This window comes from Drosophila novamexicana, unplaced genomic scaffold (assembly GCF_003285875.2).
Source record: "Drosophila novamexicana strain 15010-1031.04,08,12 unplaced genomic scaffold, DnovRS2.1 tig00000009-arrow-pilon, whole genome shotgun sequence".
Taxonomy (NCBI): Eukaryota; Metazoa; Arthropoda; class Insecta; order Diptera; family Drosophilidae; genus Drosophila; species Drosophila novamexicana.
This window is the reverse complement of record NW_020824766.1, coordinates 828,936-889,602: the sequence shown is the minus strand read 5'-3', so window position 1 is coordinate 889,602 and position 60,667 is coordinate 828,936. Positions and strand designations below refer to the sequence as shown.

The window sequence follows — 60,667 nt, the reverse complement described above, 5'->3', positions numbered from 1 at the left end:
TAAACCAGAAACCGCAGAAATAGCCACGTTTTACGCTCTATTCAGGAGTGGGTGAGAGAGCAACACATGAAACTAGATTACTTTGATTATCTACCTGTGGTAGATACACTCCGTGGTGGTTGGGTCAGACGACAGTTGCAAGCTTGCCTAGTCCAGTGGCTTGTGGCAGGTCCTTGGTCATTCGTGCGCGAGTGCTTTAACAAATCGGTCGAAATCGGACGGTTCCATTATGCAGAACGCAATGTGTTAATAACTAATACAGGACACGCGAGCGAGTGCACGAAAAATGTTAACGATATAAAAGAGACAACGAATGCACACCTTTTCAATCAATAGGAAATTATTTAAGATTTTAAATCATTTAAATTAAAAATAAATAAAATAAAGCAGCCAAGAAAAGAGCGCATCGAATCGGATGTACGTATACAAAAGAACTTGCACGCATTTAAGAATTTAAGTGAGCCTTAGGTGATTTTGATTGCGATTAATTAGGTGACACTTGAGTGGCTTTAACTTGAAATCAATAATCGATTATCAATATAGAACTTGAAAAATGACAAAGTCGAATCAATAAACCTTCAATTGCTGTGATTACCTCGATGGCATGGGACTTTGCACAACTGACAAGCCAACCACAACTATTGACGCATCTAGCAAGTCATACGCGTAGGACGCGCAGCCAGGTACGATATGTATCTATGTTTCCATATATTCAGTTTCGTGCTACTTTCAGCAAGGCTATAGGGGTCGAATACCAAGTCAGGTCCTTTGTCAGACGGCAATAGGTCAAATAAATATCAAAATATTTTTGTGCGACGCCCAGCATTGGTCAATTGGAATCTAAAGGTCTTGCAACCAGACTCTTCTAAGTTGTGTCCAGAACTTCAGTTAATTGAAAATAAATAAATTACACATATTTGACATTCACCTATTGACAATCAACAACTAGTCGCCACTTAATTCAGCAACAAGTTTATTTATTCAACATTTATCGACCCAACTGGACGAACCTGTGTCCAATGTGCATTATCACACATATTTCCCTACATACTGTATGCGGGTAAAAGGTCATTATAGCCTTGTCCCCGGGTACTACGCTACAACGCGTAAGAAAAGGCCCAGATATACGCATACATTAATACATCTATCCTTTTTTCACTATGTACAATAAAGCTTATAGTAAGTAGTTCATACATACTTTTCGTCAATGGGCCTTGTATATGGAAATCGTACCCGTTTTTTTTTGTGAAAACATATTTAAAGCTTTTAATATTTTTACTACAACGGGCAGTTCTTAATATATTAATCTTGGCTCAAGCCTGTGCTTCATAAAACGCAGGAAGTTAGTTTGAAACGCGAACCGAATTAATGAGATTAACTTGGGTTTATTGGAGTGTTCAATTGGGAAAGATTTTTGTCTCATTTCTAAGTTTTAATTCTGTTTCTGAACAGAACAGGTTTTCATTGTCTATTCGTTGTTTGCCTCGCCCACAAGCAGGTGCCAACCACTGTTCCACACAATTTGTTATAGGAAAACTGCACGCCTTTTGATAAAAACTGTCAAATGAAATTTCTTGACAATTTAAATGAGCTTTGACAGTTGTCTCTTTTGAAAGTTCGTAGTCCCTTACACTTTAAAGGTATTCAAACATACATAACCTAACAAACACATTCATTTGTGTGCTTGTTCAGGGGATTGTAATGTCAAATATAAGTGGCCCATAGGGACTACGATGTATGTGCGTAGAAATGTAGGTGCATGCATGTATATATGTAAGCTACTATTACCAAAATAGAAAAACAAAATACGGTAAATGGTTAATTGCTCAATTGCTGTACATACAAATTTAAAGATTCATAACCTCACATACATATACATATCTGTATATAAAATAGTGTTGTTATTGTTATATATAAACTTTTTAAAATAGCTAAGACAACATTATCCTTGGATTCAGAAGGCAAGGTTCAGAAAACCGTAAGCCAAATCAACGAAATAGTTATATCGGGTGGCATATACATATATGTCAATATATATAAAATATCCCTAAAATTTTAAGTATAGAATATGGTTACAGACTTCCAACCTGTTTATTTTTTAAATAGCTAAAGATACACCTAATCCATATACTAGACTTAAATTCGAAAGCGGATACTTGGTTTTCAGGTGCCCCAAAAACGAGGTTAGGATGAGGTCTTAAGACAATGGTTCGAGCCGTGAACTACATCAAGGAAATAGTTATATCAGGCGGCAACTTTGTCAAATATTTATACAATTAATATTATTATTATAATTTTAAGTATAGAATATGGTCGCATCTATTTACATACTATACCAGTATGGGATTCGAAAGTGGATACTTGATTTTCAGTTGCCCAATTAACTGCAAACGTTGGAATGTTCTTTTAAAAAACAAAAACATATTTACGAATCAATAATAAATGTAGAAGGCAAGGTTCACGAGCCTAGCAAATGGCAATGATTCAAACAGTGCATCGAGTTAACGAAATACTTTTGTCAGGTGGCAGCCCTGCCTTCGAAATGCGTCGAATAGTGGGAAACGCTTAAATGTATTTCGGACAAATCATTTCACATTTATTCGTTTCTAATTGTTTTATTTATGCATATTGGATGCTTGTTTGCGGTCGAGTGTTATTTATGCCTTTCGACATTGATCGAACTAACAAATTGAAATGCATAATTAATAATGGGAATAAGGGCACATGGAAAGGAGCTCGTGCGCTGGCATTGTAGGTCAAATTACTTAAAAGTCATCCGAAAAAGAAAATGGAAAAGTTTTTGTTACAGTATTAATGTAAACTGTACAATTACGTTTTATAGAATTCTGTGACGTCCCGACAACGTGTCGCAGATACGACAACATTACGAAAACATGAGCACTCATGGCGAGCTGAGGGGCAATTCGGATCGCAAATCGAATATATTTCAAATACGAATCGACAGTGTTGACGATGAGAGCACCGCACCCATAACGGAGGCCAATTCTCGTGAGGATCTGATTGGCAGTGCAGCGCGCGAGAGCGAGATAGCAGCTGAGCAGTCGGTGTTTCAATTTCCAAGTGAGTTATTTGCGAATTAAATTTTAAATCTAAGCAAAACTTTTTACTCATTGCCATTCAAAAGGATTCCTTTCAGTGCCCACTCTACGCAATTCGCATCACAGCTCTTCTTTGAGCCCTTCCGGGCGACAGGTCGTCTCGAGTCCGGCAAAAAGTGAACGCATGATACGCAGCAAGCAGACCAAGATACGCCCACGAAGACTTAGCCAGGACAGCGGGATAGTGGCCGGCCGCTTGGTTGGTTATGCTGTAAGTTATCCGTTTGCCCGCCAATTGGCAATACTTATTTAAACGTTTCAACACAGCAGGAGAGCCCTTTGATTGAATTGGATTTGCAATCGCCACCAATGGAACCCAGCATCACTGCCACTGATAATATTTACAGCTTTCTGGATGCAGAGCGACAAGCGGCCAGCCATAGTCCAATGCCAGCGGGTAATCCTCTTACGCCCAATCCACCTTTGGAGCAGAACTCCAGCTCGGCAGCGTACACGGAGAAATGGCTAAACTCCTCGATGGTGCGCGGTGGCAACGGCTCATTTTATCAGAAAGTCAACTCCATAGCCATGCCGCTGCCTACGCATCTGGAGACAGAGTCAGCGGAGCCGAGCCCCACGCAAGCTTTTGGACCGCGAGTTGTGGGCAGCAATTACGAGGATATACCTGGTACTGCAATGCGTCGTACGCTGGGCTTGAACCTGAGTCCAACGTTGGGCGGACGCAAGTCCAGTCAGGCCGAGGAGTCTGTCAAGCAGCCCTACGAAATAGTCGAGTCCTCGCACTCGAATGTGCTGACCGATCAGTTTAGCTACAGGCAATTATTGCCCACTGAACGCAAAACATCCACCGGGGAGAGCAGCATTACCGGCAGCTATTTGAGCAGTCGCAAGGCCAGCAAGAGCAACAGCTTAACGGGCGAAGGCAGTGAAGAGCGACGCATAAGCAAGCAGGATCGGGAGGGACTCGATCCGGAGTCCCTGATGTTTCGCGATGGGCGCCGCAAGGTGGACATGGTGCTGGCCTGGGAAGAGGAGGATCTGGGCGTTATGACCGAAGCGGAGGCACGACGGCGCGACATTAGGCGCAGCTTTATTGAGAATCTTGTTAAAGAGGGCCTCGAAGTGGAGCTGGAGGACAAGTCACAATCGTTCAATGAAAAAACATTTTTCCTCAAAATTCATCTGCCTTGGCGCCTGGAAACGCGTCTAGCCGAGGTCATGAATCTGAAGCTGCCCATCAAACGCTTCATAACCATATCCGTTAAGCCATCTTGGGTAAGACTATAGTTGACTTAATTGCGTGTGTGTTTATTCCCATCAATATATCTTAAATACTGCAGGATGAGGAGAATGTAGTTATGCGGAATGTCCAGTACTGGAAAGATGTGTGGCAACGTTTAACCAAAAAGATACAGCTAGATCACAGCCTGCTGGAGGGTGAGACAACTTTCAAAGCAGCAACGGCCAATGGCAATCCAGAGGAGCAGTAAGTTTTGACAAGGAGTTTACCTGAGCCTAGCCCCGAGATACAAACTACAAATTCAAAAAAACATTTACTGAGCTTTAATTGCCCTTTGACCCACACTCTGGTTTGGTTTTTTGGAGGGAAAGAGAAAAAACATCCAGCGAGTGAAATGTTCTGAATCTGTGTATAAGAGAGTTGACATTCAAATTATGGTGTCTCTAGCAATATCTTGCTGCGCAAGACCAAATGTACATACAGACGGACAGATGGAGGGACTGACGGACATGGCTAAATATATATTTATGGGGTCGTAGATTTTCAATGGGCTTAAGGTACAAAAATCTATTCTCGTTTAATCTATAAATTTCATATCTTTCTTATAAAGGTTCATTGTAAAGGATCGTGCCACTGCGTACACGGGTGCCCAGCGCTCGCTTATGGTCATGCAAGTGCTAATACGCACACCCTTTGATGAGAGCGATCGGAGTGGCATACGACGCCTGCTGAATGACGGCACATATCTGGGCTGTTTTCCATTGCACGAGGGTCGCTACGATCGACCGCATTCGAGTGGCATTTCGCTGGATCGCCGCGTACTGTATCAGACGTGGGCGCATCCTTCGCAGTGGTACAAGAAGCAGCCACTGTGCCTGGTGCGCAAGTACTTCGGGGACAAAATCGCACTCTATTTCAGTTGGTTGGGCTTCTATACCGAAATGCTAGTCTATCCGGCCGTTGTGGGCACTCTTTGCTTTATATATGGACTGGCCACACTGGAGTCGGAGGACAATACGCCCAGCAAGGAGATCTGCAACGAGTACGGCACCGGCAACATAACGCTATGCCCACTCTGTGATAAGGCCTGCAGCTACCAAAGACTATCCGAATCATGCCTGTTCTCACGACTGACATACCTCTTTGACAATCCCTCTACGGTATTTTTCGCAATCTTCATGTCCTTTTGGGGTAAATACACACACAATCATATATTCCAGATCCTAAGAAAAACTTTACTTTTAGCTACCACCTTCCTGGAGCTTTGGAAACGCAAGCAATCGGTCTTAGTGTGGGAATGGGACCTGCACAATGTGGAAATGGATGAGGAGAATCGGCCCGAGTTTGAGACGAATGCCACCACATTTCGAATGAATCCAGTGACACGAGAAAAGGAACCCTACATGTCCACATGGAGTCGGGCCATTCGATTTGTCATAACCGGAAGCGCGGTGCTTTTCATGGTAAAAATTAGCATTGACAGGGATAATCCTAGTATCATGATATTCAATCTGATCCTCAATAGATCGCCGTTGTGCTCTCTGCCGTGCTGGGCACCATTATCTATCGCATATCATTGGTCTCGGTAATCTATGGCGGTGGCGGCTTCTTTGTGAAGGAGCATGCCAAACTGTTCACCACAGTGACAGCGGCTTTGATCAATTTGGTGGTCATCATGATATTAACACGCGTATGTAATATTGCCGCTATTAAGGAACCTTATTAAATCAATTCATTTATAGATCTATCATCGTATGGCAATTAAGTTAACAAATCTGGAGAATCCACGCACCCATACCGAATACGAGGATTCATATACGTTTAAGATATTCTTCTTTGAGTTTATGAACTTTTACTCGTCGCTTATCTACATAGCCTTCTTCAAGGGTCGCTTCTTTGACTATCCCGGCGATGATCAGGCGCGACGCAGTGAGTTCTTTCGCCTCAAAAATGACATATGCGATCCGGCGGGTTGCCTCTCCGAGCTATGCATACAACTGGTAGGCAATAAGTTAAAGATTTTGAAAAGAATTCGTAGGCTAAGTGCGGATTATATGTTTTTGTTTTGCTATAGGCTATCATTATGGTGGGCAAACAGTGCTGGAATAACTTTATGGAGTATCTGTTTCCCAAATTCTGGAACTGGTGGCGCCAGCGAAAGCACAAACAGGTAGGCATTAAGATATAAATAGAGATATTTATAAATATGGAGGGAATCCTAACAATATATTGATTGAAGGCCACAAAAGATGAGTCACATTTGCACATGGCGTGGGAGCAGGACTATCATATGCAGGATCCGGGTCGTTTGGCACTTTTTGACGAGTACCTAGAAATGAGTGAGTGTCCATTTAATGACTATCCATTTGATGAGTATCCAGAAAGAATTTAACATATATTCTTATATATTCAGTCCTACAGTATGGATTCGTCACACTGTTTGTGGCCGCATTCCCGCTGGCTCCGCTCTTTGCGTTGCTCAACAATGTGGCCGAAATTCGTTTGGATGCCTACAAGATGGTCACACAGGCCAGGCGCCCCTTGGCGGAGCGTGTAGAGGATATTGGTGCCTGGTATGGCATATTGCGCATTATTACCTATACGGCCGTCGTGTCCAATGCTTTTGTGATCGCCTACACAAGCGATTTTATTCCACGCGTCGTCTATAAGTTTGTCTACTCGGAGTCCCACACTTTGGCCGGCTATATAGAGCACTCCCTGTCCATATTCAATACATCTGACTACAAGGAGGAATGGGGCGCCACAAGCAGCGAACGCGATCCCGACACCTGCAAATATCGAGGCTATCGGTAAGCCAAACCGTGCCCCATCAATTTTGAGTCACATTTGTAGATTGTCGTCCTCTGATAGCAATGGCCCCAAGGACTATGAGCCGTATGGACTTAGTCCCCATTATTGGCATGTATTTGCCGCACGCTTGGCGTTCGTCGTGGTGTTCGAGGTAAACGCGTGCATTAACTAAATTAAAACTAATGTCCAATATATAAACATGGATTTTTATCGTTCGTAATAGCATGTGGTTTTCGTGCTAACCGGCATCATGCAGTTCATCATACCCGATGTACCGTCCGAGGTGAAGACACAAATGCAGCGCGAGCAGCTGCTTGCCAAGGAGGCCAAATACCAGCACGGCATCAAGCGAGCGCAGGGAGACAATCAAGACATAATGAGCCTGTTCCGAGACGCCACCAGCCGCACCTCCATAGCTGGTGGCCAAATGAACGCGCGCGGCAGCTGGGCACGCCGTTTCAGTCGCCTAAGCGATGGCCTGGACGCCCATGTGGAGGTCGCTGCACGTCCGCGCCGTTCGGTGGAGTCCACCGTATGGGAGGTATCCTGACACGAGGAGGAGGCCGAGTGCGAAACCCCAAGTCAAGCTAAAGAATAAGAGCCTTGATGTCAGCTACCAATGCCTTATGTCGTGCTATTCCATTCTCATATTTTCAAAACGTGCACAATATCTTTATCATTTGTTTTTAGTGTAAATATTTTTGGGTTTGAATGTATTATATATAAATAAATAGTAGTCATATTGATTATATGAATATTTTATGATAATGTTCCTGCATGCAGCCATTTATGCTTTCAAGAGTGTTCCAATGATTCAATTCTATTTTAGAACAAAAGTCGTGTAGTTCCATAATAGCTTAACCAATATGTATATGTAGATTTTTTCAATTCATATTTCTGGAGCAAGCTCTGGAAGAGCTCATAAGTATTATACGTCCCTAAGACAGTAGAAGAAATATATATGCAGATTACCCAGTAGGTAGACAGACAGACGGAAAGCAAGACGGGCAGACGGACATTGCGCATACCTAATATACTTGTATCATTTTGTGATCGTATAATCGTATACCTACGATATTATACTCGTATCTAAATATAAATATATTAGATTTTCAAATTTTTGATAAAGTAGTCCAATGTTCATCAATTTTAACCAAATTCAATAAAGTACATTCATCTGTACAGTAGTGCTTATGTTTCGATGCAATATCTACTAAGACAAAAAATAAAATCGATTTCAACCAATTGACAACCCAAAAGAAACCTGTTCCCTTCTTCAACTGACTGAGAAGTATATAACAAGTCAGCCTTTCCAGCTGTTATCGCAGCCGTTACCAGAACAACCAGTGCCAGGACGGAATTGTTTACTACCCCAACTTGTCGTCGTCAAACAACACTTCAAAATATTTCAAACGACAAGAATTACATTTAAAAATGAACAAGAAACTCTCACCGGAAGATGCATTCTACGAAAATCTGACGTTAGGTCTCATCAAAACTCTATGTGAGTAGGGTGCCTAAGCCGGGCCACTTGACTAACCGAATCGATTCCAAATTCCAAACAATAGCAAGTGTGCCGCGCGTCTGCAATGTTAATCTCGAGCGTCGTCAGCCGCTCAATCCCTGCCAGGTGACCAATTGGGAGCAGCGGCACTGTGTCTATCTGCCCGAGGATATGAAAAAGTTTTACTTGTCTACCGATGGCTTTGTGCTTAACTGGAGCTATCAATATGCCCGTAAGTCTAGATAGTTTATACGTCATCACGATAAATCCATCACATGTTTGCCAACAGCTAACGACGTGCGCCGCGTGGGCTATATACACTTTCCGCACCTTCTGCAGGTGACGCTGCTGCGCGAGAATATCGAGAACACGCACTCGGTAAACAGCTCCGGCTCTGCGACTGCGATTGCCAGTGGACCAACTGTTGCTGCCAAGGACAAATGGGATAACGCCACGCCTATCATTACCGCCAAGACCAAGATATTCGAAATCAACAACATAAATGAACTGGCCAAGGTGAGACGTCCTGTAAAACTGGAACTAGTATGTACATATACATGTATGGGAAACTAATTTGCAGGTGTGCATGTTGTACGATTCCACCAGCTCGAACAATCCCAGGTTCTATTTGCTCGAGCTGAGCACCCTTAGCTGGCAGTTTTTGGCCGACACGTTCAGCGAGTATTTGCGCATGGCCATTGCGCATTTGGGCCTGCCCTACTGGGAGCTGTGTTTCTCCAGCTTTGGCTTGCCCTCGTGGACGGAGCAGCTGTTTCTGCTGCTAGCTCCACACCTGCTGGAGAAGCACGAATTGCGGCGCGGACGCATCATTAATCCCGCCTGCGAGCATCCGTACAATATCCTCGATCCGAATATATTTCGCAGCAAGCCAAAGGGCACGAACAAGTCCTCGACGAGCAGTGTGAAGTCGCATAACAAGTGAATCCTGGCAGTAAAAATTGTTTTTATTTTGATAACAAATTTGCACACACCGTCTGAAGATAGATTCCCAGATTATTGTACTGCAACATGAAATGGTTAATTAACGAACACGTGATGTTTAAATGAGATTTAGTAGAAGTCGGCGCTCTTGTCTTCCAAATCGGCCAGCATTTTGTCCTTGATTTGCGGCCTGGGATCCTCTTTGATTTCGGTGGGCACTGCACCGACTTGGCCCAACATAAACTCCAACTCATCGAGCGTCAGTTTATCGCCGCGCAGCTCCAGCGGTCCAATGAACTGTTTGCGCATCGCACCCTCGTGGTATATGAAAATGGTGGGCAGGTTCTTTTCAGGAAAGTTTGGTATGCACGTTGTGGCTATGGAGCGCAGGAACTTCGTCTGCGGAAATCGCACAGCCAGCTGTTGCATGTGGTGGTGTATGAGGGCGCAGAGGGGTACACCGTTGGCGTACAGATGCAGCACCACCCAGATGCCCTCGCCGGCTTTGGTCACCTCGTTGACGTACTCCTGCCCGGATATTTCACGCACGCTGCCGAAACGCGCCTTTTCGGCTATTGCTCGCATCTCAGCGACGCGTCTTTGGCGATACTGTTCCAGCACTGCTTCGTCCTCAGAATCCTCTAGTTCGTCGAGCTCGTCCAGCGACATGTCATCGATACGTTTGTCACGCTGACCCTCCTGGGGCGGCAGATCTGTGCGTCGCTGGATGACGTCATTCATCATTGCCTGAATTTGGTCCTCTGTGATTTCAGCCTCCTTTTGCCTTGGCCCGATGATTCCCTTTGCGCGCAGCACATCGTTCCACTCGGTATCTTCGTTGGGGTCCTATAGCAAATACTATTTAATTAAGTTTCCATTCAGAAAATGCTCGGGGCACTCGTGCGTTTCATTTTGGATGTGTTTTTACCAAATATGGATATAAAAGAATGCACATGCTTAACGATATTTACATATATACATACAGAAATAAGCAATGAAAAATGATCCAATAATGATGAATAAGCGTGTAGTGTAGGTGATTTTGACTTACCTGCATTTTAGTGTTGTTATTTGCTTATGAAGAGCACAATTTAATATATTTATTTAACTTCAGTTTTCACTTATGACTGCCACTAAATATGACTAATAAATTTTGGTAAACAGCGGTAAATGCTCAAAATGTAATGTTAAAAACCCCAAAATAGTATTTGGTTATTATCGGAAAATACTGCACTGATGATGTACTTAACAGAGCATATGAATGTTATGTGGCAGCTGACTAGAGAGCACTATAAGTCGTTTCATAGAAGGCAGCTTCTGTCAGCACTCTCACCAAGGAATACCAGAAACTGTTAGTGAACATTATGGTTACTGCTGTTAAACTAAGACACATATGTTAATATCAGTCACTGTAAAGGTTATTGGGCTGCACCGTTCATGTGTTAAGCAACAGGTTATTTATTTTATATGCATAAGGGTTCCACAGGGCAAGCATAACTGCTGTAGGTAGGCCCTTTACAGCACTGGCTGGTCTTAAATTTAAGCCGTTACGCATTCTGTCAATTTGAAATAGAAACGAAATGGCAGACCCTAATGCGATTTTACTCTCACTTGAATTCAATTGATATTGAAACTTAGAAAAGGCATTATTTACAGGTCTAAAACCGATAAATAAGGTCGAAATTCAAAGTTTCAATTTACAAACAAAGGGAATGTATTTTTATTATCTGTCATAACTTTTATTCGAATCTGTCTTTTTGTTCATTTGCTTTGTTTCATTTTGCATTTGCTAATTAAACAATTTAATTAGTGAAATTAACGTACGTCATCAAAATTCTTTTGATTTTATACACCGATTTATATATATGTAAGTATATATATTTTATAACACTATTGCACAATGCAATAAAACATTTAATTTTTTGTTTTGTATATATTACTTATTTGGTTTTTTTTTTCCGTGAATTATTATTAGGTATTTAAGCTTATAGCTGTGCTTTTGCACACTCAACACATTTGATGCTCTGTCATGAAAATAATTTACGTATAATTAACTTATTTAACAAATCTTTTTAAGCGTACCTCAAAGTATACATACATTTACAACAAGTTCGATTATTTGTAGTTAATTCATTTACCTAAAATTTAATACAACTATTTAAAATAATGCCTAAGAAAACAGCTGTTGGAAGTTTCTTAAAGTTGAGCGCGCGCATTTAACTAATCTTTATTTATATTAATTTATATTTTATATATTATATGTATTTTCTATGTAATTAGTTTATGCGTTGAAAGGTGAAACATGAAAGTCTGCAACAAACTTGTGCCTAAACATTTATTTAAATTCAATTCGATTTTCATTTTAGTTTTTATTTTTATTTATTTTATTTACGTATTTTACGTTTTAATATTAATATATTTTTTAATGCTGTATTTTCGTTCTGCTCTAACTTTGATGCTTTTTTTTATTTAATCTCTTATCTAAGCAAATTTGTCCTTTTATATTTATTTGATGAGTATATTTAACAGTTTACATTTATCTAAGTACGGCCAGGTATGCCCCTTCCAATGGCAGAAACACCTGACACAAGCGAGAGACTAACTTTAGGCGAGAGTCGCTCGACACGTAAACAAATAATTAACGAGAAGCTCTTAAGACAAATAAATAGTTAAAGTCTAATAAAACTATTGTAACACGTAGCTTTTAGAAATTGCTTAAAATTGTCCATATATTTATAAATTGCATATTAGCTTAGATGAAAACTCGAGATCTTTATACAAATGAGTGAAACCATATTTTGTAGTATTTCGTCAGGTGTTTCCACATCATCCAAAATCAGATTAATTTTTGGCACAAACTTTGACTAACGCTCTCCCTTTCGCTCCGCTGCAGCTGCTGCTGTTGCCGCCTAGATTTGCCCAGATCAGCGTATCAGTTGATGCCTAACAGCCTTTTGAATGCGCGTCTATAGTCCAGGTTGAATATCGTGTAGATGACCGGATTCAGGCCGGAGTTAATATAACCCAGCCAGGTGATGAAGTTCTTGAACTTGTTTGTGGGACAACAGCTCTGGCAGAATGGCAAGATCACGTACATCAGAAAGAATGGCAGCCAGCAGATGACAAAGACGCCCATGATGATGCCCAGGGTGCGGGCCGCCCTCCGCTCCTTGGACAGCGAGATCTTCTGCTTCTCCTCGATAAACTGATTAACGGTGCTCGGCTTCTTCTGCAGCGCCGGAGCAGCAGCGCCTGCGCCTGTCGACGTCGACTGTGGTGGTGTTAGCTTCAGCGAGGTTTGCTCCTCGGCCTGGGTCACGCAAACCTGAGCAATTTTATTCAAATATTTATGGTGGGGTTAAAGTTCATTCTTGGCATGAGACATGCCAATTAACATTCTTATAGATATATATGTGTTCTGTGGGAAAGTGTGTTGTCATTTAGACTATCAACTCTGAGCTAATACCTATCAGACTTAGTCTATTTAATTCAAATTTTAGTTAATACGCTCAAAAAATGTTTTTCCTCATTTCAGAAAAACTAATTTTCGTTATTTCAGTGAATATTTTAGAAATATGATTATTATCTTTTTTGATTGTGGATTTAGAAAAAGTTGTGAAATAAAATTTCATAAAGATTCTTGGAAATGCGTTTGAACCAGTAATTTCACCCAAAATGTGGTGGATTTTCCAAAAAGTGTGAAACAACTCTTAAATGGATTTAAAGAAAGATCTGGGAAAAGGAGCTAAAAATCGTTTGTATGATAGAGCTTCCCAAAGTTTCAACACTTGCTGGTGGAATCTCCCAATCACCAATCAGTCAGTCATTCAGTCATTCATTCAGTCATTCATTCAGTCATTCATTCAAAAATTCATGAGGCAACAGCTTTATATGTAGATCTGAATAACTAACCTGTATGCAACCTTTGGGATCGCTGCCGCTCTCTGTGCTTATCTCTGGATCCGATTTGGCGGCGTTGCTAGCATTGTTGCTGTTGGCTTGTGGCAGCAACTGTTGCTCCCCGTGCGGCTCGCAGGTCGACGAGGATGACTGGGAACGGCGACCACTGCGCCCCTTGCCGTGCTTAATGGAGTCCTTGATCTTGGCACGACGCGACTTTTTGACCAGCACGACAACATGCTGCTGCTGTTGCTGTTGCTGCTGCTGCTGTTGCTCCTTGTTCGGCTCGGGCTGTGCGTGCGTCTCGCTGCTGAGGCTCTCCTGATCGTTGTGTATCATGGGCGTGGCAAAGTTGGCGCGATCCCGTCCACAGCAGAGCCAACTGCTGCACAGGCTGCCCAAGGCACGCGCCTTGGAGCTGGTCGAGCTGCCACCGGCTGCCGCCGCACCGCTGGTATTGATGGCCTCCAGCTCTGTGGACTTCAATGCGATGGTGTTCAACTTGTTCGCCTTGGCGCGCTCACGCAGACGCCGGCGCGTGGCCACAAAGATCTCGATGTACACAATGGTCATGATGATCAACGGTATGAAGAACGAGCCCAGCGACGAGTAGATGACATAGCCACGCTGCGAGGTTAGCTCACAGGGCGTGGCGCTGGTAAACTCATCCGGCCAATCGTTCCAGCCAATTAGCGGCGGGCTGCTAATCAGCAGCGACAGCAGCCACACGCCGGAGATCAGCAGCAGGACACGACCCACCGTCCGCTTCTGGGCATAGTTAATCGGATCTGTAATGGCCCAATAGCGATCCAGTGCAATGGCGCACAGATTCAATATGGATGAGGTGCAGCAGAGCACATCGCAGGTGAGCCACAGCTTGCACAGATGTATGCCAAACTCCCAGCGACCCAGTATGGAGTAGGCCACATTGAACGGCAGCACCAGCAGAGCCACCGTTAAATCCGCCACGGCCAGCGAGACAATGAAAAAGTTCTGGACAATGCGCAGCGGCTTGTAGGTGAAGACGCTCAGTATGACCAGAATGTTGCCAATAATGGTCAGCACTATGATGATGGAGAGCACCAGCGCTGTGAGCAGCGCCTCCCATTCTGGCACCGCCAGCTGCACGCCCAGAAAGCTGCCTTGCAGCTCCTCCGCCGCCAGGGCGCCACATTCATGCGTTGTCTCCACAATTGTTGCAGCTGTCGCCGTCGCCGTTGCCGTCGCTGTGGCAGTTGCCGTTGTCAGGCTGTCCACCAGCGAGCCCGATAAATTGGCCGCCAGGGCGGCTGTTGTTGTGGATGCCGCTGCCGCTGCTGTCTCCACTGTGGCTGCACTGCGTCCGTTGCCCGATGCTGGCGTCGAAGCTGCCTTTGCTGCTGCTGCTGCCGCTGTGGATGCCTCTGGCGTGCTGTTGACGGCTGCAGCAGCTGTCAGCGCTGCCGCGGCCACCGTTGTGGTGACATTTATGAACAAGATTTGATCTGCCGATGGCATTTTGACATTCTGCTATCGCTGCCACCCAGCCGACTTCTCGCCTTCTCGTCCTTCGTCCTGCTCCAGTTGTTCCTTATGTGCTGCTTTCTTCTTTGCTGCTTTCCGCTATTTTTCTTATTTGATTTTATTTTTTGTTTGCTGCAAGCAAAAGCAAAATTAAATTTTTGGTGAAAATGCAATTTCATCTTATTGACACACATATATTATTATGTTTAAGAAAGATTACCAAATCAGAAAGCTATATATTTTGGTAGATAAACAGATATTTACTATGTACATAATCTTAAAAAAAATCAACTGAACGAACCCGTAAGCAAATCAGAACATTTCATTGGAGTATATCTCAAGTATATCTTCGGAAGGCCGAATTTCCCTTGTGCAAATATATGAGAATAGTGAAGCTGAGTTTGATAAAAATATCTTGGAAAATATTTAATATTTTACCAAATAACCTTCTTATCTTTACTCTGGCAGCTATATGATATAGTGGTCCGATTCGATCAGACTTTGCCAGGCAAAGTTTCAAGATGATAGCCTTACAGCTCAGAGACTAGTTCCCATAGACACAGACTAAGGACAGGCAAACATGGCTATATCAAGTCGGGTATTGATGCTGATCTATATATACTATATATACATATATGAACTATAAACTTTCCTTAGTCTAACCTTCAAAATGTCATATCTTTACCACACATGCCATATTATGTTCATGTGTGGAATATTTCTTAAATTCAATATGGGCTTAGTACAAATAGTAAATATAGTAAATTTAAAATTTATAAAAAAAAAGGTTTATCAGAGTTATATTACTTTTTATTAAACGTATATAATAAAGTTTTCTTATACTGGAATTTTGTATCGCTTTTAAAGCGTATATATGTCATTTTGGAAAGTTCGCTTATGAGAAAGCAAACCAGTTAAAAATGTCAAAGAAGACAATCAAACTCATGTCAGTTACAAATTATTTACAAGTTGTTCTGCAAACATGCAAAACGGAAGGAGGGAGAAAAAGTATAGCACAAAGTACACAAAACACTTTAATGAGCAAAAAAGGTTCAATATCATTCGAGTCTATGTGAAACAATGCGAAACCAAAACAAAAAAAAAGGTCTTGTGGACATTCCGGATGAGGGTCTTGTCAGAAAGCCATTTACAATTTAGTAGTTGAATTTTTTTGCATTAGCTGTTAAATAAAAGGAAGCTAACTAATTAAAAACGCCAGCCAAAGTAAAATGACAGCTGTAAAATAATACACCGCGAGCTACATTTACTTGAGATACGCTCGAAAAACTTGTAATAAAAGATGATATGACAGCACTACTCGATTATGTGGCTGACCTCAAGGATTTCATGTCAAATAAACCAGATACACGTGCTGGTAAAGGTTAGAAGGGAAGGAATCGTTCGAGAGCTGGGTTAATATTGGCAATAATAATCTGGGTCGTTAAGTTGCTGCAGTCATCATTAGCGAGGGTGCTGGTTCGAATCCAATTCAATGCAAGTTTTGTAAATGGAGTATTCTCATTGCCATAAAAAAAAACAAGCATACCACTGCTATTTAACATTATTAAGTGAATAGCTTGAGTGCTCTTGTCGGGAGCTTCCGACTAGGGAATACCCTGGCAATGCAAGCACACGTTTTCCTTAATATCTTCTGTGTTTCTTAACCGATTTAATTGAAGTTCTCTGCAGCTAATCTCTATATGATATAGAACATTCTTATATTATTAAAAAAGGCCATCAAATTCTGGCTTTAAATGTTGGGTAGTTTCAATGGATAGCGCTGACAGGCGATAGCTATAAAATAAGAGATACTTGAAGCTTCATGTCGAGTTTCATGCGTCTAGCTCTCGGCTGTTATGCACTCGCATAACACATTATGCATATGCATAACACATTTCGAAACACATTCACAAGGGTATCAATTTGACATAAGAAGTATATAATCCTGCAGAGCGGACACACAAGCTGCTGGCAGCCAGTTGTCGTGACTTTTGGCCCTCAAATCTTGGGCCCTGAGCTAAGCAAGTGGCTAATCTTGTGCGAGTCTATAAATTGCACATAATTGTTACGCCGTATTTTTGCCGCCTTCAACGCTTGACACATTTATCCGCTTAGCCTTTTGCCTCATGCCGGCAGCAATTGCAGCAGCAGTCGCTTCTTGCCACATGAAGCTGCAGCATTCACAGCTAAACAAAAAAAAAAAACATTAATCAAAATAACCGGCTCATAAACTGCGCGCACGCGACCAAAAAATAAGAAAAAATAAAAAGTTGAGGAAAAACATTTTCATTCAGGCCAAAAACTGTTTGCCTCGTATTTCATGCCGTTTTTTTGGTGCGTTTTTTTTGTTGGCGGCTTTAGAGGCTTTTCCGCACGTGAACCTGAAGCTCACCTTGATTTTTGTCTGCGAAGTATTTTTTTTTTATTTGTTTTTTGGTAACATGAATTAGTCATAAAGTTTTGCAATCGCTTTTTCTGAGGCTGCGTAGTGTGACCAGAGCAGGGAGTGTGCGAAATCTAGAGAGACCGTCTGCTAAGCTGATTAGCCACAATAATTGAATAAATGCAGAGCTCAACACTTAACTCAGCTGCGGACTGGACGCTTAGCAATAAGCTGATTAGAGAGCGTTTATGATTACAAAGCGCACACACACAAACACACACACTTGTTGTGTGTGTGTGGCTGTGCCATGAATAGCTTTGGCTGAGTTGCCTTGAGTTCTTCTTTCGCAAATGCTTTGCATTTTTCTTTTCAGTTTGGTTTTGCATACATTCATATCTATGCAAAAGTTTTCATGGCATGACCTTGCTCTGTGTGATATGGCATGATAATATTCACACACACACGCACACACACATCCTCACACCCACACACAGATAAACACGCAATCACACAGATATAAGATTTGGTTTTTTGGCTGAGCTGTCATTAGCAAAACTTGCCAAGTTTTTCCTCTATTAGAAACGTTGTTAGTCTCTTTGTTCGTCTTCTATTATATTTTCTAGCTCTCTAATTTGTCTTTGTAATAAGATTTGTGACAGCTTTAATATAGTTTTATATTTGGTTGAAAGTCTACTTTTAAAGCAGCGCCTTATTATTAATTAATTCAATTTAATGTCAAATTGTAATAATTTAGCCCACCGCGCGGGCACTAGGAGGACATACGTTCAAGTCTCTAGCTCTTATAGGTCTGAAATCGTTTCGTTTAATGCGAATCAAGAATATATATACTTTATGAGACCGGAGATGCTTCCTTCTGCCTGTAACAATCAGTTGCACAAATACATTACCCATCTTTCGCAGACTTTTCCAACGTAAAAGGGGCATCTGACTTATTTTGGTAAACAATTTTAAGCAAAAAATGTAAGGCGACTATTCTTTGGCATAATAGCTACAAAAATGAAAGAGAATAACTTTAGAGTATAAATAATAAAGCAGCAAAAAAGAAAGCAACAAGGGAATCAATCAAAATGTTACCTGACAAGCAATAACTATAAGGAAAACAAGCAAATAGGAAAAGACGCCAAATGCCAATTAACGGAATTTGTTAAGACACTTGTCGAATTTTCCCTCTTGTTTTATTTACAACCCATATACAAACATTAAGTGGCAAAACAACTTTTCCCGTGTTTTATTTTTAGCAGGCCAAAGTGCCCATTAATAAGGGCTCGCTTGCGCCTCTATCCCAAAGACACACAGAAGTCCTTACATATTTAATAGCCATAGGCTTGTGGCTGAAATTGAATGGCACGAGGAGTAGTTCGACCTGGTGAAAGGGCTTCATAGACGCAGTTGAATATGCGTGATTCTTGCAAGTTAGGCTAAATAGGTGAGATAAATTAAATGTAACGATCAAATTTATATTCGGGGAAGTTACCCCACGACAGCTCTTTAATGAGGAGGTGTTGAGCTTTGCAGCGAGAAGAACCGAAAAGTTTTTCAGATATTAAAATATTAATTTAAATTTAATGGAGAGTAAAAATGTAACTTAATTTGCTTAAGAAAAAACTTTTCTGTAAACCGTATTTGAAATTAAACAGTTCGAGCCCGAAATCAATATTAATAAAAAAACTAGTTGATATGAACCAGTTGATATGAACCAGTTGATACGAACCAGTTGATATGAACCAGTTACACAAAACACATTCGAACTAAGACCCGAACCAAATCAAATATCTGTTTAAATATAATTTGATTTATAATAAAAACTTTTGGATGAGACCAAAGCGTAAATAGCTTGGGTCTCTATTTTGGGTACAGATCAAATCTAGCCCAAAAATTCGATATGAGAATATGCACGACTTGCAAATATAAATTGAAGCTCAATTTTAAATATTTATATATGTGCCAAGCCTGAACCGTAAGGCAGAAAGCTGGTTCGAAAGGGCGTTGAAACAGCGGCAATGTGAAACTTTAGAAACTAGTTTAATCCAACAAATATAACCTTAACCTCTTGATTAAGACTTAAACTTTCAAATAGGATTTTTAAATCTAGTGCACTTTGATCTGTCGAGTCTCTACTACAGACTGCACTACTGTGATACCATTCAGTTACGTCTCATTCGAATTCGATGGATTAACTTTCCTATTCCACGCCCGCAACCCAATCGGACCATAGGTGACAGCTGGCAGCAATTGTGATACTGAGCCAGTTGTATTTCAATTTCCGCCCACTTCAAGTCTCCGTTTGTGGTTTTGCCCATATCCGCGTTTGTGTAACGCAGCCGCCATTCTGGTCTATCGCAGTATTCCCATTATGGTCCATGCCTATTCCACGTCTAGATGAACGTCGACCTGTTTCAATAAAGTCTAGTCCAGCGAAATGAAAATGCCCAATACTTGAACCTTATCCACACACGCTCACATGCTCGCAGTTTTCAATACGCAGTTGCCCATTCTCTGGCCAGGCACAGTTCGAAGCATTCCAATTTTCATTTAAGGCTCGACATTGCCAAATCGATGGGTTTCATTTGGCGGGCACGTTTATTTGCATGCAATTTTTGGGCTTTTACTGCACGGTTTTTGGCTGCTTTTATAACATTCGCAGCGCAAATTTCATTTACAATTAAGCATATATGCTTTCATTTAATATGAATATCAAATCTTAGGTTTTAAATTGTGAAGGCAAGTGAAATCCTGAAATCTGAGGCGGCTTGGCTTTGCCTTTTATCTCTTTGCACAGTTCGCAGTTTGCACTTTTGTGTGCCTTGATGTGAGCTTAATGCATTATAAAGCACAGCAATAGATCAACACCAACGCCAACACTCGCACACTTGCAAATTTGTTTGCCCTGATGCGTGTGTGTTTGTGTTTGTCTTTCACATACAGGCTTCTGTTTGCCCATGCTCGTCTCGGGCTTCGAGCCGGGTCTCTGTGTGTGTGTGCGTCTTGGGGCGTGCCTTGCATAGCCATGTGTAAAATTTTCCTGACTGCAACTTTTCCCACTGACACAATGCATCCGATTGATGTGTCAGCAGTGTAGCAATTGCCAAAAGGTTTTTCATATGTAAATTGCGGAACAAATCCGAGTTGAATGGATCTGGAGTTCAATTTTTCGATTCTCTCACTTTCTCTTCACACATCGCTTTCTTTCACTCGCTGAAAGGTGCTTGTTTTTTTTTCTCACCTTTTTCTAATACCTAATCTTTCTATCTGCCTTTTAACCTGGTCTCGAACCTCGCCTAGTAAGGATATGTATATATATAGTTATAATAATCACCATACTCTAAAAGGAAATATTTATTTGTACTCCTTTCGCCCTTTTTCCTTAAAAAAAGCTGTGCCAATTTGTACAATTGGCGAAATAGCTCAAAGGCAACCAATTTATGTCCAAAATACCAACTAATCGCCGGAAAATTTGCCCCTTTAGCTGACGTCAATCAATTCTTCTCCCATGTTCAATGTGTCAGCAATTTGCATTTGCAGTCCTGCAAAAGCGTTGGCCTTTAATGCGGGCCAAGCTATTCAAAAATTGATGCACTCAGTGCACAATCGCAGCAATGACAGACAGTTCGTCAGTCAGTTAGAGACGAGAGCAAGACTGATATGGAGTAGTTGAGAGGGATATAGCGTGGAAGTGAGAGAGAGAGAGGGAGAGTAAGAGAGAGAGACAGTGTGAGACACATGAACGGACAGTTAGCCGGTAGACTAGGGGTGTGCATACCTGTCACATTGACGACGACTACGAGCAATGGATAAACATGGAAATCATTGGCGAGGAAGCCAAACCAGGCATGTTAACTACTGGCTAACATAACTACACAAACACACACACACACACACACATACACACTCGCTAGCAGATCCGCCCTCATCTGTCAGTCAAAAACTGCACTCGAATGCACATTTTTGCGTTAGTAATATGCATTTTACATTGATCTGAGCATATCGAACATTGTTGCAGACTCCCGAGCAACGCATTTGCCAAGAATGTTTGGCTTCGATATCAAGAAATGCGCTTGGCAGACATCCAATACGGAATCTGTGGCCAGATAATTTCAAAAAATTATATATTTCTATATGTGTAGACAGTTTACTATGGAGTATTGAACTTTACAGTTGATATTGCTTGCATTTAAAAAACTCAATTAGGTTTTTTAGAGTCTTTCCTATAGAAAACCCAACAAGTCTATAAAACTGCTTTAAAAAAATCAGCCAAACAAAAATAATTGTTTTAAAGCTGTGAAACTCGAAATCAATGTTGTTCCTAACGACCAACAAGTAACCAATGAGCAGATTGTCTGCAAGCTTGTTTCAAGAACTTCTCAGTTGTATAATCATCAGACACGACTCTAGATTTGCAAGCCCTCATCCTCTGTCCGTAGCTGTAACCACTTGAGAATTATAAGCAATTAAATACTCTCATTAAACTTTCTTTTTTGTATAGTATAGAAATAAAAAAATAATTTTGAAAACTTTTAACTAAAAAATTCAAGATTAGTTATTTTTTTGAAATTTGTTGATTAATTCGGTTTTGTTCAGTTCTATTCTATTCTTTTGATTTGATTATATTTTAAAGCATATTTTCTTTTATATTAGAAATGGTGCAATAAATTAATCTCCTCTTCCCCTAGTTTTCTCTTTTGCCATAATATTTTCCACTTTTCCTACTCTACTAAACTCTTCTCTACTCTTCTAAAACAACAAAAAATTAAAAAGATTTTTTCGCAGTTTTTTCATTCTTTTTTTTGCATGCAGTTCAACTGCGTGGCCCACTGTATCACTTACGCAGTTCTTATCAATTTATTCTGCTGTTGTTGTCGGCTGCCGTCATAAGCAAATTTTCTACATCACATAGGGTCTCTCCCCTGTATGTGTGTGCGTGTGCGCCTGTGTGTGTGGTGTATGCATACGTAATTGCATATCCTGCCAGCGACATGGTGAGATTTTTTTTCTGCTCAACCAACTATGAAGTAAGAATTATTGTTGTCGGGTCGATGTGTTTTATGTAATGCTGTTAAATGCTGTGGTGGCTGCCAGCACTTGCGGCAAGAGCTAGTTGCAAAAATGAGCTGTGACGTCCGGGCTAATGTGGCGTATGCGTAATTTGTAATTTGCCGCTGCTAATTTAATGGCTCCTTGTGACTAGCTCACGTCCCAGTCAATTAATAAAAACACAAAAAAAGAATCAAGAGATTGAGCTGTGGCATCTTGACTGGTTGGCCGCTGTTAACATATGCATTTGAGGCAATCCATTGTTTGTTTTGACTGCCAGCGTGTGGTTCGTTCAACAGAATCAATTTGCCAGAAACTAATTAAGGGTTGTGCAAGGATGTGGGTGTGTGTGTGTGTGTGTGTAAGGATTGCCAGCAATTTACTAAAAGCCAAGCGGGCAGTTTTACAACTTAATACCAGATACTCGATACGTATGGGTCAACATGCACAATTATATTTCTCCGGCTTTGGATTTTTTTTCTTCATTTTGTTTTTTTCTTGTTTCTCTATTGGCAATTGAACTTTTAGCAAAGCTAAACTGCCTCAAACTGTGTGTGTTTGCATTCGTTTGTTTGTCTTTTGTACATGTTTTGAATTGATTGATTTGATTTGATTGATTTGCTTTGCTCTCTGTTAGTTTTCCCTGGTTCCCGCTCCACATCTCCAGATCTCTATCTGTCAGCCATTTGGCACTTTTACTCTTTTCTCTTTTTTGTTGTTTTATAAAAGCTAACAAAAAGCGTGTGCAACAACGAATCCGAGTGTGTGTGCCTCTGATTTTTGTCTTTTTTTGTATGATATGCGAAAAGTTTTTAAATTGTAATGCAATTGTTTTTTATTTTTTTCTGTTGTTCCTATTTGTTCTGCCCGCTCGGAATTGTTTGGTGAATGGTCATCGAATTTTCAATTGCTTTGTGGGATTGCGTGTAAAGTTTTTGTGCGGTTTAATTCAACAAGGAGCTGAATAATAAATATAACCATTTTGCTATAGACCAGTCAGTATTTCCAATGCAAATGAATTTGCGGTAAACAATTAAAACAAAATTTCATAAATTGAATTGAAAATCATTTTCATATAACAATGTTTGCGAAATATCCAACTTAATTACAATTTAAAACTAATGCATATTTTAGCCTTTTATAACGAGTTTAATAAGCTCGATAGAAATCGATTCAATTATAGTAAATATAATTTGAGTGCATCACTTGAAAATATATTCAAAAGCTGATATTTCCGGATGAATATTTGATCGTGAGATATTTTATTGAGTTATGTTAAATGTTTTCAATTAACTATTAACTGGGCCTGATACACGATTAAATATAATTTATTTAAAGTTAAACATAATAACATAATTTAAAGCTTATCTAAAAATTATCTTATCTGTCAAATATTTTTGACTCAGACACAGTTCTTCACAGACTTCTGGCCCATTTAAAAATTAGATAATTATGCTTGGCCCAGGCAGTGAAACCTTTTATGTTCAACTCAATTGGTAAAATATTACGCATTATTATGGCTTAAGTTCGTGGAATTGATCTGAATGAGGTTGGGCGAGTCTCTGTGCTGTGTACGTGCTGAAAGTTTGATTGAAATGGGATTGCTTTGTGTATGCTCTGAAGTAGTGAGCGGGTCATAAAAACTAAAATGGCAACTGGGCTTGGATCTAGGCGAGTTTATCCAATTGCTTACTGTCAAGTTGTTGGCCAGTCTGGCGCCCGATACGTGGCCCATGATTGCAATTGCGTAACACAGACGTTCAATAAAATCACAATAAAGTCAAACTGCTTATGGAGCTTTCTGCGATTGTGTGCAGTCGATTATATGTTTATTTTGATTGTGGCAAATATAGCATGAAAATCAGCTAAATTAACGTTCGAGTTCCAGTTGTTTCAGCACTAAATTGTCTGCATTTTTATTATTTTATTTTTGGTTTGTTTTTCTCTTGTCTCCTTTATAAATGCAACGAAATCAAATGCAGTTCGTGCCGAGAGGCGCAAATCTAGCTTTGAATTCATTGCCTGTGCTTGAAGTCCTTTCCATCTTGATGTTGCCCATCAATATGAGGACTAAGCAGCGGAAGGCAAAGGGCAGCGATGACTCCACGCATTTGTCAGCTCCACAATTCCCCAAATGATGGTCGAGCTAAGCAACTAAAACGGAAAAGCTAGCTGTTTTTGGAGCAGGAACAGGAATGGTAGCGGAATGGAGCTCCTGCTACGTGCTGAGCTGTGCTGTTGCTCGCATTGGCTTTGGCCAAAATTTACTTGCTCGCATTTATAACATGCAATTTGGTGGCAGTTTCTGCTCCTTTTACAGCCAAAAATTAAACGAAATTTCTGGCAATGCGTTCGTTGTCTGTGTTGTTAGAGCGAACTTTCTGCCAAGCCAAAGTTCAACTATTTAAATAGTTAGCGATGAGCTAAAACTAAAAGGTTTTAATAAAAATTAAACAAAACTCAATTTGCTAACCAATCACGCTAAAGTTTGACTGTTTACAAATTGTTGAGTGATCAATGCAAAAAATAAAAAAAAAACAGTTTCTGATAAGTAGGATTAACAAAATGCAACTATCTATTGACGTATTTTTAAAGAAGACAAAATAAATTAAGTTATATTTAAATATTCTAAGGTTAAACAATAAATCTAAAATAAGCTTTAAATATTTGAACTAATATTGTTATAATCTGTAAATATAAAATTGTTTGACCTGACTGAATTAATAACTGAATGACTGACATGCTGACGCTTGTAATTCTCAACAAGCTTAAGCTTCGAGTGGAAGACAAGGGGTTGGCAGCTTATGATATAATCGAAGGGTCTTTGATAAAGCTTTACAGGTTGCCTCATTATTTTGGTGGTTATGCCTTGTTGTTCATCATACTTATATAACGAATATCAAACATAGACTTGGATTGTTCAGCTTGTTGCAATAACACTTAAGCTTTTGCATATATAAAAGTCTTTGAGAATATTCAAATACATACACCTATCTAAATCTAATTGCCTCGCAAACCCAGCTAATTTGTCTCGTTGACCTTGCGTGGGTGTGTTTGTGGAGAGCACAAAGCTAATATATCTTACGATCTGACAGCTGTCACAAATGATTAGTTTTAGTTATTGCGCTGGCCGCTGTCAATGCTATCTGACAATCGATTAAGCGCTAAAACCAAGTCTCCACTAAGCATATCCCCATTGTTCCAACTAAAACTATCTGGCATGTCGAGTGGATTCGAGGAAATCCTGCATAACAGAACCATATTATCACAGATACTGTTGTTATATATAACAATTCATTAGATAAATATACGTTTTAGGGCTTCTTTGAACACATACGATTCAGTTGAATTTCACTTTCGATTTGCAATGCGTGTTCTGTTTGCTTATGGAACACCCTACCTATCCGCGTTTTGCAGAGCCGAACAGCCCATTTATCTATACTATTTTTACAGCCATATTTTTTACTTCGCTAGCCATGGCATATAAATCATATTTGGCAGCCACTTGACGCGTGAGAAATGCGCAGCCAGCTTCGGGCACTCACCATTAGCACTTCGACGACAAGGGCAAGGGGTTGAGGTTGGGGTTCGCATTATGGAGGGTTCGCATTTGTTGATTTGGTTTTGGTTTTGGTTTAGTTAGCACGGCTAGCTTACTTTATTTTTGCGAAAATACACACAGCTGTGCTGTCCGGCGAAATTAGCATATATCCGCAGCATTGCGTGATGCGAACAGATACGCGGCGCTCACAAATCACCAGACATGTTTTGCTCTTTGTGAGATACTCTGCAAGCAATCAATTTGTATGCATCAAATGCAAATGCAATGCATATTACACAATCATTGCAGCACCAGTTGCTGATTATTGTTCCTGAGTTCCAGGAACCCTTTGCATGTCAACAGCAAAAGCTTTTATATTGGATAATTTGTATATCAAGTCCTATACTTTTTATATGGAGCAATGCAGTCTGTATTCTGGATAGAGATTACATTCTGATTCAACTGAGCGAATGCAATATTCTCGCGAATGCAATATATTCGCGTCTGCCGTGTGCCAAAAACTATTTGTTAAGACAATTTACAGTGGCACCTGCTAAAATAGGTTTTTTACAAATCCAAAACAAATTAAGACCGGGTATAGTTGACTGTGAAATGCACTGTTAAGCGAGTTAATAAAAATATAAATATATACAATACAAATTTTATAAGCATACTCTTTAGATTTAAGCTATTATAAAAATAATAATAACAATAATAATAAAAATATTATTAATAATAATAAAAATAATAATAATAATAATAATAATAATAATATGAATAATAATAATGATAATAATAATAATAATATTAATAATAATAATAATAATAATAATAATAATAATAATAATAATTATAATAATAATAATAATAAAAATAATAATAATAATAATAATAATAATAATAATAATGATAATAATAATAATAATAATAATAATAATAATAATAATAATAATAATAATAATAATGATAATAATAATAATAATAATAATAATAATAATAATAATAATAATAATAATAATAAAAATAAAAATATTAATAACAATAAAATTAATGTTAATTCATATTTCATATATTTAATAATAATTAATATTTAATAATAAATAATATTTAACTTTTATTATTAATTTTTACGTAATTAATTATTATACAAAAAAATAATATAATAACTAACAGGAGAGAGGCCATCGACTCTAATATATAACATTTTCACTAACACATCAACATTTATAGAGTTTTCTATAATTGAGGTCAAGTGTCCAAATTTACATACAAAATGCGATATACCTTAGAGGACGGACTTAAAAATGATCTTTAGATCAAATAAATATGTATAAATACAATTGTTTTGCTCTTCAGGGAAGTTGATATTATCAAACACAAAATACGAACTCATCGTAATGCTCTATTATTACCAAAGCTTGTATTTTAAAAAGCAAAACATTTGTTGCACAAAGCGACTTTGGAAAAATATCTTTGATTTGGTAATTATTGATATGTTTCGTAAACATCAAAATGTATTTATAAAATCATGTTTGAGCGTGCTCCCTTTGATAAGTTGTCTATCAGCCAGCCGAACTAACCCGATCGAGCAAAAACACAGGTGATACGCGGCCCATTCATAGAATTGGTACACGCGCGAGTTCCAAAAAGGCGGAACAGCCACAAATACATATTTTTAAAAATATTTTCGTACGATTTTCACTTTTTGTTTCTTCTTTTATTTGTCTACTGGACAGGGGGGAAAAGGCAGATGGGCCGCTCTAGCTGGTTTGAGTAGACGCTTATTTAGTACATCTGTGTGGCCCAAACAGTTGTCTGTATATTTAGCGTAATGTTTCTCTATTTTTCAGTTGTTTAAATGGGCCGGCTGCCTTTGTTTTTTTCCGTATTTTTTCTCTCCGACAGTTGAAGAAAGCAAAAAAAAAATAAAGCAAAAAATGTACAAATCCATAAATAACTGCTTCGATTTTTAGCTATAAGTTTTCGGCATTGGGCCAGTGCGAGCTGGTGTCGACAACTTTATGAGCTAAACTGCTGTTCCTCTTGATATTGAGCTAGAGAGGGGGGCTGGATGATGCCTTTGGCTCAAGTGTTTCGACGCAATCATCGCGTTTGGGGTCGGCAGCAAATTTTTGATAAATTCCACAAATATTGACAATGTGCATGCCAAAATACAAAATAAATCATAGTCGTTTTCGCTTCTCTTCAGTATTTATTTACATGCCGGAAGAACACCAAGCAAATACGACAACAGCAGCAGAAACAACAACAACAACAACAACAACAATTGCTGTGCGTGTCTCCCCATTGGCAACGTGGCCAACAACGATGAACGTCATCGACAGCTCGATTTTTTTCGTGGGCGTGGGCGTGTTTGGTGTATTGAGTTCTACTTGGCTGCCCGACTACTTGTTAGTATATTATGAATATTGAAATGAAATTTGTTTTCGGCATAGCAACGATTTGCGCTCTACTCGATAATTTGCCCCATGCTTCCTTTTAATCTTAAGTGGGTTCATAGGTTTTATTTTCAGCACACATTATTCGAAATACAACGATTTGCGCTCTACTCGATTATTTGCCTCCTTGATTTTGTTCAATTCACAAAATCAGAAGCGACAGAGTCGCACCCTCTCTCATTGTCTTAAGCTCTATTAAATAACGCCTTTCTATGCGATTTTCAAGTACATCGTAAAGCTTTTGTTTCATATATTTATTAAAGTTAGAGACTGAAAAATACATATACCGAGGAGGAACGAGCGTATAGCATAATTTTATAATACCCTTTTTAGCTATTTCCTTTTCCTTGGCACAGCGTATTTATAAGGCATCAATTTAAAGGTTTGAGGTTTATGATAGTTTCTATGACTCACTTTTGGGGTTTCCTTTCTGGTCGAATAATTTATGAAAAGTTATATAATTTGGCTTCCTAATTATAATGATGGCGCATTAATAAGTTTTGACATAATTTGTTAAGCATTGTGTGCATTCTTAGTTCTTCCCAAAATTTATACCCACACAACTTGGCCTGAATTGTGTGCCCTTGTCGTTGCTTGGGCTCCCTGATATCATCAAATTGGCTGACAAGTTCAGCAAGGAGAAACTCCTTTGCTTATATGTACGCATTAGAAACTAAAACTTTTCACATTTTCATAAGCCACAAGCTTAGCTCGTTCGTCAATTTAATTTGCCTTTTCGCTGAAATCAATGAGCCTTGAATGTTGCCAAAATGTTGTTGCTGGCATTGAAATAAGCTGAAAATGAAACGCAAAGCAACAAACTCAAAATTCACGTGAGTATCGTTCGGGGCACACAAAGCAAATTAGTTACGCCTAATTTGCGACTCATTGTCGGCAACAATCGAGTTGCTTATTGACTTGTGACTTGCTTATGATACAATTCAAATGCCGCCCAATTTTGATATATGCATAATGTAGGGGAGTATGCGGCGCTTGCGGCCCTCTCAACACTTCACAGTGGAGTCGAAAGCGGCTTTGCCAATTGATTTTCAGGGCGCACTTAACGCTACAACAGGCGCATAATGGGGCGTATACGCGATGAAATTAAATTAAAGGCGCGGGGCGAATGTCGACACAGAAAAGGCAAATAAAAAGCCAAAGAAAAAGGGATAAGGGATAAGGCAAAAAGCAAGAAGAAAGGAGCCAAGGCCATTCCCATTACATGTACACTGAAAGAAAAACTTTAGAAAATCGCTAAAAAAAAAAATATTTTTAATATAATTTTCTGAAGTACAGGAAAAATTAACTAAAAAATATCAAATCATAATTTACTTTTACCCCTCAGACATTTTTATATATATATATATATTTTTGCTTTTTAGAAAACATTCTGATTTTCAGAAAATACTTTTTGCTTTATAGAAAAAAATATTGTGATATTAGAATAAAGCATTTTCCTCCTTATAAAATAATCTTTAACGCTTACAGTAATTTTTTATTTCTATAAAAAGTAATTGTTAGGGTTTGTTTATATAAAAAGGGTGGCGAACCGCCTTTGACCCGATTTCAAAGGAAAATATTTAAATTTATATCGATTTCTAGCTATGTTTTTTCTGTCTGTACTAATATATACCAAGGAAGTGGATAAGGCCAGCTGAGTTGTCCTGGGTTAGCTTTATTGCTGTGCTTAAAATATATAACCTTAGTGTCGGTTACAGCCGTTGAGACACAAACGGGATACAAACTGAGCACAGAACAATGAACTATAATTTATATGCCTGGAATTAATTTAACACACGGCTACCAAACTTATCACCAGCTGCTTACAAATGAAACACGGCACAGGACACACACAGGTTCTCAGTCTTGGTTTAAGAATCGAGCTCTGGCTTCCTTAGAGCACCATTGTGCCCAAAGAACTTGTGCGTATCGCTTGTATCTGCGTCAAATGCAACTCTCATTGGTGTTGTTGCAATATTTAGCTAAAATATGCTACACTTTCACCATTTTGAGACAGCCGGAAAGGCTGTTTGGGCACGACCCCTACAACAGCCTGTATAATTTAATAAGGTTTGGCAAATGTATTGCTAGGCACAGAGCACACACAACACACACACACACACACAAGCTGCCTGGCTGCCTGCCTCTTATTGTTGCACGTTTTGTAGTTTTCGACAGGTGGGCTGGGCCATATAATTTCATTATACCCTGGAAGAGGGTATAATATCAGTGTCGTAAAGTTTGTAATAGCCTGCAAAGGGCGCAGTCTAAATATTGTTGCTCTGCTGCATGGTCTCTGATGTCTATGTTCTTTCTTTCTATGTTCTCAGTTTCAGCAGCTAAATTTTATTATGTATCCTACATAGAACTTATTTTGCATATTCTCTTATTGTTTCCGAAATTCAAATTCAAATTTTCCAAAAAAAAATATAATCCGATTCTTATGATAATTTTTCTTAAATTAAATTTACTGAACGCGAACTGGAGTGGAATTTGTGCTTGAGAGAGAGAGAGAAAGAGTTAAGTTTTTGTTGTCTTTGGCATAAAATTAAAAGAAAATCTATTTCTAAATATTCAAACCGTATCAATTTGATAGTGTATGCGCAGTTCGTGTTGCAATAGCAGCTTGTTATTTTTGTTAAAATTGGCCTTCAAGCATTTGTCGGTCGTCTGGTGTATAAACTTATATTTCATTTGTGCGGCTAATGCAATACGTTTGTGCCTTATAAATTACTTAGTAGCATTAAAGTGCTGAAATGTTTTGTCGGTTAGTTGTGCTGGCATTTGACTTCCTAGACCGGTTCATAAATTTCAATTTATCTTTAGACTTTCCTTTCCTTATTTATTTCCAGATGTTGACAAGTAACATTAAGCCCGAGGTCCGAGGCTTGAGGCCCCTTTTCACCAGGCAGGCTCCCCTATGCTCCCCTTCTTCAATATAAGCATAATGGAATGTGTGCAAGGCACAGGGAAAAAAGGTTGCAAACAACTACAGCCACAACGGAGAGTTTAAAAGGCTTTCTCCCCCTTTCGTATTTCTTTTTCTTGACACTCAAAGTAGTGCAACATTTTATGACAGACCTTTTGCAGTTTCGTCTGACGACTCAAGGCCAGGCAAGGGATTTGTGCTCAAGGATAATTTCTTTAAAAGCTTCACACTGACGACACTACATTATTGGGGGAATTAAGGTGTTAAACTCTCAACGAGGGATAGAGTGAAGCATGCAAATGCTCTTATATATTCTCTGTGAGATTTACACAAACTTAAATTAAATATTTCGGTATCTATGATTAGTAGGAAAGGAATTGCGTTAATTCTTTGAAATATATATAAATATATATAGAAAAAACCTTTTTAATTAAAACCTACTTTAAAGCTTAAAGATTATAGCTTTGCATATAATTGATAGCTTTTCTTTGAGGACATCAATTTCAAACTCGTTTTATCGCACAGCTTAAATTTTAACTTTCACTCTTTTTTCAAACTATCGAAACAGGCAACCTAATCAATTTAGGCACCATAATACCGTCCTACAGACTTTACTTTCGGCGTTCACGCTCCTCCCTCTTTTTGCTACACAGCATTGTTCCATTCAAGAAGTTTTCATTTATGTTGGACACGCCCAGTTTTTCCACCTAGCGCCACGGAGCTGGATAGAAAGCTCCAAGCAAGTGCATGAAAAGTTCAACACTAGACAACAAGCAACAAAAAATGAAAAACAAGAGCAAAGGCTGTAAAGGTACAAAAAAGTTGTACTCATTAGCATGCGGCTGCTGCCTGGAGTATGTCTGCCGTGTGCTCCTGCTTGGATGTCCTGGTTGCAGGAGCTGCTTATGCGTGAGCTACTTTCAACAGCAGACGACAGCAGCCATTCTGCCTGCACGCATTTGGATCTTGTGGGCGTTGGCCTAATCTGGAAACCCAAGCCAAAAACGAAAAGTTTTGCTAACCAACTCAGACCCTCGAGATGTCATCTGCGGTTTGTGTGTGCGTCCGACGCTCTGTCAAAAACTGTCTGCATCACTGAAAGCGAAAGCCGATGGGCTACCCAACTAAAACCAAATCCAAACTTAGCCCAACTCCCAGGCCCAGGCCCAGACCCAAACCCAAACCCAAGTCCCAGCCAAGCCGCACTTGCTAGTCGAGCTGAGTGCAATTCACATGCATAGTTTTTCGAGTGCAATTAAGTGAAATTTGTATTAGTTGTGTGTGGGTGCTGCTTTCAGGATGTAAGGATATAAGGATGTGTGCTTGAGAGCTGCTGAGGAACATGTGCCAAGCGGCGAAAAGTATTAGCTAAAGGACGACACGAGCTGTAGATAGGACTAAAACAAACTTGGACACGTTGCATTGGGCAACCATGTAAGCCACGTGGCTTGTAGGTGGAATTGAGGAAAGGGCAGGGGAAAGGAGAAAGGGGCTCTCCGAAAGTTGTCGTTTGCTTCTCTGATAATGTGGCTAACATGTAACACGCGCTCACATGCAGAGCATGTCATTAAAAGTTGTCCCCTCTCAACCGCAACGCCCACCGCAGCGCACTTTCCTCAAGCTGAGGACAACTAATTCTTTGGCAATAACTTTTTGGTTTGTTGCAAATGGTTGCCAAATAGTTGCCGAACCTAAAACTTGAAAAGGTTATTGGCTTTCTGGTATTGATATAAGTGGTTCTTGATCAATACCAAAAACTTGGAACGTTGGAAATAAAGGAATATAAAACAAAGGAATTATAAACAATAGATCATATAGCGTCCTCAGCTTTCTGGTATTTGTATTTGTAGTTCTTGATAACTGGATGATATACTAGCTTTTAAATTCAAAGAAACTGAAGCGCTGCAAATTAAAAAAGTGCAATATGGAACGGAAACAAATTGTTAGAATTGGGTTGCAGGTTTTCTGGTATTAATGTTAGCCATTCTTGACAACCTTATATAAAATAATAATTATAATTCAAGGAAACTGAAACGCTGGAATAATTGAAAGTGTGCATAGCTTTACGGTATTGTTTCGATTCTTGACAATTTTATAATAAATAAAATTTGTAATTCAAAGAAACTGAAAAGCGGGAAATATATGAAGTAGACTATACCGTGACTTCCTGGTATTGATGACTGAGGATTCTTTACCATTTAATAAGAAATTAAATTTTTAATTAAATGCAACTAAAATCTTGGAAATAAGAGAAGAAGACTATTGAATGAGGGACATCTCGGGCATTGGTATTAGGGATTCTTAACAACTTATTACATATTAAATTTTTAATTCAGAGAAACTAAAACAGTAAAAGAAGAATACCCTCTTTCCTCTCTACTCTCTTTTCCTTATTCAAAACAATTTAAATAATATTACATGTTGGTTCTAAGAAACGAAATAAAAGACCACTTAAATGAGAAACAAAGGAGGAGGAGGAGAATAATGTATAGGATTTCCTGCTATTGATGTTACTGGCCCTGGGAAACTGTATCAAATACCAACTTTAGAATTTGGAATATGGAACAGTTGAATTTAAACAAACATAATACGAGACATTATTGCTTACAACAAGGAAAACTAAAAACTATAGAAAGGAATAAGTGTAATATGGTAGAAAAAATTATTTATTAATTTTTTGTACCATACTTTCCGGTGCTACAAGTGAGGCTCATAATTCAGGGTACCTGCCAAGGTTTTTGAAACGAACTCATTCAAAAATTATAATTATAAAGATATCTTATTAAGAATTCCCTAAAAGAAATGTAAGGCTCAAAGAACTGAGCATGAAAATTCAAGAATGCAGTTCCAAACTGAAATTAAAGCATTTCAAGTAAAAAACAAACACTCGAAAACTTTTAAATTGAATCCATATCAAACAGACACGCGCCAACTCGCTGCTAAGCATTTTAAAATGTATTAAAAAGTGTATTTTATGATCTTGTTTCACTAATTTTGTAGATCATCAAGCTTAAGTGTGCCATTTTTGAATGATTGGTATTTCATATGTCATTTGCCACAGCCAGAAATGTCCTTCAAGTTGACAAAAGCCGTCCGCAAACGGCAGCCGCAATATATATTTACTTTAAAGCAGACACACACACACAATAAGGTTTACAACGTTGGGCCATCACATAAAGAGGGCCGAGAAGGAAACAGGCCAAGACAAAATTACATGAAATTATGTTTGCACAAGAAGGTTGGGCCAGTGCCGTCCGTGACCAGAGTGTGCACACAGGATCCCGACCTGCTCCGGTGTATCCAATTCCATTAAAATCAATTTGTCTATTTATTTAACCGATAATCTGCTGAAGCGGTTGGCTGTAAAATTTCGCACCCCAGTGCTGGGAATTGTGCACGACAGGATATAAAGGAGGGTCTACACCTCAAAGACCTCTAATTTGTCAACATCAGGCGGCGAATGGCAGGACTGGACAGGTAAAATGTTTTAATTTGACCAAAGTCTCGCCTGCCCAGTGTCGATTTATTATGGTCAGTACGTTTGAAGCTTGGGTCCAACGTATGTCGTGTTCTTGCTGCCGGTCAACAGACAGCATTGGGAACATATAAATATATGCATCAGGAGATAGCCCGTGCCTAGGTCTGAATTCCCTAAACATATGTTCTTATTTCTATGTAAATATGTACTTACCTGATTCACATACGCCTACAGAACTATTTTATTGCCATCTATTTGTTGGAGGGAGACAGACTTCAATATATCCACATTACTGACATAAAAAAAGAAGTAGAGAGTTAGTTAAACCAAGAACAAAAAACAGAAATAAAATAAGAGATAGAGCGAGAGAGATAGATAGAGAGACAACAATTTGAGCTGAGTTGAAGTTTATTAAATTGCCAACACAACTTTTTAATATAACATTTTCAAGCGAAGCATGAAATCCTGCTAGCCTTACTTGAATTCGTGAGAATCGCAGAGTAGGGCAATATTTATGAAAATTCGTTTGTTTTTTGCTTGCAGCGTAGTAGAAAGTAATTTCGTTCTGCCTTTCGTTGTCCAAGTTTTAATCTTGTAATTTTGAATGGTTTTAATAAATACAGAGTGTAACATATTACGTTTGTATACATCCCTCCAGGTAACTTGTCGCCTTTTTACGACACTATTAACATCATGTTGTATGTGATTTACGGGTAGCGGTCAATAGGCATTATGGCCCTTGCCCTTTGAGCCATTTTTCCCTGATGATTTTGTTTGTTGTTTTATAGTATTTTTATGGTCAGCCATCAAAATAGGCGGAGGCGACCTCGCACGCTGCAAAGTAGGCTACAAAAAATGCTTGTAAAAGCCATTAACGAAGAGTCAAGTGAAAATGGCCAACAACAGCTGCTTTGTTGATTTTGACATATGAGAATGATAATGTTAGCTGGCCTTAATTGTACCAGACACAACATCACATCCGCCTTTATTTTAATACACTCTTCAGGCTTGGTTAGATGGGGTGTATTTGATTGAGGAGTGTTTTTGACATGTGCAAAAAATTAGTTTAAGTTAGTTAAGTTCAATTTTGCTCTTGATTTTATTAGATATTCGTTTTCCACGCACACAATTTTCTTTTAAAATAAATTTAAGAAGAATATTCAGCATATATTCAGTTTTGAACATTAAATTTTACTCTAATCGGTTGAACGGAAAGCTTACAAAATTGAAGAAAAATATTTCTTGTAAACAAACAAACAGAAAAATGACATGCACGGTAAATTGTTTAGAAATAATAAAATTAAAAGACTTGCTAGTCGAATGTATAGTGTTTTCCAATGTTAATATTTAATTTGTTTATTTTTTAGGGATTTCATGTTCTTTGTTTAATGGGCTAAACGCGTTTGCTCTTTTAGCAGTGCGTTTAGCCTGCTGCTCAGTTTCCCTAGCCGAGAAAGCAACCACCCCAGTCTGCGGTACATCAATCAAATGCCTCCACAGCACTTAACAGCCACAGGAGCCGACTGACTGCTGGGCAGCATCTGGACAGCACAGTTGGCACTGGCTTCTGCTTCAGTGCTTAAGTGTGCTGAGTTGACAGTTTTCTGCATTTTTTTTCTCTTTCTATGCTGGCCTGGGACGCGGTCACTTGAAGCGCAAATAATTGAAATTAATAAATTGAATTTAATTGAAAAGCGTTGCACAACTTAGGCACTTAAAGCCAGCAGCCAGCCAGCCAGTCAGCCAGTCATCCAGCCAGGCTCGAGAGTCAATGAGTTGTGCTCTCAGCTGGGCTTTAGTTCGTTCGCAATGGCTGCCTAGAAAGCAATGCAGCCGCCGGGCTGTCTGCATTTGGCTGGCATTGCCGACGTCGCCTTTCAATTTCAATTTCCGCTGCACTTTGCATAAATCTTTTATCGTTTGAAAGATGGCAACAACTTGGCAAGGTTTTTGGTTGGGCTTGTGGGTCCGTTTTGTGCAAACATTGCGACGGTCTGCGAAAGCTAATCGTCAGCTGTGCAGCATTCATTCAGTGAGCACGAAGACCATTTGAATTACAATACGCTTGGCCGAAACTTCCTGCAGCTGCAGGTTGAGTTAAATATTTTTTTGGGGAGCAGCCTTGTCGAGTGCATTTGTTGCATGCCGTTTACTGTTTGCTATTTGCTGTTTCTTTTCATTACGTTTTGCTTGAGAATTATGCGAGCAAACAAGAAAGCAGCAGCATCAACAGCAACAACAACTCGACGACTAACAAGATTTTCGACTCCCTGGCCAACATGACGTATACACAAGTTTTTGCTTCAAGAAACTTTCTAAACCAAACATTTTTTGGTTAAATTTAATTTATGGACTTGCAAACGCAAAAATACAAAACTACTTTAGCATCAACGGCACTCGAGTGTAAACCACAAGCCGTACAACATGCCGTATGTGTAATCCCAGTGTGTTTGTCTGTGTGTGCTTGACATTTATGAAAAGTTACTTTTGGCCTGATTAAGCCATGTGCATGAACCACTGGCTGAGTCATTGATCTAGAACGCTTTGGCCAACAGCCTGCCTTGATAGATATTTATCTTTATATATTTTGTGCCTTTTTAGCCTGACGATGATAAATCCCTTTTTGCAACAATAAACAGAACAATTAGGGCAACCTATCAATCAAGGCATTAAAATCATTTATCAAATAGACAAAACGATTTAAGAGTCAGTTAATTTCCAGCTTTTAGCCTAATGCTTAAAAAACATTTAATTTAAGGTTTTGTAGGAAAATAAAAAATAAATTAGATTGAGCATCCACTAAAAATATTATGTTTCAATTATATAATTTATTTCTTTAACAAAGTTAATCATTTTTTAACAACTCAACATGCCACTAATAAATTCTTTATTGAGAGATATTTCCCAAAATTGTTTAACATCATTTTCTGGCCACTTGACAGCTCGTAAGCTGCACGTTGATGTTGCCAAATGGCAACTCCAAATAAATAAATATATATAAAGCAGCATTATCAGCAGACGCTGTTCAACGAGGCTGTCAGCAGCTTGACGGCTTAATTATAACATTTTTTGTTGAAAAAGACTTTATACTCTTTATTAATCGTTGAACGTTATGAGAGTCAGAGCACGGGGGCATGGCTGCAGATTGGGAGCTAAAGCATTATGGCTTCAGTTTGTATCATGGGAGTTTGTCTATTGTTTGTTAAGTTGAAGGCGTTTTTGATTAATTGACGGGGCCGCGACGCAAGTGATTTATTAGGTGTTCTCACCTGTCGGTCGGGTTCTTTTTTGTTGAGAATTCGGTCGCGCATATATAATATAAATATACATATAAGCAATTGATTGCCTTAACTTTATCATAATACCCCCAAGTTCTTCTCGTAAGTATATTTTTGTGCGGTGCGCATGTGTGTGTGTGTGTGTGGCATAGGCTTATCAAACCAGTTAGTCAAAGTGGCAAGGAAAGCCTTTCGCAGCAAATTTTACAGCCAGACAAAGTTTGCACGGCGAACGGCAAAGTTTTTACAAATTCCAAATTGGCGGCCGTTGTCTCAGCTGTTATTTTTAGATAACACCCACAGCATACTCTCCGCACTGCCTAAATCCCACAAGGCCATAAGCCTTTAAGTCAAATCAAATATCCAAATATGTGCGGCTGCAGTTGTTAGCTCATAACTCCCATTTCTTGTTCGGCAACTTTGTCGAAAGTTTTAAGTGTGTGAATTCCAGAACATCATTTACACACATTTTGCATATTTCATCAAGGTATCGCATAGCTTGGACAATTTTCATAGTTCGTCGCATTCAAACTAACGAAAGTTTCTAATTAAAAAAGTTCTTTTGTAGTTCTATAGAGCAAAACGTTTTCACAAGTACGCACTTTTGGCTAATTAACGCAGGCAAACGGACAACATATCTGTGCCTTTAATACATATAGCCAAATGTCCTTAAGCCAAGTGTACAGCTGGCGAGCAAAGGATGTATCAAACAGTCAGTAGGCTTCTGGAGTGCGCTCAATGACTGTCATTGAGCACTTGTTTGCCTTGCAATTACAGAAGCACTTCCACTGACGCTTGAATTATAAGTGCCTGCTTTTTGCTTTCTTGCCTGTGTTTAGATACTTTTAAAGGTATATTTGTAGAGAGCGAGCATTTATGCATAAAACGAAATTTTACGAAAGTCCAAATTGGAATACCTCCTCTTCCGTAACTCACTTTCTGTTTGCTTACGCAATTTGGTTAGAGTTAGCGATGAGCTTGGGTCGTGCGTGCTCTGTGTGGGCACGGTCTCTAAAATAAGGCAAGAGTGAAAAAAGGTATGGCAGCTTTAACTAACCGACTAAGTCCCAGATGATAATTCGCATGTTTAAATTAAAAATCACAAGCAGGACTTCATTGAGGCTTTTGTAGGAAATAAGTTGAATTAGTTGCAGTTGGACTAGATATTAACATTAAAAAAGTATAATGCATTAAAAGCACATCCCGAAATTGCATTGCTTAATTCTTATTTAAATCAAATAGATGAAAACCTCTCCGTTCTCGCTCGCGTTGGGCTAGGCTGAGCCGTGTCTACTTCGTGTTTGTGTACTTAGCACACGGCACGCGCCCATCTCTAAGTCTTAGTGCAAAAGTATTGCATTGCATATTCCAAGGCGTTGCCCGAGCCGTTGACACAAAATATGCGCGCTATTTGGCAAATGCTTGGGCACGCGACGCGTTTAAAGTGTCGCCAACTGACGTAGACAGTTTCAGTGGGTCGGTTGTGTTGTGGGTGGTTTCTGGGTGTTTGGTGGGTGGTGGGTGGTGCCTATATAGGTAGGCGCACACGCATGAATGCATTTTGACAGACAGCACTGTTATTACGGCTGGATGGACGTCGGGTGTGATGCGGATGTGATGTGGTGGGGTGCGACAATTTTTGGTTTTCGACTCTCGTCTTTTGAACTCATAAAAACCTGAGTGAAAAACCTTTTCAAGTGTGTCGCATAAAAATGATGCTTTTCACTTTTCGTTCGTAATGTCACTTTACCAAAAATATAACGACAAAAAAATGAAAAAAAAAAATATAAGCGCAAACGTGCCATAAAAAAATTTGCTCAACATGCGATGAATGCTCCTGTCCTGGCGCGTGCGGACGAAGGCTCCGTTCAAATGAGTCGCACATGAGGCTGCAATCAGAGTGAGTAGCAGGCGACCGGGGAGGAGCCTTTCACTGGTATTGGTAAAGTTACCTCCGAGGAGTAAACAAAAAGTTGGGGCCCGGCTGGCAAGCCTTCAAATGTGCGTGACATTTAGCAAGCGTTTGATTTTAATTTTGACAAATTTGCCAAAGCGCAAAGGTATGAGTTCCGAGTTCAAGATATTCTGGAAAAAATTCTCTGTCTCAATGAAGTTTGATTACAATTCGTGTGTACTTCAACATGTTTTTGATATTTCGACTCTAAATTTGAGTACAAGATATTCTGGGAAAATTCCTGACCTCCGTGAATTTTGAGCACATGTCGTGGGCACTTCAACATGTTTTTCACATTATGACATTTCAAATAAAACAGTCTCGAATTTAGTATTGACTAACAAATGAATGGTATTTTTGGCTAAACTAAATTAATAGCTTGTCAGGTTCCGCCTCAAACAAAACGCTGAACTGAATTTATGGCATGTATTTTGGTTTCATTCTCTTCCATTTTGCAGCTGATTGCCGCAACTTGAAGTTGTGATTGTCGTTTTATCTTTGGCGCATTCGATGGTGCGTCCTTTACACGCCCCATCACTTAACCAAACGCGAACTGGGCGTGGCACCGTTGGCTGTTGCAACGTGCCGCGATAATCAGCGCATTTATATGCAACATCGAGCACACGCAGTGGCAGAGCCATCGCAGCTAACGGGCGGCAAGTATTAAAAATGGAACATAAATTAAATCATAAATTGCAGCAATTTCCGGTGAAAACTTTTGCGCGCTAGCAGACAGAAAAATGTTAGGAAATGGAAAGGGAAATTGTTTTCCAATAGCTGGCAAATAATTATTGTTCTGTGACAGACACTTGAACGGTCACAGCAGAGACAGCGAGCATACAATTACAAATCAACAATTGGCAAAACAAAACAGTTCCCTAAAGGTGGACTAAAGCTCAAGTATATAATGCAAATAGCATCTCTGAATAAACTCTATACTCTATTATAACACTAATGTGACTTTTTTCTATATAGAGCTGAAGTAAAGAAATTATTTATTAAGTTGCAATCAAATCAAATAAAAGTCTATAAAACAAAAAGTGTTAGCAATCAAATAAAACAAATTGGATAATAAATTAATTGGCCACGCTTTATGTATATACTTTTGCTGCTCGAATAATCAATTAGATGTCACTTTCAGCTAATGTCATTCCTTTTTGTGTATTAAATAAAAGTGATATCAAGTATGAATTTATTAAGTTGCAATCAAATCAAATAAAACGCCATAAAATAATTAATTTAAGCTATCCAATAAATCAATTTGATTATTTAATTAGAATAATCAATTATATGTCACTTTCGGCTGTTGTCATTGTAACATTTATGTCTGAAAAAGTGCTGACTTAAAGAAATAACTCATTAGGTCGCAATCAAATCAAATAAAACCCCATAAAATAATAAATTTTAGCTATCAAATAAATCAAATTGGATAATTGATTTTTTGGCCAGGCTTCTTGTCTATACTTGCTGCTAGAATAATTTCAGCTAGTGTCATTGCAATCTTAACTAGGGCTGATGTCTAGAATGTCTGCCTTAAGTCGCAATCAAATCAAATTAAACTCTATAAAACAACACATTTTAGCTATCCAATAAATCAAATTGATTATTCAATTAATTGGCTACGCTTCTTGTCTATACTTTTGCTGTTGGAATAATCAATTAGATGTCAGTTTCAGCTAGTGTCATAGTAATATATGTCATTGTATGTGCATGTGTGTGGCTTTTAGATAGACAACACATGCTGTTCAGGACATTGAGTGACTGAACCCCTGACCCTATTGTATTTTATATATATATATGGTATACTTATATATACTACAGTTAGGTGTCACTCGTTCGGTAAGTTGGCAACGTCATCGTAAAAAAGGGGCGAGCATAAATTCGCAGCACACGCAAATCCCCTACCCGAGCTATCACAAGAACATGGCCATTGTATCCGCTTGTCCTGTGCGTTGTCCTTTTCACTTGAGTGTGTGTTGTGTTGTGTTGTTTTTTGTGTTTTTGTTTTTGAATGACACATGGCCCAACAACCGGAGCCGTAAACAGAAAACACTGTACAGCAAAACCTTCACAGCAGCAGCACATGAGCAATGATAGTTATAACTATGGCGCTTATAATGCCGGCGTTGCACGGTTTCCCCTACAACTTGTTGTCGTAGTTTTGGCTCTTTGTTTATATATGCCCTGGTACGTAAGTGACTTTCTGATTGCGGAAATTAGCTGGCTTCGAGATTTACTGGGTTTCCAGCTCTGGCCTCAGACCTGCTTCTCTAGCTCGTGTTTTCTTTTCATTTGATGGATATGCATGGAAATTGCTTGCTCAGCTGCGGCTGCTGCTGCTGCGGCTGCTGCTGCTGATGAGCACTTTGGCCCGTTGCTGGTGTTGTTTGCGGTAAGGCGATGATATTTATGTGCTTTTTGTGGTTATTAAAAGTGTCAGCATATCGTGCAAATAATGGCAAAAGTAACCTTTTGTTTTTATTATTATTTATACCCTGTTGTTCAATGGGTGGTTGAGTGTCTGCATCGCTTGGCCTGAAGTTCAGTGTTCGGATTAAATTTCTCTCGACTAGTCAACAATAATTTTGCAATGCGTGTCGCTGCTCGTTGCGGCTAGAAACGTTTAACTTTAAGCTTAGTTATTTATTTATTTTATTTTGTATTTATTTTTATTTGATTTTTCCATTAGTTTTTTGCTTTTTTGTTCTCACCTCTTGTCGCATTCTTGAAGAGGGTATTGCGAGGTGTCTATACTTTTCCTTAGCATCAATTCTGTTATGCTATGCCCAATTGTTTGTTCATCCCTCTCTCTATCTTTCTCTTCTTCTCTCTCTCTCTCTCTCTCTCTCTCTCTAAGCAAACTTGTCTGTTGGTTTAGCAAACGCAGAAATTTGGAAAATTACTTTATCATATCGTTGCCATGCAAACAAGCCTTAACTCAAAGATAACTCTTTTTTGTTCCTGTTTAAACATCTGTATTTTTTTCCTTGGTTACCTTTTTTATTTCCCTTTCATATGCTTTCTTTTTAAATAACGTACTTCTCATTGCGCTTACTGTTATTCAATAGACCTCTTTCTTATGCATGCGTTTTTCTTCAACATTTTTTGTTTTGTTTTTAATTTAAAATTTCCATTGGTGTCTAAATTATTTGAGCTTCTCAATTTCCAAGCTCTCACTTCATTTGCAAAAGCAATTAAAATTTCTGTGTGTACTCCCGTATTTCCATTCCATTTATCAAACGACATATGCGACCTTTTGCTGTATGCGACGCGTGCACCAAACCAAACAGGCCAAATACCGTGAATAGTGAGGGATTGAGTGTCTGAAACTAGAGGGCAATATGTCGGCACCCAGACCCATGTCCATATCTACTTATGCGTGTGGCTGCGGGCCGACAAATTGAAGTGCACGCCCAGCTTCAAAGTAGGCGCTCAACATTGAGAAACGGTAGCAAAAATGTGGCAAAGCTTCAAATTAAAATAAAGCGCACATGTTGACTCTCAAAGTGCGGCCCGTACTCAATAATATATGCAAATTGTATGCCATAAATTATATGCGAGTGTGTTTTTTGAGCTCTTTGAAAAGCCTGTGCAATTAAAATGGGCCTCTGTACATTTACTTTTTGCAATCAAAAATCGTTAACCAATATAAAACGAAGCGATAATAAATATACACAATATATATATATATATACACAAAATGTATATATATATATATAAATATGAACATCCTTTCAAGGAAGCCGCAAGGCACATGCTGATGAACTGCCTTTGACTGTCGGCCATTGCTTTGGTCATATTTTGTATGCCAAAATGCAAAAGCATCTGCCAACAGCAACAGCAGCCGCGCGGCAACAAAGGCGATTGATGGGCCAACATTTCTTATGTGCCACAGTCTGCGGCAGCTACTGTGAATAGCAAGCATTAAATTACTTTAAAGTCGCATGTGCAAAGGCGTAAACCACCTGCATTAAAGCTCGAGTACTTATTATTTTTTATTTTATAGAATTTTAAGAGTAAATGATAAACTATCATGTATTTTAATTAATCGATCAAAACCTATGAACAAACCAAATAAAATTTTTCTGGCTAGATTTTATAGAGTTCTAAATAGACTGACATTACGTTAATAAGTAATTGTATAATATTTATATTTCAATTTTTTATATTATTTGAGAGTTTTTTTTTAAAAAGATTGACATTATACTATCATTTATTAGTTTAATAAGATTTTGTTATCTTATGTGTTCTATTATTTTGTTTTATTGCCACAAATCTTAACTTTAAGTTGCAAAATAGTTAATCTCGCAAAAAAGTTGCTTGATGTCTGCTCTGAATTACTGTGATTTTTATATTGCTAAGATTTACCTTTTAAACTTATTCCTGAATTTTAGAAGTTAATTAACTTATTTGTTTAAGGCACATGAGCCAAGATAACGCATAAATTTAAGAATATTGCAGTTGCTTTTAGCCCATCCTGACTGTAGTTTCTCATTATTAATTAGTAAACATTGTCTGGGGAGCATATAAAAAGGGTAAAATTAAAATCTTAGCCATGAAAATTGTGTAAAAGGCAGCAAAGAAATGAAAAAGCCGTTAAAGTTCACGACTAATTGGGAAAAGGATTCGGGACGTAGCTAAAGCACATAGTTGTAAATAAATAAATGAGTGTAATATGGAGAAAAAAAGAGTTTTATAATTAGCATAATATGCAAATTATCATAATCTGACAGGAGCACAAAAGTCTGAACATCCTGAGTCGAGCAACTAGGCAACAAAAATCAAAGGAAATGACGGAGTGTGGACAGAAAGTCAAAGGATTATGGCTGGGCTGACATGACTGTTTGTGCCATTCAATTAACATGCAGAACGCTCCATTTAACCAAGAAGTTTGCTGGCTGATAAGCACAAAATGGCATGCCCTCATAAGTATGCAACACTTTTGCTGTTTGCCCAGCTGCTGAGCTGCTGCCAACCTCGTCAAACCTCAAGAACACACACAGGCGCCTTAGAGCATAATGTTAACTGATTGTCTTGTTGTAATTAAAACTTTTGTCAATGTTGACAGTGTGGGTACTTACTTGGGTTCTTTGCAAATTGATGAGGCAGCCTCAGCAAATAGCCAAAAGCTTACGAACACCCCCCTAGAATAAGCTGCGAGAGAGAGAGACCCCAAAGCCAATGCAAAACGTTTGTGTTTAACTAAGGACGGTGTTTGCCTTTTTTTTTTTTTTGGCCATATCAACTGCAGCCGTGGCCCACAGAATGGCATGGAAATGCCGAATTTGAATGTGCGCACACAGCTGGAAAAAAGGCGCGGTGAATGGGAAGAGGGCTGCGGCTTATGGTTGTCAGGCCCGGGGGTTGCACATGCAATCGACAGGCCACGTTGCGGGCGGTGCGCCAAGTTCGCTACACTCGCTAATTTGTAACTGTGATGCGGTTGACTGCGAAATGCATACCTACAGACTGTCAGGCTCAGTTACTGTGGCACGTACCGAGCGGCGTGCTGAAGCCATTTGAAGTTGAGCCGTGCGGCGGGCTGGCATTATTATGCATAGCACACAATGCGGGTCTCGGGTTGAGTTCTGGCATGGCCTGTACTTTATTTTACTGCTTGTAAATAATTCGTTTTATTTGGCACTCATCACGCGCGCTGATTGATTGATTGGTAGATTGATTGCCGTCAATGGCAGGCCTTCAATTAAATTAAAACATTAACCAAGAAAAACGCGCAAACGCTTAAAATTTGTATATGCTTATTTGCTGCATATGTTAACAATTAAATAAATTTAAAAACAAATACGAACTCGCGCGTGGAACTCTTCAATGTTTCTACCGCCGCGCAGTTCACTTAATTATAATTATGATTGATATTCTGTGCATTGTTATTGCTGTCCTTCCACATGGTTATTTCCATAAGTGCTTTTTTTGATTGCTGATTGCAGCTCAATTTGTGTGCCACAAGAAATTGCATACGACATGTTATTTGTATATGGGTGCAACGGGGCGTATGCGCAATCCAAAAATATAATTAGGAATTTCAACAGCATGGCACGGCGCACATTCCTTCATCAAATTCCCGCAAATGCAAAATCACGTCGAATTTCAAGAGTGCCGCCTGCTGCAACACTGCGTATGCGCGATGTGCATCTCGCAAATAAAAACTGTGCCTAATGAGCTTTATTTAATTATGGAACATGTATAATGGCTGCTTAGCGTTTGAATGGGCGTGAATGGGCTTGACAGGGCACAATAGAGGCAAATGGTATTGTTAGGGGCTAAATGAAAGACTTTGTAACTTGACGAAGCAAAATGTACGTATACTTAATGTGGAATATACTTTCATTTAGCCCTCATTTACAAGAGTTAAATATCGACAACTGCCTTAATGATAACAATTTTAAGTTATATTTTAAGAAATTTATATAAAAATCGAATCGAATTTACATATTTATAACTACTCAAACAGTTCGATGCGAAATATAAATCTGTCAACTCGTGGCGAGCAACACTTGCAACTTAATTTGTATATTTAATTATTTTTAAATTAACAGTTTAATTGATTTATATGCAACAACATCATTTACGGTATACCAAAATGGCATTCGTTATTCGTTCTGAGAGCGAAACTTCTTGCCCATAAAAGCGCACTGCGGCTGTCATGTAAATTATTGGCAATTTAATTGAAAAGATTAAATATTAAAAATATCAATATTTAATTGATTACAGCACAGCCGCTGCCTCAGGCACCGACATCAGCAGAGGCGTCAGCTTAACTGATTTAATTTGATGTAAATATCATATATATATATATTTTTATCATTTTAATAAAAATGCTGCACATTTGTCCTACCAAAATGACATATTGTTAAATTGTAATAGGAAAATTATTGTTACTTGCTGCTTAAGATGTGAAATTTATGATATCTGCAATGATCCTTGGTATATGTGTCTTAGGGATATCGAGAGAGCCCTGAGAATTCCCAAATTAGGAGACGTAATCCGTCAACATGTCGAACGACTATTTAATTGCCTTCGCAACCTTCCCAACCCACCCGCAAGGCCTTGCACCTTGCTTCTCCCGAAAGAAGAAAAATTAGGTGCCCCATGAATGGAGTCTGGCTGTCTATAACAAGAAAGGGGAGATTCAAACGGTGTCGTTCACATCACCCCGAAACTATTCTCTCAAATAAGTGCATAATAAAACTTTGATATAATCAGCATATATGAAGCCTCAAAATCAATAAGTCTTGATATGTTGTTTCACCTTAAATATAACTAGCTGGCAATGTAAGGTAGAAGTAATCTTGTGACTCATAATGTATATATACATTTTTACTTAAGAAAGAAGTCTCTTTTAATAGCATCAAAATAATAATAATATAATGCAATATTCAACCAAGTTAGATTATACACAAGAATTGTTTACGCAAATACCTCAATAAGGTGCCAAAACGGCTAACCACAAAATTCTTTTCAAATACTTATAATCGAGTATATACACTTCGTTGCGCTTCAATAAATATTTAGATATTGATTTTATTGCTTATCGAAAACAAAAACAAATGGAGCAACAAAATATAATCAAATAAAAAAGCCTAAAGAGTTGCCAAGTTGATGCGACAGGCAATTTGCTGAATTATTAAAGACGCTTTTAGGGTAGGTAAAGTTGACGGGCTTCTAAGCGGAGCTAAGTGACTGTGGGTTAAGTGCAGCCGTTGCCACATGCGGCATGCTAAAAATTTAATGAGAGGCGCCGCCAGTTAATGTGCATGTCTTTTGATTGGATTTTATGTAAATGCTTCTCGGCGCAGACCGAAGACAGACAGACGACTCAAGATTTACGCACAGGCTAAGTTGCATCGTAAAACAGTGAGCCAAATATCAAATAAATATGTAATCAAGCGGCTGTGGCAGAAGTATGCCGCGCTTTTTCAATATGATATAAATGTGGCACACGCTGGCTGCTGCCGTAGCAAACACATCGGGGGGTTGGACTCAGTGTTTTTTTTTTTTTCAGGGGCCGCTGACTGATTGTGCGTCGTCGAGTCTTGCTTTTGCCCCAAGGTGAACCAAATAATGCGGTTTAAAGACGACACAAATGCCGTTACAGTTGTCCCCCTAGCAGCTCCCAATTGGCAGAGGTTACGCAACCTTGACAACAGTTCAAGGTGTTGCCACCCGTACTTCCGGGAGCTGTGCGGTTTAATTAATTAAAGGTGTTAAGGTAAAATAAAGAGACGCACTTTGGGAATGGCAACAGCTTCTCCTGCGAGTGTGTTTGGCTTAGAGATCGTGTCTTCCGGGTGTGTATTATTAAGCATTAGCAATGTCATTGTTAATTACGATTAGATGTTAGAAAAATACATGACAATATTTTTATCTGGGAGTCAATTATGAGAAAAAAGCAGGTGTTAAGGAACTTTTTATATTTGCTTTGTATTTGGAAGAAATTAAGCAAATATCTGTATCTGTATCTAGGCATGTATCTGTATCTGTATGTATATCTGTATATGTATCTGTATCTGTATCTGTATCTATATTTGTATCTGTAGATGTATGTATATCTGAAATATCTATTGGCAATTATTTTAAATATTCATTTAATGTATGTTATTGCCGTTTTGATCAATCAATCAATCGTTTTGATCAAACGTAGAGGATAAGTATAGAAAAAGTAAATCCAAAAAAAATCTATTCATCAATTTTCTAAATAATTTCTTTGCCAAATTAGCTGTCTATGCAACACGTTTGAGGTAAACATGTGCAGTATTTTAATTCGGAATGCATTCATGCAGTGCTTACCTGAAGATTTCAATTATTCGTGTTTGGAATTGTTATTTGGCTTTGATATGGAATTTGGCCAAACAATTTGTTGATTATTTTATGGCTTGCTGCTGTTGCTTCATAATTGTTTGTAATTTATTTATAAGACGAGAGTAAATCGTGCAAATTGGTTTAACATTGTGGCACGTCTTACGGCTTGCATTGGCAAATTGTCACTTGATTGCATAGGTCAAAGGCCAAAACACACACACAAGCACGTAATTGGATCAAAACAAATTGAAAGTGCAGTCTAGAATTTTGATACTCGGATAGATCGTCTGGCTGGAAACACTTGCTGGCAATTCAAACGCCTCGGGGAGCAAATCAGTTTGAATTTGTTTTGGCCGAATGACAATTCTCAGTTGGCAGCTGCTTGTTAGGGTATATGTCGCATTGACTGAGTCTATTGCCTCAACTTTAAGTTTGTTGCGGCCACGGCATCGCAACACGTACGTAGATTCACACATACACACACACACACACACACACAGAGAGCTAGTCAGCGAGCGTCGGCAGAGCGGCAACTGTTTTCAGCACGCGTCCACACGTCTCGACGTCGAAAGCAGAACTGAACAAACAGCAGCTGCCGTCCTTAAACTTCAGCGCTACGCGACGACGGCGAGCCGAAGCAGTGCGACACGAATGCACGATAACGGCGTCGGTTAAGCAGTGCTCGCTCGCTCTCTTTGTGTTGCTTTCGCACTCTCTTGGCGCTTGGCGCTCTCTGGCAGTGCCAAACTGTTGATTCTTTTGGTTTAAAGTCCCATGGCCCGCAACGGTCTCTTTGCCCTGATGGGCCATATTTGTTGTAATGTGACAAATTCCTGATAAAGAAGCGGAGTCAGAGTCGGCCAAATAAATTGCTTGCATGTCATCAAAACAGAGAGCGGCAGCGCAATGCGTAGGGCAATGAAAATGACAATTCATAAACACATTAGGCATTCATTGGAGTGGGCTGATGGCATGTGGGAAAGTGAGTTGTTGCCTTTTTTTTTTTGTTTTCCTGATGTTGCAACACAATTATCTTTTGCCCCGTCTGCATGAAAGTGGAAAAACTGAAGGGCGAACGGGTCGATATATTTAAGTAAAAGTGAACCGACGGAAAGACGGTCAGACTGGCAAGCACAAAGGTGTGTGTAGGTGCGTGTGTGTGCGATGTAGGGGTGAGGGCGGCACACGATGAAACGAAGATTTTCTGAAGTGTGTCACATTTATTCGAAATGTAATGAGTTTTTTATGATGAACAAGTAGGAAAAAGTTGTATTCGGAAAATTTTTGCTGGCATATTAATAAAATAACCCCCATGGCTGATAAACGATATAGTAATGTGATCTTAGTCATAATCACTTCAACAAGCAGAGGGCGTTGCTTAATGCAAAGTCATCAAATCCCCTGTGTGAACTGAATATATTTTGTTTATGTACATATACTTCGGAAAAACGAATGCACTCTGTATTTTTATTAACATAAATGAAACACTTGTTAAGTTATTGCCCTTTTTTTGGAACTTTCCTATAACAAAAATATCATTCAGCAATTTATATTTCACATTATTTATCGTATCAACCCATTTGGCATTTAACTTTTTTGTTTAGTGGTACATTAAATACTACATAAAAAACAATGAGAAACGACTTTATGACCCTGTAGACATTATCCTTTTTCAGATATATGAGAGTAGGAACGCTCGTAAATGCTAAGTTTGATGAAAATACCTTGGAAAACAGAATATTTTAAAGAATTATAAAGAAATAAGGGTCTCCATATAAGAACCTACATTTCGACATTCGTCCAGCTTGTCTTTCTCTATGCGGGCATAAAAAAAACTTACGAACTCTTACAAATGCCACGAAATGCTGAAATTCTATAGAATTTTTTTCATTTCCTTTTTGTAGCTTAATTTTCAACATAATGAGAGCTTGTGTCAGCACACCATACAAATTTAAACAAAGGTTCTTCTGTTCCATATCCTTTTATATTCTGCTGTCAACATTTTTCCTGTTGCAGTTGTCCTGGCTGCCGCCAATTAAAGTTTTACAGCCAAGTTGCAAGCAACAGCAAAATTATACTTCCTGCAACACACATGTTACTGGCTTAAGACCAATACCAGACCAAATGACTGACTTCATGTGTCGGGGTTCCGCCTGTCTGTCCGCCTGTCTGTCCGCCTGTCCAGGTCCGTGTTGGCAGCAGACAAGCCAAGATAAACCAAAGTGCACTTGCAGCAAGTGCAAAACCCAGCCCGACACGAAAATAAGCAGCCAGACAATCAACAGGGAGAAGATCCAAGACTGAAACTGGAATTGGAGTGTGGAATGTGGCCTGCCTCATCTCAACTGGCTGGCGACAGTTTTTCTTCATAAACACACGTTTTAATTTTGCCCAACTGACATTTGGACTCATAACTTGCCAGCTCCTAAGTGTGATTCATATGTAGGTCGTTATTTTTGCCTAATGGCCGAGCGTCCAGGCTGACCAGCTGCTGGTCATGCAGGCACAAATTTATTTGCACTTTATCCTTTACATAAATGGCATTAAAATAAATGTACAGGATAGGCATATATGTGTATTATGGGTAATAATAATTTACATATATATCTTATTTGCCCGGCAGCTGCACAGGGAAAACGAAACAGAAAATTAAAATGACCAGAAGCCGCAAAATAAGGAAAAACTGCCTACGAATTGTCCAAACTACAAAAGGAATATGCTCAAAAACCGAAACAGCAGAGGATGGCATACGAATAAAGAATAACTGACAGTGCGTAATACATTTGGGGTACAATTTTCAATCTACCATTTATTATGAACAGTTCAATGGCGTCCAAAAAAATATAAATTTACATACATAGAAAATGTAAATCTTGTACGTGTTCCAAGAAATGTTTTCTCATCTCTTTTTGTTATGCATGAGAAATATAATTTTTTGTACAGTAAAATTAGGTTTTTGATTTAATCAGTACGCAATGAAGTTTAATGGGAGTCTATATATTACTATAATTAATATTGCTTTTATATAACAAATTGTGTCTCTGTCCTTCCTTAGACACATTCACTTTATATTTATAACAAAATCTTTGAGCATAACTTGAAATCATGGCAAGTGTTTGGAAACTCCGTAGGAAATGTCAATTATTTAAAATAAAACATGCATATAGTTTTCCTAGAGTTTTCCATTTCTCTAACTCTATAGTTTGTTGTTTTTGTTTGGAATGAGATTTTTGAAATTCCCACAAGGCATAAACAAATGTAAAGCGCTGCAAATTACAAATGTTTCCACAGGAAGATCGATAGTTGAAAAACATAGCACAAACGTATATGGATGTATATCCGTTCGTATGTATGTATGTATGTGTATGTGCATATATGTGAAAGCTCAATATTGTTGTAGTTGCTGCGACTGGGCTGTATGGCACAAATGAATCGGCATCTTTGGCATACTTTAGTGGTATTTCCCGCTCCCTTTGCGTCCCTCCTGTTTTTCACTGCATAATCTGTTTGGTCTACTCGCCCCTCTGTGTGTTCTACCGATGCATTGAACCATAAATATGTAGATATGCCAATGAGTGCGCTCTCTGTCTCTTCCTCTCTCTCTCCTTCTGTCTATTGGTTTCCCTGTTTCGAGTTGAATTTTTCTTTGTGTTTTTGCAATGCGCAAAAAAATAAGCATGACAAAATAATTTTGAATTGAAATACAAAGCGCTATTCGAATACATTTTCTACACTTACTATTTATTTGCTGGCATGAAATTAAGGAAATTGGGACAAAAATAATAGGTATATTTGAGATAAAGTTATATTTGAAAGCATGCACTTACCCATTTCATTTCTTGACATTTCGTGAAGTATCCTTTAATATGGCAACATGGCTAAAAAAAAAATAAATACCGGGTTAGAATAATTCTAGAAACAAGGTAGAAACATAAGTAGATAAAGTTTCATAGGCAGCATGAGAACTATTAAGTGTCACTTTAATTCATGAGAATCGCATAGTAAGGCAATGTTATAGTTAACTTGTAAAAAACTTGTTTATATAATACTTATAATCAAACCATGACAAGCCCTTAACTCGTGTGAATCGCGTAGAACGGCAAAGTAAAAGTTAACTATTGTTAAATTTGCAGCGCAGCGATGTGTTAATTTATATTTTATTTGTTATAAAGCAAGGTACATACATATAATAAGAAATATAGATAGATTTCAATTCTTGGCCAGTCTTTGCCTTCAAAAATGTTGACTTTTACTTGAATAAACGGTCGATTAAATGCTTTAAGAATATTACTTGTGGCTTGGCGCACACACGGCACGCAAAGGTCAGAAGAACACAAATTACCTCGAAAAAGTGAATATTACAAAAAAAAAAACCCAACTCAAATGGGAAGTCATTTGGGGCTGCTGTCAATTGCTAACAGTAACTAGTGGCGGCTGCTGCCACAATGGCTTACAGTTTCAGTTTGTTCATGAATTATTTAAGAAATTAATTAACCAACAAGAGGAGGGAGAGAGAGGATGGCAGATGGAAAATGAGGTGGTGGTAAGCTTATTTTAATGAGGCCTCGTTTGCGAAACATTACGTGCACTTTGCCTTTTAATAATGATAATGAACTTCATTGTTTAAGTTTAAATTTGTTTGTGTTTTTAAAGCCTCAAGAGCTGTGGCTAAGCTCAGCCCAATGTTAACTTGTCTACAATTTGGCCCCTACTCATTTTAAGAGCATTTACCTTTTTTTCTGGTTATTTTTTCGGGGTAACTTTTGGTTAAAGAGGCGTATACGCAATATTTCAGACATGGCTATTGCCTCTAGCTGGTTTTTTCTGTGCAAACACAGAGACATAAATGAAATTGCTTTTCAATGGTGAGTGACTCTTAAATACCCCACTCAATCAATTTAAAGGAATATCTTTCAAGGAAAGCAGGACAAAAGAAATCACTCGCCCAGGCAATCGTGATGTGTCTTTAATATGGTTTTGTGCACAGCTATTTGATTGGCCATGCGTGTGTGTGGGTGTGTGAGTGTGAGTGTATGTCGAAGTCCTGCGAACTGTAAACTTAAAGGACAATTATTTCCACTACTCAGACGTCCCAAAAAGGGCTATTCAATCCGAATTATTTGTGGGTCTCCCATAAAAGAACTAAGAAAGAATCAGCTTAAAAGAAATAGCTTTAAAATGAAATGTCTACAACAGAGTATTAACTTGGGCTTCTAGTTAAACAAGTCCTTTAGTTAAGCGTGTAAAACGATAAAGAAGGAACTAATTAATTTTTAATTCTTTATCTAAATTTTTTTTGTGAATGAGCTAGGATAAAATGTAAGCGTCTAGAAGAGAGATTATAAAATTTAATGAATTAATTATGTAGAGTGAAATAATTTGACTAATCTTTCGGCTCCATTATCTGATATTATCAGAAACCTTATTCAGTTTGACTGGAAGAGCATATTATCTTTCGCTTGCCGCAAACAAAACTCAATCTTATTGTTAAACACACAACGGGCGGGCTTCTTTATTTTCTTATTTTTTTCTTTATTTTTTTTTTTTGTTGAGCAAAAAATGCTGCACGACGCAAGCTAATAAAAGATTAGCCACAAAAATGCGTTAAAATTTGACGCGCCTTCTTTTCATTATACGACCCCCGACTTTGGTTGGGCTGGGTTTTGGGCTGGAGACAGAGCCTAAATTCCGTTGTCAACGTTTGTTTAGGTAGGCAAAGGCCAAGGCTTGCGTGGCGGTTGACGTTCGGACTAGAGACTGGCGGACAGCCAGGAATTCCATTTACTCGCATGCAATAAAACAATTTAATTAAATTTTATGTGAGCCAGCGAGCCAAGTAAATGAAAACAAATAAACCACAATAAAGTGCAAGCAAGCGAAACAGCTGGCACTTCTTGTTCTTATCCTAGTGTTTCCTGTCCGTAATTCAATCTGTGCCTTTCAAACTAACCGCAGCCTGTGTGTGTGTGTGTTTGTTACCATGTATGCCTGTCTCGAAAGGACCGACATAAGTCCCTGTCTTTTGGCAATTATGATCTTAATGTCGTGTCGTGCCCGTCTGTCTGTCCGTCTGTGGCAATTGTGTGCCACAACTGTTTCTTTGCCATTGTTCACAGCATTTTCAATTTGGCAACTGTCACACATCATAAGCTACTGCTGAGTTAGTGCCAAGTTAAATGCCGGTTCATTCGAAAGTTGACTTTAAACGGCTCCGTTTCTCAATTTGCCTCGTCCAAGTTTTTTTATGCACATTTTTCACACAGACATTTCCGGCAACACACGCACACTTCGCTGTGATTTATGTGTGGGTGTGTGTTTGTGTTAGCTACTTTTGGGAGTTGTTAAGTTTTGTGGCTGCAAAAACAAATGGCATTGAGCTCAAATCTGAGTTGCTTTAGGCTAAGGTCGGGCCATTGGTCAATGGCCAATTTGTCTTGTGCGTGTCGTTGCATAAATAATTTCATATCTATTTATTTAAATGACTCGGCAGTGTGCCTTAAAAGGCTCAAGTCACAAAGTCAGGCCAGAAGTGCTTTCAGATAAACCACAAATTCACAATTGTTTTTTGTGCTTGTTTACTTTGCACTTGCATTTATTTTACCTGAAGCAGCGCAGTTATCACAAGAACATAACTTATTATTATATTGTTATTAGTTTGCCAACATATTTCATACTCTATCTTTATCATTATTGCAATTAATCTTTATGTCAATTCTCGTTCATGTAAATGCTTTTAGTCTGTGTTTAAGCCTCAATTACCAATTACCAGCTGTAATTACAAATATTACGCATACGCCACGTCTCCCAGTGGTAATGCTCGAAATGTCAACGCATTTGTTAAATGCCAAGTAATGTGATTTCAAGCATTTCGCGTACTGCTCCAAAACAAAAGGAACCAAAACAAAACAGAAAAAAAATTAACGCAGAACCAAGCCAATTAGTAGGGCCCACAATCAATGTTCAGCCCTGGCCGCCCTCTATTGGGGCGTGGCTGTAGGCAACGTGTTGAGCCGGCGTATTGTGTGCGCCCCAGTCTGACAGGCACGTTTCGACGTTCCGACTTACCGTAGGCCGGAAAAGCTGGTGAAAAAAATAATAACAAAGCAATGTGCACGCCACTGAATTAGACGAGATTTGCTGCGTGTGGCACGTGTTGCCAGTTAGTTGTTGTTGTCTACTCTTCGAACGGATTTTTATATGCTTGGCGGCGACAGTTAATAAGAGAAAAGGTCGCCATTTCAGCTAAGCTATCAAATCCTCTCAGTTCGAGCATTTCGCGCAACGGTTTTATTTTTGGCCCAAGCCTTTACACCCTTGTAAAACTTTTCCGGCTACAGTCAAGCTTGGCTATGTTGCCTAAGCATACCGATGTTTAATTTCGCTATCCAAATACTTGAAGAGATTTTTATGCTAAGTCGATAAATTAAATATCATAAATTTCTTAAAGCACAGTACTTGAGTATATTTCTAGACTCAACCTATTTCAAATGCATCGAATTCATGCAAATTTGGCCAGGCCAAATTATATTCTTTATTGGAATGCTTTTTCTTTAAACATGTTTGCAAATTGCCAAAGGCAAGTAAATATATTCATTTCGTTAGTTCTCGTTTAAAAGATGCCAAGAATCTTCTATTTGAAAAACAAAAAAGCTTAAAACATGCTTTGTGCGTTGAGATTAAAGCGGACCACACAGAAGCGCCAGCTGCAAACTGTTTGCAATTACTATGCAAAGAGTTGTGTGTGTAAAGGGAGGCAGAGGTTTTTATTTTGGCATATTGCATTTTGTAGACTGCCGCAGGCTCAAAGGAAATTTAATTATCACTGGCAATCAGAAAGGCGGCCAAGACCAGGCCAAGACAATGGGCACAGGGCCGGGCCACGTTGCACTTAGGTGTCACAATGCCAGCCTACAATGATTAAAACCAAATTGCCATAGACATAGAGCGTGCAACCATTAGGTGCCCCATCATGTCGGAGGGGACATTGAATTTTGATGCCTGGACGAGAACCAGAATGAGTAGGGCGTGACTGGACTATTAGCTGCCCGCACAACATGTGTACAAGGAAAATGGCAACGCAGCAAAGTCATCAGCATCATCATCAACATCATCCTCTTCCTCAACGGCAGCAGCATCGTCGGGTTTCCAATGTGCTTGAATGGAAGCTTAGGGTATTTGTAATGATTGAATTTGAATTGCAGTCAACAACAACGTCAACAACAACAACAACAACAACAACAACAGCGGGAAAAATCTCCTATATGCAACTGGCAGCTTGGATTTTGCCGCTTTTGCAACTGCTGCACGTTTCTCTCTTCCTGTTCGCCGGCTTCTTTACGTGTTATCTTCTGGCGACTGTGCAGCTTTTCCTTAACGCGCTCTGTCCAAACGTTTGCCTGTTTGGTTCCTTAGACGCCTGCAGCGTCATATTCTTTGGGAGCCAACTTTAGGGAATGGCCATGTCTTTGGCTCTGCCTTCTCTCCCAACAAAAATGGCTGAAAAGGGAAAAGTTGACCCACTGGCGAAAAGCTTAAGGAATTGCAAAATGAACAATTGATGCGTTTTAAATGTTGGAATTTCCTGGCTAACTCTCGGGAAAGATTTTTTGAAAATGAACACTTGTTCACATAAGATTCGTTTTCTCGTGGCACAAATAGAAAATAGCTTAAAGTTGAATACGACGTAGACATAAGCTTTTTCTTCTTTTTTTAAGGGTTAAATTATTTGTTCCTTAAATAAACTGCAATATGTCTGCAGCAAATACAAATATAAAGTCGTGCACTAAAAGGAAATTGAGGGAGACTGTGTTGAGAGAGGCATCAAAATACTTATATCTTACAATTTATATGCTTTCTACAATCTTTCTTATTGGGATTATAAAAATCATGGTAATAATAATTTTTATTGTAATAATAAAAATAATAATAATAATATTATGATGATGATTTAACATGTAATATTTTAAACGTCTTAATTCTTCTTCTCTAGACGTCAAGATTGAAACTTTTAGGTTATTCGTATTTGACCATAAAAAATTATTAAACAAATACACAACAATAATAATAATAATTAAAATTATATTAGTAATAATAATACTATTGATAATAATAATAAAAAAAATTATCACTTCATTATTTTTAACATAAAATATAAAAATATTAATATAATGGAAATAACGATCTCTTTTGTTGCACTTAGTAGCTTTGAATTTCTAAACACATCAGATTATAATAAAATTGGTATTTAACCATATTCTGTCTTTACTTTGATTTAACTCTCATCGTATCGAAAAGAAAAAAATGAAAATATTTTCAAAAAAATAAATATAATCAATAGGAATATCAAAATTGAAAATTGTGTCATAGAAAATTTGTAACGCTGAAAATGCTACCGATCGATCCCAATAATGAGACCGCCTATTCGTTTGTTGTTTTTGGCGCATCGGGTCGTTTAGCGCTAAGTAAAATCTTTCCAGCACTCTGGCAACTCTATCGCGATAATCGTTTGCCGCAGGGCACTAAAATTTTTACATTCTGTCGCACCCATCTAGAGGTCGGCACATATCGCATCAAGTGTGTACCCTATATGGGTCTGAGCAAGGATCGCGATCAAATAAAGTACAATAGCTTCTGGTCCAATGTGCATTGCTGTCAGGGCATGTACGATAGTCCACAGGACTATGCGGAACTCACAGCGTCGATGGTGCGACAGGAGACAAGGCACAACATGAGTCTGGCCAATCGTATCTTTTATCTGGCCCTGCCGCCGATTGTCTTCGATCATGTGACGCTCAATATCAGCCGTAAGTGCCTGTCGATGACGGGCTGGAATCGTGTCATCGTTGAGAAGCCCTTTGCCAGAAACGAGCTCACCTATAAGCCATATCAGACGCAGCTGTGCCAAACGTTCAAGGAATCACAAATCTACATGATAGACCACTATCTAAGCAAACAGGTCATTCATAATCTGTTCGTATTACGTTTCACCAATCACATCTGGTCGGAAACGTGGAATAACAAGCACATCGCGGCGGTCATGATAAGTGTAAAGTGCGAGAAGCCGGTGCAGGCACGTGCCGACTACTTCAATCAATTTGGCATCATACGAGATATTATGACCAACGATATGATGCAGTTGCTCGCCATGCTGACCATAGAGCAACCGTACAGTAACTATGTGGAGGACATGAGAGACGAGAAGCTGAAGGTGCTCAAGCAAGTGCTGACACTTGACATAAGCGATGTGATACTGGGACAGTATTGCAATAATGGCGTGGAAACTGATCCCACCAAGGTGGGCTATACACAGCACGCCTACATACCCAAGGAGTCCCTGACGCCCACCTTTGCGATGGTTGTGCTGCGGATCAAAAGCAAACGCTGGAATAGCGTGCCGTTCATACTGCGCGTGGGTAAGGCCCTAAACGAGACCAAAACGGAGGTGCGAGTGCAGTACAAGGCAATGGAATGTGATCGCAGTGAGAATAAACAAAGCATACCAAATGAGCTGGTGTTGCGTCTGTCGCCGCGGGAGCAGCTCTTCATGCGCATGATGCTAAAGCGGCCGGGACAGGAGCTGTGCCTGAGGGAAACGGAACTAAACCTTATGCTGCGGGACAGAGCAGTCCCCGACAATTATCAGAGCCTATTGCTCGATATCTTTGCTGGCAATCAAATGCTCTTCATGCGCACAGACGAACAGTGCGAAATATGGCGGATATTCTCGCCAGTTTTGGCCTTTATTGATGTGGAGAGGCCAAAGCCGCTGCTTTATGACTTTGGGTCCAGCGGACCGATGGCCGCATACGAAATGGCAGCCAGAAATGGATTTATATTTTATCAATCGGACGAATGGCACGCCAGACAGGGCATGGCAAACACCAGCCAGAATGCGTCTAAAGAGGCCATCAAAGCGGAGTCCAGTCGAGCCCAACAGGCGACACCCAGCTGGATGACACCATCAGCAATGGGGAGTTAGGAGTAGAGTTTTCGTTAAGAGTCAGTTTTAGTTGTACTAGTGCTTTATGTCATAAATTGGTTCAAGGCAAGCAAATTTAATAAAATATCCAGCAAAAGTTTTTTAATTAACCAAGTGCAGCAGTTGGCCAGCAATAGCGTACACCTCGTACCTCAACTTTCTACAGCATCTGCTTCATCTTTTGGCTTACGAACTTGTGAACTTACCAGCTCTTCTCTCGCATATATAACACGCATGATTTGGCCATTGTCCTTTGGCTAACTTCGAAAATACATATATATTAAAATATAAACTATCATTGAAAGGGTTAAACAAAGAATATAAGATGCTCTTCAAAAAGGTATAGTGCACAATGGTTAATGGAATCTATATTTAATTAAACATGAGAGGAAATCAGGAAAACACATGAAAATATATATATGAAAGAACAGTCTAGAAAGTTGCTTTGCAAATCTTTCTAAGGCGCCATAGAATAGTCTCGACTATTTTTGTCACTTTCATAAAGTTGAATTTGTTTACACGTAGCTTTTTGAATTCTCTTAAGAAATTGTAAACTATATTTTTTATTATAAGTACACTCAAAAATATTTTGACTAAATTAAAATAAATTAATATAAAATTAATATAATATATAATTATCATAATAATAATATAATATTTAATAATAGTATAATATAAAAAAAATTTAAAATTTTTTTAAACAATTTTTTCATTGCTTCAAAAATTTTATCACTTATAAAAACAATATATATGATTTTCAGAAACTATTTTTTACTTAAAAAAAATATACGTAATCAATTTTTCTATATTTTAGA

The 60,667-nt window shown here is 38.8% G+C and overlaps 5 protein-coding genes across 7 annotated transcripts; 3 read left to right on the top strand and 2 right to left on the bottom strand.

Annotated features, from left to right (window-relative positions):
• Nucleotides 1–2,064: 2,064 nt before the first annotated feature.
• Nucleotides 2,065–7,732, top strand: LOC115768468 (anoctamin-4). 3 transcript variants are annotated; one of them, XM_030713053.1, is made up of 14 exons: nt 2,065–2,183; nt 2,302–3,081; nt 3,146–3,330; nt 3,390–4,355; nt 4,421–4,566; nt 4,931–5,511; nt 5,566–5,783; nt 5,846–6,010; nt 6,063–6,320; nt 6,395–6,490; nt 6,560–6,659; nt 6,734–7,130; nt 7,192–7,282; nt 7,355–7,732. In XM_030713053.1, the coding sequence occupies exons 2-14, from the start codon at nt 2,895–2,897 to the stop codon at nt 7,679–7,681; spliced, it is 3,717 nt and encodes a 1,238-aa protein (XP_030568913.1). In that variant the 5' UTR covers nt 2,065–2,183; nt 2,302–2,894; the 3' UTR covers nt 7,682–7,732. The 3 variants fall into 3 exon arrangements, with proteins under 3 accessions (XP_030568913.1, XP_030568905.1, XP_030568921.1); XM_030713045.1 differs by having other exon boundaries at nt 3,387–4,355; XM_030713061.1 differs by lacking the exons at nt 2,065–2,183; nt 2,302–3,081; nt 3,146–3,330; nt 3,390–4,355; nt 4,421–4,566 and adding an exon at nt 4,636–4,877.
• Nucleotides 7,733–8,251: 519 nt separating this feature from the next.
• Nucleotides 8,252–9,589, top strand: LOC115768416 (tubulin polyglutamylase complex subunit 2). Its single transcript, XM_030712988.1, has 4 exons — nt 8,252–8,635; nt 8,700–8,867; nt 8,925–9,151; nt 9,216–9,589. The coding sequence occupies exons 1-4, from the start codon at nt 8,566–8,568 to the stop codon at nt 9,576–9,578; spliced, it is 828 nt and encodes a 275-aa protein (XP_030568848.1). The 5' UTR covers nt 8,252–8,565; the 3' UTR covers nt 9,579–9,589.
• Nucleotides 9,583–10,759, bottom strand: LOC115768427 (viral IAP-associated factor homolog). The gene is made up of 2 exons (XM_030712992.1): nt 10,629–10,759; nt 9,583–10,423 (listed from the first exon to the last, which is right to left on the bottom strand). Exons 1-2 carry the CDS (start codon nt 10,632–10,634, stop codon nt 9,707–9,709), a joined length of 723 nt encoding a protein of 240 aa, XP_030568852.1. The 5' UTR covers nt 10,635–10,759; the 3' UTR covers nt 9,583–9,706.
• Nucleotides 10,760–12,017: 1,258 nt separating this feature from the next.
• LOC115769414 (tyramine/octopamine receptor) lies at nt 12,018–49,395 on the bottom strand. The gene is made up of 4 exons (XM_030714225.1): nt 48,863–49,395; nt 35,036–35,114; nt 13,490–15,112; nt 12,018–12,902 (listed from the first exon to the last, which is right to left on the bottom strand). The coding sequence occupies exons 3-4, from the start codon at nt 14,972–14,974 to the stop codon at nt 12,510–12,512; spliced, it is 1,878 nt and encodes a 625-aa protein (XP_030570085.1). The 5' UTR covers nt 14,975–15,112; nt 35,036–35,114; nt 48,863–49,395; the 3' UTR covers nt 12,018–12,509.
• An 8,793-nt stretch (nt 49,396–58,188) lies between these two features.
• LOC115769377 (glucose-6-phosphate 1-dehydrogenase) lies at nt 58,189–59,952 on the top strand. The gene has a single exon (XM_030714168.1). It carries the CDS (start codon nt 58,260–58,262, stop codon nt 59,850–59,852), a length of 1,593 nt encoding a protein of 530 aa, XP_030570028.1. The 5' UTR covers nt 58,189–58,259; the 3' UTR covers nt 59,853–59,952.
• The last annotated feature ends 715 nt before the right edge of the window (nt 59,953–60,667 follow it).

What these genes read in the sequence shown, in the direction of transcription:
- LOC115768468 (XM_030713045.1), top strand. Translation starts at nt 2,895, where the DNA reads ATGAGCACTCATGGCGAGCTGAGGGGCAATTCGGATCGCAAATCGAAT. An exon ending in GTCGGTGTTTCAATTTCCAA is followed by an intron (nt 3,082 to 3,145) that starts GTGAGTTATTTG and finishes GCCATTCAAAAG; the next exon opens with GATTCCTTTCAGTGCCCACT. An exon ending in TCATCATGATATTAACACGC is followed by an intron (nt 6,011 to 6,062) that starts GTATGTAATATT and finishes ATTCATTTATAG; the next exon opens with ATCTATCATCGTATGGCAAT.
- LOC115769377 (XM_030714168.1), top strand. Translation starts at nt 58,260, where the DNA reads ATGCTACCGATCGATCCCAATAATGAGACCGCCTATTCGTTTGTTGTT.
- LOC115768416 (XM_030712988.1), top strand. Translation starts at nt 8,566, where the DNA reads ATGAACAAGAAACTCTCACCGGAAGATGCATTCTACGAAAATCTGACG. An exon ending in AGGTCTCATCAAAACTCTAT is followed by an intron (nt 8,636 to 8,699) that starts GTGAGTAGGGTG and finishes TCCAAACAATAG; the next exon opens with CAAGTGTGCCGCGCGTCTGC. An exon ending in ACATAAATGAACTGGCCAAG is followed by an intron (nt 9,152 to 9,215) that starts GTGAGACGTCCT and finishes ACTAATTTGCAG; the next exon opens with GTGTGCATGTTGTACGATTC.
- LOC115769414 (XM_030714225.1), bottom strand. Translation starts at nt 14,974, where the DNA reads ATGCCATCGGCAGATCAAATCTTGTTCATAAATGTCACCACAACGGTG. An exon ending in ATCCCAAAGGTTGCATACAG is followed by an intron (nt 12,903 to 13,489) that starts GTTAGTTATTCA and finishes AAAATTGCTCAG; the next exon opens with GTTTGCGTGACCCAGGCCGA.